Source organism: Falco cherrug, chromosome 6 (assembly GCF_023634085.1).
Source record: "Falco cherrug isolate bFalChe1 chromosome 6, bFalChe1.pri, whole genome shotgun sequence".
NCBI classification, from domain to species: domain Eukaryota; kingdom Metazoa; phylum Chordata; class Aves; order Falconiformes; family Falconidae; genus Falco; species Falco cherrug.
In genome coordinates this window covers 13,909,446-13,981,534 of record NC_073702.1, presented here as the reverse complement: position 1 = coordinate 13,981,534, position 72,089 = coordinate 13,909,446, and positions in this window count along the sequence as shown.

The window sequence follows — 72,089 nt, the reverse complement described above, 5'->3', positions numbered from 1 at the left end:
ACTTAGATGTACACATAAGAACTCCTGAGAATAAATGCCATGTGTTCCTGTTTGGTTTTTTGTTGGTTGGTTTGGTTTTTTATCTGGATTACTTTAAACTGCATTTAGTAGCTTTTCACATCTACCAAAGACAAATTTAAGTCCTGATGAAACACAGACATACAGAAAATACTGTGATGATAGATTGCCTATGTCATGATCATTTCAGAAGTAAAGGCTGCAGGAACTGCAAGTGAGAGGGCTATATCAATTTTCAGTGTACCTTCAACGTGAAGACTGATAGCTTGTCCAAGACAAAAACAGTAAACAAGGATCAATGCTACAGCCAAAATTCAGAAACTCTTGTTATTTTTATGCTTGAGCAGGAAACTATAGAGGCATGGGGATAGAACTAAAAATTGCAAGTTTAACTAGGGTCTTTTATTTATAATGCCCTGAATCTGTAACAAGTGGAATTAGACTCTACATTGCAGATTGTAAAGCTTCATATAGCAATACCAAAATCTTATTTCTAATTATGTGAACAGATTTACAGCTTTTTATGATACAAAAATAAATTCAGAAAGTCCATCTCATTTATGTTTGACCACTCTGGAATGCAGTATCTGTTGGACTGATTTGAACTGCAAGTCTGACACTTTAAAATTGTTTACAGCTGACACAGAAATTACAGATGCCTCTCAGATGCTTTGTTGTTCCTCTTTAGGTGGCCTGACTCCACAGATATTTTTTGCTACCTCAGAAAAAAATGGGAATGATAGGGATTTTGAAGCAAGTGCTCAGAAGTTAATAGAATATTTTAGACCAGAGAAAAAATATTTCCTGTTAGAAACATGTGTTCAGGTCAGATAGCTGAACAACAGGACAAGACTACTACTTTCTTCAGTTATGCATTTCATCCCTGCACTACTTAAGAGCATCATGGTGCATCACAGATTTGCACCAACTTAAGAGTTTGCTCTAATAAAACTTTATGGAACAACATTTCTGAATTCTAACCCTATTTTGTGAAACTTAGGCCACATCTTCTATGAAAGAAAAAAGTTATATTTAAGTAGAATTATTGTGTCAGTATATTATCAAACTACTTTCACCCAAAGTTTCCTTCAAGACTATCATGAATGAACAATAAGGGAAGCATTAAGAAAATTAAAGGTGCAAGGCTGAATTTTGAAAAGCAAAAGTTTCAGTTTGGCATATCAGAAATGTGACTAGTTATTGCATATATTTTTTAAAATGCTCTGTCAGAACATTTTTATTTGTGGTAGATGTATTTATAAATGTTGAATAGCTGATGTGCTAAAAATCTGTATGATACAAGAGAGCAATATATCATAATTCATTGAGAAATACAGAAATTAAATTTGTGAATCTTAAAGAATATTACTGCATGCATTTCAATTTGCCAGTTAACCTCTGTGTCTTTTTCAGCCCTGTAACTGACACTAACTCTTAGGAAATTCTAAAAAACAAGGTGTAACAGAATAAAGGAATGTGCTTTTATGCCATTTCTTGTTCCCTCTTTCCCTTAGCTCCTTCTCTGCTTCCTCCCTGCCCCTTGTATCAAGCCTAATTTTCTTTTTCCTTCATTCAGATCACCCCACGAGGCTATGCCAGACTGTATATCTCATGTGTTAAATTGTTTCTCCTTGTCCCATGAAGCCAGGCTTGACTTCTCCATTTCTTTTACATTAGTAAGTTCACTGTGGTTTTTAGGTTGTGGTTCTAGTTCTGTGGCCCACAGTTCCTGAATTCTAGTTCCCCTAGCCAGCATCTTCTCTTGATACACATACATCCTAGAAATGGCTTCCTAAATACTTCTTCAGTTAAATGACCATAAAATAATACAATTAACTTTAATGGGATGATCAAGATGTGTATGTATTATAAATGTGCAACTGTGCTATCTTATGGACACTTGTAATTTCCCCCTGGTTCCAAAAATCCTGAACAGCACTGACTCCTCCTCTGGACAGATCGGCCGCTTCGTACATGTGGCACTGACACTATTAGCTATTTCTTTTTTTGAACCTGTTTAAATTTCAGCAGTGCAGATATTCATACATTTTCTAAGGAAACAAAATTTGGTCATAAAGTAATAATTAATTTATTTCCTGAGAATACCTCAGCCCTGGAAACTTTGCCCACATTCAGTTCAAGGTTCAAGGTTTAGTATATCAGAGAATAACTAAAAATGGGGAACTCCCTCATCTCCTCAGCTAAATGTGTATTTTCAGCTGATTAAATTTCACTTTCCTCAGTCTCATGAGGATATGCTACATCAAGGTATGTGCTGCAAGAGGAATTAAAATGATGTAGCACAACTAGAGAGTCACATGTGGCTACATGTTAAGAGAGGTTTCAAGACACACAGCAGCCAAACAGCATGTCTTCTAAGAGGTCTTTACAGCATAAAACCTTCCGTGAAAGCACTGTGCCAGCTGTTTTGTAGAGCCCTGGTTTCTTCTCATCCATCCCTTGACCCATGTCCAAGGAGCAGCTGTTTACCAGGTTAACAAGCACCAACTAACTCTGTCTGGCATGTGAAGTCACGGAAAAGGAGAAAGGCCAAGGTACCATGCTAGAAATACATGAGGCAATTACGAGAAGGGAGTCAACACTGTGCATCTTACAATCAGTGCATGCAGTTTGACAGGTTTTGCATTCTTGCCAGTATCACAGCTTAGAGCTCATTTCACTGAGCAGCTGCAAAGTCTGGGAAGCTTCCAGCTCACAGGAAATTCTAAATTTTTTTATTTGTTCATTTTGAGCTGATTCAGAACAAAACTTTTTTTTTTTTTTTTTTTTCCCTAAGAAATTTTCTGGAAACTGCAATGCCATTTTCTAGCCAGCTCTGCTTCACAAACTACTACATGGCAGCATGGTACACCAATTACTGACACTGTTTGGCTTGAAAGTAGAATCTAAGTGCTGATGGCTATAAATGTCACTCTGAGGAAACTCTGCCCAAACAAAATTATCCAGACATGAAATATCTAGGCTGTCCACTCAGTGTTCATAAATTTTAATAGGTATTTTCCCTTGCTGATTTAAAAAAAAAAAGAATATTTGTCAAATGCCAAAATGGGGGGGAAATTGTCTTGGAAATAGTGCTCTTAACTTCTTCTATCCAAGACAGACAGTAGTCTACACCTAAAAATTTAGCTTTGGTGTAAATGCATCAGATACTTATAAGTAAAATAAAAAATTGTATTTGGCAAAGGTTCTTTAGCAATTTTGTACAGGCCACACAGAAATACAAAGCAGAAGCAGAAAACTTTCTAGCATATCACCCTAAAATTTTACAGGATTTGCACTGGAACTTTTTGCTGCAACCTGATGCTTGAATGGCTTTGTTAGAGTAGAAATGCTCATCAACACTTCTCATGCACAGGATAAATTCAGTTTGTTTCATCATAATTTTAAATCAGTTTAGTTTATCTTTTTTCTAAAAAGTCAGTGGTGCTTCTAACACCTATGTCATATATTACCATGACAAATGTTTCAACAAACACATATTATAGCCCCAAACAACCACCACTACCATAGACCTTCTCTGAGATACTGAAACTCTCAAGACATTTTCACGTGTTCACAAGAATTGAATGACCTAATCATTTTCAGCACAGCCCAGATGAACACAACTGAAGGAACATTTCTGAGAGTATGTCCTCCAAGTGAGAAGGAGAATCACATAGGTGAGGTTAGACCACATTCTGGAGATTATCTAGACCAACCGTTTTGCTCAAGTAGGGTCAGCTACAGTAGGTTCCCTGGGATCATGTCCAGCTGTGTTTTGAGAATCTCCATGGATGGAGACTCTTTAACCTCTTGGGACAAGCCATTCTATTTTTTGGCCAGAGTCACAAAAAATTCCACTTGAACATAAGAAAAAAATTGTCTCTATGTTTCAGGTTGTGCCCACTGCCTCTTCTCCTATCACTGGCCACCTGCAAGGAGAGTTTATGTTCTTTACTCCTCCCATCAGTTATTTATACACATTCATAAGATTCCTAAAACCTCTTTTCTCCAGGATGAATAGTCCCATCACTATCCTTGTATGTCAGGTGCTTCAGTCCTTCGGTATTTTAATAGCCCTTTGCTGGACTCATTCCACGCTTGTACTGGCGAGCTCAGAACTGGACACAGCACTCCAGATGTGTCTCACCAGTGCTGAGCAGAGGGAAAGGATTACCTCCCGCAGCCTATAGCAAGACTCTTCTAGTACGTGTCACAGTAGCATAGGTACCTCAGTTTGGAAACCTCTACTACTTCTTTTGTTGTAACGCTGTTCCTACAGTGTAAGTTTTCACCATCAACTGATATACAGTATTTTCATTAAATGTAATAAGAATTCAATGCCTATGAAAAACTAAACATGTAACTGTTGGAAGTCTGAGCAGAGACCTAGAAAACTTGTATTTGTAGACTCTCCAGTCCTCCAAACTCTGCCTGCTAAAATTGGCTTTAAGCTTAAAAAAATAGGAGTTAATTTCAAACTCATGTAAGTCTAGAACATTTAAATCAAATCATGAAGTTAATATTTCACCCTTTCCCTCTCATCAAGTAAAGCTATTCCTTCCACAGTCCTTCAGGCATATGAGACCTACTTAGCAGTTTCTCTCTTTCAACTGGAGAATGACCTCAGACTATTCACATCACTGGAAAAATAAGCATCAAGCCACCATTGGTCACACTTACAGCCATAAAACCATGGCCACTGCCCAGTCCTGGCGTTGTCCTGGTCCCAGCCCCAAGTATGCTCATGATCTCAGTGACCTCTTGACTTGCTGTTACTAAACCCAAACTGCTACATCACCAAGTGTCCCAGGCACAAAGCAGAATGAAGAGGTAAGCATAAGCAAGGTGTGAGTTGTTTTTTAAACTGTGTCATGGTTTAACCCCTGGCGGTAATTAACAGCCGTGAGTCTGCTCGCTCACCCCCTCACCCAGGAGGTCAACAGGAGAATCAGAAAGGAGTGTAGAACTCGAGGGCTGAGATAAGAACAGTTTAACAACTGAGATAAAACAAAAACAAGAGAACAATAATAACAGTTATAATGAAAAGGAGGGAGAAGGGGAGAGGAATGAAATCCAAAGGGAAGAGAGAAAACTAGTGATGCACAGTACAACTGCTTGCTGAGCAATGCCCAGCCAGTCCCCAAGCAACCACCCGCAACCCTGGCCAACACCCCCACCCCCCACCCCCACCCCCAATTTTATATACCAATCACGCCATCCTATGGTATGGAACATTCCTTTGACTAGTTCAGGTCAGCTGTCCTGGCTGTGTCCCCTCCCAATTTCTTGTGCCTCTCCAGCCCTCCGTCCCTCACCAGGACCACACAGTTGCCACACCAGATCCAAAGCACAGCACTGCACTAGCCACCAAGAGGAAAATTAAACCTATCCCAGCTGAAAATAGGACAAACTGCTATGCAGTTATCCTGTCTTAAACTTGCCTGTGGGTTCTAGAAATGTTTACATTATTAGACACAGATTTGTATAGCTCGGGATTAAATAGCAGATAAGGGGTGGGATGCTCAACCTGCCTCAGTTGTACTGAATATGGAGACCATTTCAGTTTGTTGAAAAATCAAGTAGCTTTGCTTAAGCTAATGAAGACTTTCCTTCATCTGTCTTCAAAATACTAGATATTTCCTCTTCTATCTATTAGCTCTCAGAGAGCTGGAAAACCATACATAGTCTTTCCTAGGAAAGACCTGGTTTCAGTGTAGTTTGAGAGGTGAATTTTTCCTGTAGATTGGAATAGCAAATGTGAGGTTTGGACTGGTTTTGTTTTCAAATTGTCACTATGAATTATCACATATAATAGTCAACACCATTAATAACTTTTTTAAAGACACACAGACTTACAGACACATAATTAAAAAACTTACATTTGCTTATCACAACAACAAAAAGGAAGACCTGGATAGTTATATGAAATCATAAGCTTTGTGTTCAATATCAGGCAAGGCAGCAAATACAATACTAAGAATTTTAGGAAGAAAAAAAAGAGAAGAAAACATTAAGACCACTACTTTTTAGCTCTTTCTAAAGCAGTATCTTGCATGTAGTTCTTTTTTTCTGTCCCAGAAGGGACAGAAAGATTACACAGATGATCCATGTTCTGACTTATTTTGATTAAATAAATTAGGATGCATTTCTCTGTAAAGAATGATGATTTGAATGTATTTTATGAAAGGTACACATAACATCATGGACAAGACTGAAAAAAAAAATTGAATAGGGAGTAACTATTTATTCTTTAAGGAACCCCAGGGATCAGGGACATAACAAAATATTTTGAAGTCACAAAGGGAGTGCTTTTATACATAGGGTACTCCTGAACAACAAAACTCATTGCCACATAATATAAAGGAAAAAAATAAGTGTATATATATATTATCTTAAGGGGATGTTGTGGTTTAACCCTGCCTGGTAATTAAGCACCACACAGCTGCTCACTCACTCCCCCCTCACCCAGAGGGATGGTGAGCAGAGTTGGAAAGGAATGTAAAACTCAAGGGTTGAAATTAGAACAACTTAAGAATTGAAATAAAATAAAAATCAAAGAAAAATAATAATAATTATGACAATAAGAGTTATAATGGAAGGGGGGGGGGGGGGGGGGAAGAATAAAATCCAGAAGGTAAGGAAGAAAGAAACATGATGCACAACACAACTGCTTACCACCTGCCAACCGATGCCCAGCCACTCCCTGAGCAACAATCTGCCCAGCAACCCCCCAGGTATAAATACCAGGCATGAAGTCCCATGGTATGGAATATGCCTTTGGCTAGTTCAGGTCAGCTGACGTGGCTGTGTCCCCTCTCAGTTCCCTGTGCCTCTCCACCCTTTTTGCTGGTAAGGCCCAAGAAACTGAAAAGACCTTGAGTTCGTATAAATATTACCTAGCAGAAATTAAAACCATCAGTGCATTATCAACATTGCTCTCACATCAAATCAAAACACAGCACCATACTAGCTCCCAAGAAGATAATGAACTCCATCCCAGCTGAAACCAGGGCAGGGGATTAGGCGTAGCAACAAAAAAGTCAGTTAAGGGTTATCATTTAATGTTGCATCCAAACACCAGCTCAGAAAATCCTTCACCTATAGGTTGATGGATAATGTGAGAATAATCATTTTTCATGTACCCATTTCACAAGTTTCAACAGCGCAACAAGCCTCTGTCAAACACAAGATATGTGAAAACCATATGTCTATTCTTAACATTTCTGTGATTACAATCATGCATCCAGATGAACCCACAAATGGCTATTGTAAAATCAAAACAGTCAAGTGAACCTTTTATGGGATACAGATTGACTATGATTTGTGCAGCACAAAAAAAAACCAACCACCTTAAAATAGCTTATTATACTTCTGTTCAGATTTCAGACATGGCCTAATGCTGGTTTTCCCCTTCCTCCAAACAAAATTTTCAAATTTTCTTAAGTGTAAACAATGTTTGACAGACTTTACAGAACCCTTTGTTTCCTCCCCCCCCCCCCCCCCCCCCCCTTAATAGACAAGGGTTTAGTAAGGAACATTCCAAATATAGCTTGGCAACTACATGTGATCAAGGGTATTTGGTAGCTTTTATAAGTGCCATCTTTACAAAAATGAGGGGATACATTCTGCGGCCAGAACAAAAGTGACGAAATGAAAATCTATGGGTTGTGTCACCATTGGTTGCCCTTTGCAAACAGGTACTGGAGAATGACTGTAAGAAAGGAGTCCTTTCATTTTTCTGGCATGTGTTACTATCAACCTCTAACTTTAATTGCAGCTTTGTGGAACACTTGACTGACATATTCTCAAATCTGTTGTTACTAAAGGATTTGTCTCAAACCCTACTCTATTTGGTTTCATTATTGTAGTGAACTAAATCATGATTTCTCAGGCATGGGCTATTATATTTGTAATGTTAGAAAAACTTAAAATGCAACCAACACATTTTACTTTACCAAAGCACAGAATTTGGGTTTTGGTTATATAATTGGAAACACAACTCACACTCAAAAAGTAGGAGTTGAGAAAGTACAAACTGAAAATATATCTGAGATCAAGCTTTTTTTTCTAGCTGACATGCAAAGATATCTGAGGCTTTTCTCAGCTACAGAAGCCAAAAAACTAGCTGAATAGCATTTCACTGCCAATGTACTTCCTTTCAGAGTGGGATATGTTTGGGATTTAAAAAGTAAGAGATAATTGAATAATACTTCAGACTTAGCATATAAAACTTATTGTGAGCCTAGCTAAGCTCACTACTCCAAAAACTATTAGAATAGATTGCCTGAAGAGGCCATGACTCTCTATGAATTCAACTTTTTAAGAACATATGATAATATTTGTCTATAATTAATCTCATGTTGTGATGAGGGGAGGGGCTATATAGGAACTTGGTATCCTTTCCAAACCTGTTTTTCTATGAACTGTTCTTTTATCTGTGCTTTGCTGATGTCCATGAGTAGCCTTTTCTGAGACCCAGATAAAGAAAAGAGGAATTGTTCCCCATGTTTACAGCTTTTATCACCAGAAATACGTAAGAGATTACTACTTCCTCTGGAACATCTAAGAAATTGCTACGACATAATAAGTACAGTGGGAAATAATTACTTGACTGAAATTTGAAAAAATCATACTGTGATTGTAATACATTTTTTCTGTGTGTCAGCATGACTTGCCCACAATGAAAAAGTTAGCCAAATCACGCAAATTATGTCCAATAAGCTTGGCATATGAATCACATAGTTGAACATTCTTCTTTGGATTCTCTCTAGTTAATTACAGTGTTTTTCTTTCAGAATAATTACAAATTCTACAAAGTCAAACAAAATACACCATTATAGATCTAGATGATCTAGTCTGGATTTATATTTTTACAGCAAAAAACAAGAATAAATCCTTTTTTGTTTGTTTTGTTTCTCTGATGAATATGGTGATTTTTCTTTTCCCAATTTATATTCTCTAGTAAAATAATTTGGATTTGGAAAGGTCAGTTTTATTGAATGGATTTTCATTTTATCACTGATAAAGGAAATAAACAATTTTGATCTAGTTTAATTGCATTCCCATTGATTCTAGACTACACTCAAATAATTTCAATGAGCTTTTGTATTGTTTTCTGGAGATCAAATGTTAGAGATAAAAAGAAAACAAGACATTTTTATAAGACAATGAGAAATAATATACTAAAGAAGAACCACGGTCAACTAATCTAGTTGTGTGTTTATTCACGGTAGGAAAAAATAGTACTTTAAACCTTAAAAAAAAAACTAATTAAAAATATTAGCGGTTTCTCAATATGGTGCAAAACTACTACTTGTCCAATACTTTAATGCAAGAAAAGTTAGGTCAGGAATTTATCTTATCTCATGTGACAATTTTCAATACTTTCATAAATATTCACTTTAAAAGAATGACTGATATTGATAGTATTTTAATTGATCCAATGATTCCAAAGTCTGATTAGATATTTTGTGAAAGACAGGAAAAAAGCAAAAATCCTGATTTTATAAATTTTATATTTATTGATTTTATTTTTTGAATGTACTCCTTTGTTCGTGCTTTATAAGAACAAAGATCCAATTTACGTCTCTGTATTTTTATTATATTTTGTATCAGCACTGTCATCTCCCATTTTATAAATAAAATAAACAATCTCAGATTTTTATGAGTCGGAGAGTAATTACATTAAAATACTATTTGTCTTTATTTTAAAATGCCATATAAATACTTCTATATACCGGTTGAGTACAACTTAGTTACACTTTAACACAAGGTCACAATTTATTTCATTTTCTTATCTTAAAGCATCTTTCCATTACCATATGGTGTTACAACTCAGAATGCAGTAAATTGGGTACAGAGCCAGAGAGAGAAAAAAAAAACCAAAACCAACAAAACAAAACAACAAACAAACACCTCTGAAACTAAGTATATAACATAATTAACCTAATTGGTAGAAGTTAATTGAAACAGTATTCCTATCTAAGGTTGTTAGCAGGACATTCTTGTTTAGAATTTTTCTAGTATTTCATCTGTTAGTATTTCAAATTCTGTATGAACAAACATTTGCACTGGGTATGATTATACCTAGTGGGGAAACCATCCCTACTTCTTTGCCTTTAAACAGACAGATTTGTGTTATTATGTTTCTCTGGAAAACAAAAAGTATCCCAGAGACACCGATAAAACCCCTCAAGCATTCACATTTTAAGTGCACTATAATAAAGTATCTAAGTTCTCTTTTTTTCATTTATCAAATAAAATTATATTTTAGTTTTTTACTGTGCTTGCAGTAAAACAATAATTGATGAACACCAGAAGGGCTTTCTGGGGCATATTATACATTTGACAAAGTCTAAGTAAGCAGAAGAAACCACAAAGGATATTGATTTTCTATGAGAAGGTAGGACTGATATGTCTTCATTTGAAGGTTTTGCTCTTCCACTGAATACTACAAAGAAAATCCAGAGTATAAGGAAAGAACATAAGAAACAATATATCACAGAAAAAAATGAAGTATTTCAGAACTAAACCACTTCACATGCCATTCTACTGCCTGTAAGAAGAAGAAACCCTTTATGTATTTCATAAAAGATACTTAATGAAGACAAATAAAGCCATTTCATATGTGTGTAAAAATACTAATGCATTCTTCTCTGCTGCATATCCCTTTTCTGCTTCTGTTTGGGTTGACAACCAAGAAGGCATTCCCAAAGTGTCTAAAAGAGTTTGTTTTCCTTTAATGAAGCAAATATCAGAATTTGCCAAAACATCTGTGTTGAATGGCAACTTTGACCCTCTAGTGTGTTTCCCAGAGATGTATTTTTTCCTGGTAAAGGTTTTCCAGGTAACGTAGAATGTCTGTGGAACGAGAAAAATAACAAGACTCTCATGTCTGATGGCTAGCGTAACAAATGGATGGAGGGCTGAGGATCAAGTTCTTATCCTGCTCAATTCAAAACATTTCAAACCCCCTCAGACACAAAGGGACAAGAGCACTCAGCCCACATTGGTAGCCCTGGATTTGTCCTGAACATCAGTCTAATATTGTGCTCCACAAAGACTTCTGTTTTCCTTCCAGTGGAGAACAAAAGCAAATTTCAAAATCTTTCTTAGATTTTGTCACCTTGCCATCAGCTGCATAGGGAACAGATTTTCAAAGTCAAGAAGTGGTACAATGTCGCATGCCGGTCTGAGACCAGAGCACGGTTCTGTTTGTATTCTCGGGAACAGAATTAAGACTCAAAATGGAGTCAAGAACCAAGGAACTTCATTTGCCCAACAATAAATCTGCAAATGCAAAGGGAGAGAGAGCAAGAGATAAAGAGAGAGAAAGGAAGGAAAGAAAGAAGGGAAAAAAGGAAAAAGTTCAAAGCTGCGGTGTCCCAAAAATCCGATTTGTTTCCATGTCTGGTGGGGGAATGTTCCATCTGATGTTAGTTGGTTCCATTTTTTATAGAGTTGTAACAAGCTGTTCTGCTTAAGCACACCTTCCACGCGACAATGGTGTACGTGCCCAACATTCCTCAGGGGCTTCCAGGCACCTTGACCCCCCTGACCCCAAGTCTGGGCACATGCACAGGGGTTTGGTTAAGTTTTGCAGGATCAGCCTCCCCCATTGCGCCATGGTGTCAGTCGGTTTCCTCCTTTAATAATGTATAGATAAATCTTTGCGGTGGCGGTGGTGTTATCTTCCTGCCTTAACAATGTATAGATAGATCATTCACTGTGGCGATGGCATGAGTTTCCTGCCATAGCAATGTTGAGACAACACATCTGCTGTGACGATGGTGGGTCTCACAGACACAGTCCCTTACAGACAACTTATGCCATTTCCCTTTACAGTTATGAAATACTTATTTGCTTGGTCTTTTAGCTCTGTTCTTTTAGTTGGTTAAGGAAATCTTCAGAACAGCAAAAGCACCAAAGAAAGTCTTAGCTCTACCATTTTTCCAACATTTTTTTTCCTGTGTCCCTGTTGTGTATGGACTTCTCAGCTACAAAGAAGAAAACAGAGGTGATGGAGACCACTGTGTCTCTCTTTAGTCTACTTCTTCCTTCTCCTTTCTGAATGGCCAGATCAGGAATTATGCAGTGATTAGACTGAGCTGCATTACCATACTCAAATGGTAATGTTCCTGCCAAGTATGAAAAGTGTTGAATATAAGCTCGTGCAAAACTTAGATTTGCTACATGAGGAGTCGCAGTAGCAATACAATAACATTGTGGACAATCACCACAGATAATTTTTAGGAAAAGTAAAATCAGATAGGAAAAAATAGAAAACTGGGACAATTTAGACGGCCTTTAGTTATCATGTTCTCATATAAAAAATGGAACTGACTATAATAAAAGTAGGGCATGGAGTTTCTATGCATATAAATAAAGTTTCATATTTTCATTACTATTTATCATCAGAATGGCCTTTAAACTATAGATTATGATTTCTTGAAATATACAGCTCTGGCCTGTAAGTATATAAAAAACTTTCTTTAGTATGAGATCAGGCAAGCAAAATAAATTGATTGGGCTATGGTGAAGAGCCATTTCTAGGTAGTTAAAGAGAATCGTACTAACTCTTTTGTATTTAAATCACTATTTAAGACAGAAATCTGAATGGTATACATCGCACAATGGGTTGGTGTTATTAGATATATTAGGACAGTGCTTTTGAAGTGTATCTTCAAATCTTCCCCCTTATTGGGGTGGAAGACTGTATAAGCCTATAGCCTTAAAACACGAGGACTGGATTCTTTTCAGATTAAACTAAACTACATACTCTAGCAGTGCACCTCCAGCCACTGAGGAGAGTTCAGTAGGACTGCTGAAACATATGTATACTGTGGGTGTCAGGTACCCTGTCCCAAATATTTCACTCAGCAAATCAACTTCCACTGCACAGCTCAATTTACTACTGCAGATATAGCTAGAGACTTTATTCCCTTATTTTCATGTCCATATTACTACATCATCCTTTCTGCAGCTTAAACTTCCACTTATTACAAATGTTTTATCAGAGTATTCCTTTATAAAAACATCCAAAGTATTTCTATACTATAGCAGAAACAGCATTACGAAACCCAAGAGTTTGGGAAACCAGTTTGCAAGCTAAACCTTGTCCTTTGTTACTCTGTCAAGACTCCTGTAGAATAGTATTTGGTGTATCACCTTCATAGAATCATAGAATCATTTAAGTTGGGAAAGACCTTTAGGATCAAGTCCAACAGTTAACACTGCCAACTCCACCACTAAACCATGTTCCTAAGCACCACATCTACATGACCTTTAAATACCTCCAAGGATGGTGACCCAAAGCACCTTATCTCACTTGTGTGCATATGGCATGACCAGTGATATGTAGTGATATTGAGTATTCAAATGCCAAGACCCAATTTGAAGACAAAGAAAATTCTTCATGCCCAGCACTCACAATTTGAAGTACTGCAAACCTGAGATGAAACAATCAGATATAAAGTCGATAAAATGAATGAATAGTAAGATTCACAACTCTAGCAGCTAAACTTGTGCAAAGCAGGGGCATTCACTTAAACTCACTGGGTTTATGACAACTTACATCAGATGTTCTCTTTGCTATATTTGGTTGTTATTGTTTAGATTGAGAATGGATTTTTTTTTCAATTCAGAGTAATAATAAATTTAGGGCAGAGAATGACTACCTACTATTTTTGCTTAGTTTAATGCAGCATTCCCATCATCACTTCTGATGGGTTCATACTTGATAAATAAATTTCTTCCTAGATAGAGAGATGGATGGGTGGGTGGATGGATGGATAGATGGACGGATGGCTGTTTCTGTGTGCATGTGTACACGTCTTCATAAAGTAGAACCTAATACAGATATTCCAATTGGTAGATCTGTTTAACATATGAAAGTTACATATAAAAGTAGGTATTGTCTAAGAATAATATTCAGCTCCCGAAATGGGGCTCTGAAAAAAGTCCTTCAAAAACTTATGACTAATGCCATATTATTTTTAGTTAAGCTTTGAAAATGTGTGATTATGTTTGAAAACAAACATTTTGCTGAGATTTTAAGTAGCATATACGATTTAGGTGGATTTTTTACATACTTAGGAAAAAATAGTAAAAATTATTAAGCATAAATAATTCAAAATTATGAACAGTTCTTTAATCCAAATGAACAGGGAACCTTACTTAGGGAGAATTCCATTATTTGGTATTATGTATTTTTAATAAATACTCTCAATTTTTTTACCAACTCATATCTGAATTCAGAAAAGACTTAGGTCTGAAGAAGCTACAGTGCATTGATCTTGTCTTTCCCCTTTTTATGTATTATAGATATAAAATCCAGCATCATAGCTGATGGAAGTTCATTTTAAGTCAAGTACTTCATTGAAACTGTCAACCTGTTCAGGAATGTGTAATAGTTTATTTTGACTTCAGATTCTAGTAAACAGACATCAGGTTACTTATGAATTGGAATAATTTTTATGCTTCTCCTAGTTCTTCCTGTGTAATATCTCCAGGTAAAATTTCTGGAGCTTTAATTTGCTGTAAATAAGTATATAAAAGTATATAAAAGAAAGTAAATATATTTCTGAAGAATTACGGACTGTTACTATTACTAAAATATGAATATATAAACATCAATGTTAACATTTTTTCATACTTTAAATTGTTGTTTTTGAGCTTTTTACATCTGAAACATGAATTAGCAGAAGTATTAGGATCCTCACATTCTCTCATCTGTACTGGTTAGTACACTAATGAATATTAGTGTATTCGTTTTACAGTATATATTATATGTATTATTTATATATTAATATTTATGAATTATATTATATGTAATATAAACAGATATTTATATATAATTGTTATACCTATCATTGTATAGTGTATATATTATAATGAATACACAATATTCATTAGTGTACTGTGTCTTAAGCATTTATTAATTTACAGGAAATAAATGTTAATCATCCTCCAAGCACCTATGAATTTAAAAATCATAGACTGATGAAACAATTTTGGTTTGAAGGGACCTTCAGAAATCATCTAGTTCAACCCTAGGACTAAAAGCTCATCCTGAGCTTCAAGATCTCATTTTGAAATTATTTCTGTTTCTTGGTATTAGCATTTCAATATGTGTATGTTCATATTGTGCATTAAGATGTTTCATTGCATAATAATATATATTATAAAGTACCTATAGAAAGAAGATATGCTTTATCCTGATTATTATGTAATGTTTTATTAATGCTCATAAGAATAAATACAGCAAGATCCCCAACTGGCCTTTGTCCTGACTAAAATAATGGTTTTTTGGCAGACAGTGTGCAAATATCAGAAAAGTCATTTTGCTTAGTTATTTTCTAAAATCACTAGTAAATACATTAATTTACAAATGCCCCACCTTCTTCCCAGGAGTTGAAAATACCATTGACAATAACATCAAAACAGACTAAAACATTTTCTCATTTTAATCCTTCAAGTACTTCAGAAGCCAGAGTAGAGAGAACTACAAGGGCGAGGCAGAAGATAGGTGCACTACCTGAGAGTAAAGGAGGAAATTTCTGTGTGGGTCAGCAGAACACTGGAGAGTCTGTTTCTGTGGTTTTTAACATGTTAGAAGGTACAGGTTTCAAAGGAAATCATTGACTGGGTAAATTGTAACAGCTCCTTTGGAGCCATTATGGTATGTCATTTCAATCCAGCCATTGAAAGTATATATTCAGCCACTGTGTTACAACTCCACACAAAACGTCATTGAAATCATTGCTCTGTGCACTCAGCATATTGTTTTTAAACCTTCACCTAATAGGCATTTATGTTTTTAAATATCATAAACAGAACACACTGTAAATGAACTGTTAAAAATTAATGCTTTAAAAGCAAAAAAGTAATGGTATAAGTGCAAAACCCCACCCTCTAGAAGTCAAACAAAAATCATCCAGAAATCTTTTTAAATTATTTCAATTTAAAAATTTAAAATTTAAAAATATTATTACTAAGGTAGAAACACCTTCTTAGACTAGAGCATTTTGCCAGGCTACATGGGCATGGAGCTGATTGTCATTAGCATGCTAAGCATGCCATAACTCTGACCTGTTTGCTAAACCTGCAAATAAAGTCATGATCAGATTCAGCAGAGGAAGCTTAAAGTACGTGAGAGGCCTCAGACTTGATGAGCATTTGGAAGATCTTAAAAAGGGAACTGAACTGTGCAAAGCAATTCCATCTTTGCCTTTTAGATGTAGGAGATGCTTTTCAAGTATCAGTCTTCAAGGTGAACCACAGTGGACAAAAATAATAATTAATGCTGAAAGCCAGACACTAGTGTCAAGCAGATCAGTGGAGCTATAGCTGTTTACATCCTCTGAAAATAGAGTTCCTTAGCTGCTTCTTTCATCTGAAGGTGTTCATTGACCAATACGTATATGCTATATATTTATATGGTATAAAAAAGCATAAAACAATATTAAATAGGATTAAGATGACAACAAAGGCTATGGAAGACAACAACATTCATTACCTTTTCAAATAACAGATTACAGCACAGGTCAATAACTAACACTAATGATACTTCTGCAATGCAGAAGACTTAAAAAAAAATGTCTGTAATTCTTCCAGTATTTCAGGTATGCCCCACTTAAAAACAGTGAAGACTGTCCTCCAAAGACAATACAGTTTAAACTAGGGAAAAAATACTTACAAAGTATATAACATGTAATGATAATTTCCAGTTTCAAATTTCTTTTCTAAAACACCTATCTCAGGAAATCTTTCTACAGTCCAAGTTATATGACAGTATAGCAAATTTCCTGTTATGACAGTAAAACCAATTACAGTCCAGAATTTAAATTAATATTTCCAATTTTTAGCATATGCTATTTTAGTATTCTTTCATGGCAATTGAGTTTAAATACTTTTAGCTCCCTTAATAAAAAGGAAAAGAAAGATCTTTAAAGACTAGACAATGTATGGTAATTACGTTCTGCCCAGAATGTGTTCATTTTTCCAGCTGGAGATAGATTCTGTTTTCTAACAAAATTTCCAATCATATCCCGGGCTGCATTAAAAGCAGCTGACCAGCAGTTTGAAGGAGGTGATTCTCCCCCTCCACTCTCATGAGACCCCACCTGGAGTACCAAATTCAGCTCTGGACCCTCCACTATAATAAGAACACAGACCTGTTGGAGCAAGTCTAGAGGAGGGCCATAACAGTCTTCAAAGGAGAGCTGGAGCACTTCTCCTGTGAAGACAGGCTGAGTGTTGGAGCTGTTCAGCCTGCAGAAGAGGAGGCTCTGGGGACACCTTATTGTGGCCTTCCAGTACCTCAGGGAGGCCTGCAAGAAAGCTGGAGAGGGACTTTTTACAAGGCCATGTAGTGATAGGACAAGACAGAATGGCTTTACACTGAAAGAGGGTAGATTTAGATTAGACATAAGGAAGACATTCTTCATTATGAGAGTGGTGAGGCACTGAAACATGTTACGCAGAGAAGTTGTGGATAACTTATCTGTGGAAGCATTGAAAGCCAGGTTGGATGGAGCTTTGAGCAACCTGGTTTAGTGGAAGGTATCCTTGCCCCTGGTAGGGGGCTTGGAACTAGATGATCTTTAAGGGCCCTTCCAACCCAATCCATTCTATGATTCTATGATGCTTTTAATTTTTTCTATTGATTACAGAAAAAACTCCAAATAGAACACAGACTGAGGCATAAAAGAGCAACTGGCTTAAGTGCTATATCACCTGTCTCTTTCCTCTCTTCCTCCTGAACTTCCAGGCCCTGCGGCCTTTCACTGAACAAAGACAATACCACTAGATTAATATTCAGAAGGGTTAACAGTGTACAAAATATTACACTCTCTGAAGGAAGCAGGGATTTTACTTGTCTAGAATTTAGAACAACATTATAAATGTGGCTGCTTTTCTGAACCTGTTACAGATACAACTTCCAATATTCCTTTGAGACTACTGCATTATTTCTACTAGGTCTCAGAGCAGAAGCCCAGAGTCATTCATCATCTCTCAATACGACATCTCTCTGACCAACAAGTCACTTATCAGAATTTCCCAGCTGGTTTGCAGTATATGCAAAGAGAGCAGCAAATCCTGGGGGGAAACAGATCCTATCCTCCCCTTTCTCTTGTCTAAGGAGCATAGATTGCCTGGAAAACAGTTTTTAGGCATATGTAATTGAATGTGAGATGAACTTCCACAAGCTTTAATGAGGACTAATATTACTGCCCAGGCAGCAGAAGTTAGTGCACTGCTCCATGTCCCAAATTATTTCATTAACATTAACCAAGGTTTCCAACTGTCCCCAGGCAACAATGCTGTAGCAGGGAAGAAAGATGCAAATAACTCTCACAGCCACCCAACTAATCACTAGAACGTGCAAGAATAGCAAGTATATGGAAGTGATATTTGTCAGGTAGGGGAAATAGGTCTTTTCCACAGGGAAAAGAGCTTTTGTTACTGTAGTTACATATAAAACCCTTTTGTATAGTATTTTAGCATTAAATGTGTACTTTTCCTTTGTTGCCTTTGGCACTTTTAGGAAGAAAAATAATTCCAAATAACAAGAAGGCATTAATATTATAAACTTTGCAGTAGAGAGTATAAGCAACAAGAAAATCCTTTCTCACAGCCTGCCAAAGTACTCTGCAATGATTATTATAACTTAATTTCAAAAGTAAATTATAATGTAAATATAAACATACATAAAGAAGACAGGAAGTGCCCTGAAGATCATTCTGAAGGCCAGGTAAGTGAGCTCTCAAGGGCAGTGGAAGACCATAATTTTTAAAGTAGCTGTGCAAGTGGTTCAACATGAGACTGAGACATCCTTAAGCTTGAGGGACCGAATATACACTGGTACCATATCTGATTCATGCCATTCTTTGAATAATTCCATACTAATCTTTGTGTGGAACGAAGTGGATCTAGAGACCCCCTGTAATTTATTAGTATCATTTTATATGCATACTTCTTTAAAGTTCTCTCTTTCTTTTACCATCTTACCTAAAACAGGTGCTTTTTTTGAGATGACTGCAAATACCTTTTTAATGAAAACACTTACCGTTTTACAATTTTGAATCAACATATTTGACACTACTAGTCACCAACCATCATATCTTTATAATGAAATGGCTCAGCATCACAGCTGAAGCATATCTATCCATAGCATATGACTATATGCAAAGTATATATTGTTTGTATTGTGAATGTGTACATACATTGCCAAAATCTAATAGATTGATATTTGTTCCATTCTAGTAATAGAAGGCTACTTTTCTTTGGTATTGTTATCTAATTACTTCCACTATTTCATAAGGATTCAAAAAGCTGCTTGGAGTCCCATATATATTATTTTATTTTACCCAGTTTGCCTACCTTGGAGGAAGGAAGTGGTGACCTGGCATAGTAGCTGGTCTGATCCATAGGACATTTCCAAGCACAGAGTCTATTTTTTCAAACCATAAATTAAAATAAAGACCTTCCTCCACCAGCTCCTGGTGACTGTCCAAGTATTAAAAAAACCCCACCATAATTCAACAAAATATCATGATCTGTCACATCAGGGGGGGGGTTTCTAGCTGAATAAAATTGATGCCATTGTCAGAAGTCAAAAGGTTTGCATTTTTTCCTGCAGTCATTTACCTTCTTTATTTATTATAAAATTCGGTTATACTTTATAGCAATGGGTAGCAAACTATTCTAGACTTCTAACCACTATTCCCATCTTCCAGGAGAATAGACTGGGTTTGGGAATAAGGAGGAAGGAGAAGGATTTATTACCAAAAAGCTCCACAAGGTGGATTATCATATATGTTAGACATATTGCCAGTTACTGTGGGGCCAGAGTATAAAACCAAAAGACTCTTGGCTAGAGCAAGAGCAGCAGGAGGCTGTGCTAATTTTGCATCTCATCCAGGGACCATTGTGTGTCACTACTATGACTGTCTCTTCATTTCCCTTTGTCCCTCTGATTCCTACTCTTCTGAACATGCCTTCACTTCCTTCTCTTCATCCTGTCCTAGCCACATTTGCATCATTGCATCGCCCAGTCAATTTCTAGGAGCTCCCTGGCAGCATGTCACCTTGCACAATTCATTAATTTCTTACCTCTTCCAATCTTGAGAGTTGAGGAATATGTCTGAAAACTTCCTTCTTAGATTGTATGTAATAAAATAATCTGTTAAAACACAGGCACATACACATTAGAAAGGGAAAATATATGAGCAATAAAGAACATAATTTTCATCTTAAAGCTATGAACATTAGTGATGTGGTCACTGCAATGCTATTGTAATGCCTAACCTATAGGATCTTCCCTTGGCATCTGAATCACCAGCTTTGTCAGGTGCATCAGGAAACATAAAGCATGAAAAGCATCTAGAAAAAAACACTGCTGAGCTGGAAGCCAAGAGTAAGGTAAAGTGTAAAGGAAAATCCTTTCTTATCTCTGTCATAGGGGACTATTCTTTCATGGATAGGCTGCCCTCACTAGTACTGATTTCTCCTCCCACTATATTTTTAATAAAGAAGCAAACAAACAATTGCCATGGCCATTCTTTTAAAGGATGTCTCACCTGAGGAGGAGACTGGACGGTTGGACACTAGCTCTCTTCTCCACATAAAGCTCTGCACAAGGCTCAGTGTGATAAAACTTGCCTATGTTATGCTTTTTCCATTCTGCAAGGCAAAACATCTCTAATCAGAAGGCCTGAAAATGTTCCTATTTCCTGAGCAGTTTGTAACCTGGTAGTTGGACTAACCTCCAGAGAATTAAGAAATTTAGGGGTTTTTGCATGTAAGACTTCAGCCAGAAAAATTCTGGGTTTTTTTCCCCCTTGTCCTTTCATTCAGATTTTGGGTTACGTATTTCCTCCTTGATGATTAATCTAGCATCCTTCCCCTGTTTCATCCCACAAAATCTTCATTCCTTTCTAAACCTAAGAGGAAACTGTTTCTCCAACACTCTTAACAGCTTTTAATCTATTATTTATTATTAAACCACATAATTGTATTATTTATAGCTTTTCTTGCAAAGTGTCTTGGGATGCATTTGTATGAAATGCTATTCAAAATAAAATTGTATTGCACTAAAGAACAGTTCTCATTTATTTTTTAATAATTATTTGATCTTGTCTTGATTTACTGAGTCATCAAGGCATCTTATTCCTGGTGATTTAAGGGATGCTGGAAAGTTAAAACGCATATAAACTCAGATCCTCAGCTAATTTAATCGGCAAAGTTCCAATGCAATCAATGGAGGTCTGCCAATTCACACTAGTTCTGTCCTACAGTAGTTTTAAAAAATCTCTCCTCATTTATGTTTTAAATGACACTTTAGATGCCAAACAATTTCTTTTAATCTACAATGCTTGTCACTATATAGAGTTTATTTTTTCCATTTCATCTTAGACAGGTAAATCAGACTGGTTTATTTCTAAAAGCCTTGCAGTTCTACCTCTGATATAATACTACAATTTTAAAATGTTTTCACTGCTAACTCTGCAGGGAAATGTAATAAAATTGAAGCTATATGCTTTGTAAGTTTTATGGAAATGCTTTTGTCAAATCATAGTCACTGAGAACTTTCTTATTAATACAACATTATAGTGATCATTCTCAAACACTATAAGAAGAATATCATATAATATGTACCTACGACAACCTAAATTTTTGAATGAATGAATGATTTTAGGTGCCTCCATTTTCAGACATGCAGAATGAAAAATCTTGGGGACCTTTATTCAACAAGATTCTGAAAAATGACATAAATTATGCATGCAAAGAAACTCTCAGGGTGAGAAAAATACAATAAGAAAGCCCTTCTTCTGTGTATGAAAAATAAGGTAAGTACCATTTGAAATCTTTCCACCCAAACTCTTTTTACGTATTTTTATTAATATTGACAGTAAGTTGTTACTAGTAGAATTGGAAGAACAGAAATCCTAACTAAGAACATCTAGTGATGTGATGTAGAGTTTTGCATCTTCATAAGCTAGCTACTTCATCTGAGTTCCATGTATGTCTCACTCCAGTTATTAATCTTTCATCTTTAGTAGGATCCTTAATTTTATCTGCTTTCCTTAACACACGTGTCTATAATTTCAAGTGATAGTGTTTTAATAGTACCAATGAATCAGAAATACACAATTTACTTCAGGTACGGAATACATGCTTCATGTGAAGATAGCAGAAATTCCTAATTAATAAAATTGCTTCCTAGCTAGCATTGTTTTCAGACTTTCTACTATACTGAAGTACCACAGTCAAGCATAATGGGAGCTGGTTTTTCAATTTAATGTAAGGCAGGAAAGAAACTAAATTGCACCATATATCTTCAAACTAACATCAATACAAAGATCTGAGGCTTTTTGCTTCATAGAGGGCATGTTCTTGACTTTAATTGTTACAATTTTTGCTATAGAACTGGAAATTAAATTTTAAAAACACTTTTACTAATTTATTACATTTATTTTGGGGATTGCTTATTTTAAAAATAAGAATAATTTTCAGTTGAAAATGTTATCAATAGTGTATTTTTGGTTTTGTTGCTTTTGTGGGGAAAGTTGGTTGCTGGTTCTATTTTGACAAGCTCTTTTAATTGGTTAACAACAAATGTAAAACTAGTAAAAATCTCAGTAGGTCTTTTTTCAAATAAGAAAAAAAGTAGACAGCAGAAACATGCATACAGTCAGTAGCTCCTTTTGGTCTTGAAATTCTGTGGCAAGAAAAAAATACTTTAACTTTTCGTATTTTACTTTCTAGCATACTGGTGCATTTGAGTATGTTATTAAATTTAAGATTGTGAACAATCCTAATGATAAAGAAACTGGATGAACAACTAACATAATAGTAAATTTCAGAAACTGGTAGATATTAACAGCTGAGCTAGTCACCCTAGGGTCCCTTTACAGTAAAAGGAGAGAAATAGGTACTGCTGGCACGTAATCAAAAGCAGAACTCTATAATAGACCAAAAATTTCCATTCTCTATAAAAGACCTTGGGGTAACTAGCTCAGCTATTAACATCTAAGAGTAAATATCTAGGGCAGGATACAGTTCAAGATTAAAACATACATATTGAGGTGTCTACATTAAAGTGTCTGCAGACATATGAGGTGCAAGGCTTACACTGTGGACAATGAAGATTTAGTAAATGTAGATGATGGATTCAAGAGCTCAAGATTAGCAGTAATATGGTGTTTACTTTAGGATCCCTTCTACAGTGAGATGAAATACTCTCCACACTCCACCTGCTAAGCCTTTAACTGTCTGATATGGAAGCTTAGTTAACTAACTTATATAACTACCCACTATCACACAGGGATTTACATATACATTATTTTATCTCAGACTGAATCTTGTATCTTGGAATAAAGTTCAGTTACCTAAAGATGGATACTTCATGCCATTAGCACACCCGCAAATATACATGTTGCTGCTGCTGGGCTGCAAAATGTAACACAGAATCTGTGGGGGCCTGTTCTCTTTGGGAGCAGCAGCTGGAAGCCATGAAGGTACCCAGTGACATCTCAAATGACACTAGACATCCTTATTAAGGGGAACTCTTTGGGTCTTTCACTTAACCATATGCTGAATCACTGTATGTTATTGATCCCTATATATTGTTGGGTGAGAACTGTAGTAAAGGATGACAGTCCCACTTCTAAAATTGAATTGTATGGCTTCCTTGCTGAAAAAGCTGAGTATCAGTAGGTCTAGCCTAGGCTATAAAAAAGACTGAACTGTATGTCTCACAACCGACCTTCAGTATTATAATTTTTTTATATATATCTCTCTACATATCTTCATAAATTTACAGTGACTTTTTTTCAATAAACTATGGCTAGGTTTCTGCTGTCTGTGTGCAGAAGACTAAAGGAATGAATGAATGAATGACTGTAAATTAGAGCTGTGCAAGGCAGTCACACACAAACCCTAGCATATTAGGGTGGATTTTTTTTCCTGAATAAATTTATTATTAATATTAATATTATTTCCATATTTGAAGTGGTTTTATATCTCATCAACCAAGTCAAACGTATTTTAGCTTTTCTGCCTCTTGAGAAGCAGCTAATTATCATTTCTAGAAGGAGACAATAATGGAAAATCAAATAAAAGGTTGCACTGCTAGTATATTTCAGAATTTCATAGTAAACTGCCACAAAGTCAGTTATTGTGCTGCAGAAGCGAAATATCCAGTTGTATTGGGTACTAGACTCTGTTTCTGCCCTTTCTGAAGCGCTGAACAAACAAAAATTAACAGATTTATGAAGATCTTATCTTTTTTGGTACACTAGCATAACTTCTAGAGTAATCCTGAAGAGTGTGTGTGTCTGTGTCTGTGTGTATGTATGTATGTATCTATCTATCTATCTATCTATCTATAACTTTCAATCAGCTGATCCAGGTATCAATTAGTATAAATATAGCATAGTAAAATGAAATTCAGCAGACTTCTAGCAGATTTAGTTGGTTTTTAAATAACTATCTCATGATGAGTTCTTTGCTACAAGGTAAGACTATATCTGGTACAGAAAGCAATAAAAACTAACTCAATATATATTCACAAGATTCAGGCACACATTTGACTGGATCATTAATATACTTTTAATTTTGCCCACTGAATGTGCTCCACTTTGCATGAACTAATTAAATAATTTTTCAGCCACAGAAACAGAGCTACTGTGGATTATTCCTCATTTCTTTAGAACAGACAGCTGGCAGATAGAGGCATGGACCCCAGCTCCTGCCTCACAGGCAGGCTAGGCAGTGGGAAACCTGCTTTGTGGACAAATTAGAGGTAAAAATCCTGGTCCTAAAAATTTAGCATCTAGCTGTTCTTTTTGGCATAACCTTAGAAGCCTATAAGTTAAGTGCCGTAAAAACTCTCCCTTCCAGGGAAAAGGGAATAGCACATAACCTGTTTAGAACTAGAAAGCACCTGAGTGATGATTTTAAAGCTCTAAATTTTGTATTCAGAAGCCCTGTCTGTACCACATAGGTACCTCCATCTCACTTCCTCCTTTCATCTTCTGCCTGTCTAAAGCATTTAAAAAGTAAAATTTCTTGTTTAGGCAATCTTCATCACATTGATAGATATTACCACAGTATCTAATAACAGTAAGAGTTCCATTTATTTCTGGTAAAGCTATAAGTGCAAAGCCATAAATTTGGCCCAAAATGACCCTAAAGATGACTGCAGTCTGAAATCCCAAAACAATGTTATCAAAAAAATAAGTATCTACTAACTCCTAATTAATCTTTGATTAAAGCAGAACATCTAAAGAGATACATGTGGGAGCAGCATTAATACAAAACTAGTTCAGTCAGAGCAGTTCTTTTGCTATGCATATAAAATGAATTCATCGTGACAGGACACTTAACTTGTTACCAAAGTATTTTTGAATCTGACTAAATACATCAAGTAAACAAGTAAGCAAACAAAGTCACCTATAGTCAAAGGAGTAATTTAAAGTTTACCACTTAAAGGAAAAAATGTAAAGAGCAAAGGACCATGGTCTGCTTTCAGTGATATCAGAATAAAACTGCAGTACTTAACACTAACTTTATGGGTACTGTAACTGTATTACGCTAATGACCACACTTAATTTTCTATCCCAGCAATGCAAGCTGGAGCACTCACGTACTGGCATTCTGGGGGACTTCCAGCCTGAAGACTGGCCTACTTCAAGAGCCCTGAGTCTGCCTATCTGTGGCCCAGAGGTGGCTTGAGCTGCACAAACTTCCATTAAGCCCTATCTCACACATGGTGTCTACCTTCAGAAAAGGTTGTGATGGAGACGGGATGAATGACATTAAATTATATCTCCCATTGTTTCAGGCAGGACATGATGTTTTTTCTCCCCAATAACTAGCAGAATATACTCCAACAAGAATTTGTCCGGCCAAGTTGCCAGAGTCTTAATGTGAACAGGACACCATCTTTCCTTCTTCCTCTCTTCAAGAAAGTATGTTTCCAGGGCAAAAAGTCTCAAATTCCTTTTTCCAAGCCATTTGTTCATTGAACAACTGAGTGCATAATTTTATTTGTTTACTTGAGAAAAAATTGTTTATGAAACAGAAGACAGATTGTTCTGAAATTTCTGAGTTTTCACCGTGGAGTTATAATCCTCTGATAACAAGGAATAACAAAGCTATCACAGACAAAATTTTAATTATAACACCACTGCAACCCCACCCACCCACCACCACCACCACCACCATATTTCACTACTGATTGTAATTGAAGCAGTGTTTACTTTGCTGTCACTATAATTGTATTTCTAAATCCCAAGGAGCCACAACAATGTGGTTTTAATACCTAGAGAACATCATATCAGAAAAGGGAATAGTAAATTTTGTTGTAGATGGATAAGCTATGCTCAAAGAGCTGTCCAAGCCCTGGTTTAGCCTTGGTATTTACAAACAAATATACGTTAGCACTAAAAGAAGTAGTTTTCTCAGTGCTTTGGTTGTAATGCACCAACAGTTTAAGGGTATGTTGGTAAAGATATCTGGGTATGACAGTAGAGCATATCCCCTGCAATTTTGCCATAAAGTTATATGTTAGTAATATGTTTCACACAATTTTGTGCTCCTGAAAATCTCAGATTCCAACATTGCTATCATGTTCAAGACATTTGTAGCTAAAGACAATGCCATTTGCTGATGTGAATTAAATTTTTCTATTTTTGTAGATGACAATTATGATTACAAAAATGCATGTCCCATTTGCAGAGGCTTAAAGAAGGTAGTATATAAATACACAAATAGCAAAATGCAGAATTCTGTGGGTTTTGCTTCCCAATGTATTCTATATTTCATGTTCTGGGATCCAAATGCTGCTTCAATCTGTAATTCAGAAAGACTGAGTGGAAACAGCTTTATACCCAAAAGTTCATTGGAGCAATCTACATGCTGAAGCATATCTTAAAAGCTGGCTTTTAAGAAACAAAACAGCTAATTATGAAATGGTGAGTCCAAAACACTGATGACCACAATAATCAATGGAAAGGTGGGGTTTAAGACCTCTAAATCATGATTCCCACAGGATTGCAGATCTAGGTCTGCTCTCATCTGAAAAAGTGTTGAAATTCTGCTGACACGTAATGGGAATTTAATCAGGTCCTAAATCTGTTGCTTAGGAGATTGGCTGCATCCAGTAAACACTTTTATAGAAGAGATAACAGAGCAAAGGGATTTCCAGAGGCTTCAAGGAGTTACATTCTAAATCACTTAGAAAATGCTGCTTTTTGGCATGGCACATTTTTTTATACAGGTTTGTGAAGGGGACTGAATCTTCAGTAAATAAAATTAATGTTTCTGAAAACCAAACAAGAGCGACAAATTCATGTATGGAAGAAATTTAAAAAGGAGGGGAGCTAGAGTTCTTTTTTCAGTAGTTCTAGTGACTTACTGGCTCCTGTATGGTTCTCCTCATATTCTTTCTCTCTCATTTTCTTTCTTTTCAATTCTGCTAGGAGATAAACTCTCAAACAAAAATCCTTCTGTTCAGATTTTCTAGGTAGTAATTTGCATCCCTCACTTTTTTCTTTTTTTTTTTTTAATATAAAATATTATATTACAGGCATTCTGGCTTTTGAAGAAGCCAAAATATAAGTGAACATATGTTATGCAGTGCATGTAACTCAGTATTTCTTAAAATAAAGTGAAGTTTCTGCTTTTTCCTCTGTAGAGAAGCTTTCAAATGTTCAGTGTTTCCAACATTAACTTTATAAAAAACAATTAATGCATTTTACTATATTATTCTTGCAGAAGAGGTTTGATCTTTACACTTGTAAGGAACTTTTGGGCAAAAAAGGAAGTAAAGGTTAAAAGAAGAGGGAGCTGGAGCGCCTTGTAGGTGCAATGTTTGTTTTTCCTCATGACAAATTAAAAAAAAGAGAGTAGTCTAAACTGAAATAATGCATATTCATGTTTGTTGATGTGCTACTGAAATAAGCAATGTATCCTATATATATTTACTTTAATTCTTGTACAATTTATTCATTCACAACACCATACATTTCTTGCAATTAATGGTTAAGAAATGTTAGGCAGACTAGGTTTTAAGTTTAAGGAGGAAGAAAGACAAGCCCAACCTGGAATTCAACTAATATTTTTAGACACTATTTGCCAGTAAGGAAATACAATTTCTTTATGAGGTACTATTTTTATTGCTTTCCCTCCACGTCCATTCTGTCTGTTACACAGATAACATGCACATAAATGCTCACAAAGTTAGTTCATTGGGTCATAGGTTCTACCTTTCCTTGATATAATAATGGGAGTTAGGGTTAAAATCTAAGTTTTATGTTAAGAGGTGAGGGAAGTTATATTAAAAAAATATAGATTAGAAGACAAGGCTTTGTGGAGACCTGATTGTAGCCTTTCAGTACATATACGGGGCCTACAAGAAAGATAGGGAAAAGCTTTTTAGCAGGGCTTGTTGCCATAGGACAAGGGGTAATGGTTTTAAACTAATAAAGAGTAGATTTAGACTAGATATAACAAAGAAATTTTTTTATGATGAGGGTGATGAAACACTCAAACAAGTTGCCCAGAAAGGTGGTAGATGCCCCATCCCTGGGAACATTCAAGATCAGGTTGGACTGGACTCTGAGCAACCTGATCTAGTTGAAGATGTCCCTGCTTATTGCAGGAGTATTGGACTAGATGACCTTTAAAGGTCCCTTCCAACCCAAACTACTCTATGATTCTATGATTCTATATTCTATATTATCACTGAAAATGGCCTTCACTTACTTTATTCCATTTAAGTAAAAATTCATATATCTAACTGAAAAATGCCCTGCAGAGGTTATATCACTAATATCACTTGCCTCCAGTTAGCCATGACTTCACATTTCTTCACCCCTCCCACAGTGTGACGCCCCCACCTTGCCGCCTCAGGCTTTTTTCCTAGTCTTAAGGATGTTATTCACTTTGCTTTGTTTGTATACTAAAATATGCAACTACTACCAAATGTATTGCCATTATTGTTTCACATTCCTCCTTCAAAGTCAGTTCTCTTTTTCTTTCTTTGCCATGCCTATCAGAACCCAGCATGACTGGTAGGTGCAATAAAAAGTAGTAAGGGAAGTCACATTGTATATTTGTTCATAAAGATTTTTAAAAATACATGTATGCGCTGAAACTTACATTCTGGTCCTCCAAGTCAGGACCAGTTTAAAGCAAAACCAGGCTTTATTCTTTTTATTAATTCTTATGTTTCCTTTGTTAATCACAACAATGTTTCTGCTGCTTATGAAATTGGTACTTTATTAAAACAAAAATACTCAGTTTCCCTCCAGGGATGTTTTAAAGTAAAGCTCTCATGTATAGCTACAATTAGGAATGAATTGATCAATCTCTTAAATATCGTAACAATATCCAATTTTTTATTTAATCTATTTCTAAATACTTTAACTTTTGGCATTGCTCACTTGTGAAACCCTCAGAGCTGAAACTTCACAAAACTCTTCAGGCACAGGCTGTATTGCGTTTGTGTGGCAAAGTTTTTGGTAGCAGGATAGCTGCTGGGGTGGTTTCTCTGACAAGCTACTAAAAGCTCTTCCCCCATGTCCAAAAAACCCAATGCCATCCAGCTCCAAGAAGGACCAATCACTGACCAAGGCCAAGCCAATCAGCCACATATTTAACAAAGGGTGGGGGGAAACAACCTAGTCAACTGTAGCTGAAAAGAGGAGTGAGAATATGAGAGAGAAACAACTCTGCAGACACCAATGTCAGTGAAGAAGGATGGAGAGGAGAAGCTCCAGGTGCCGAGGCAGATTCCCTGAAGCCTGTAGAGAAGACCGTGGTGAGGCAGGCTGTCCCCTGCAAGCCCATGGAGGCTAATGGTGGAGCAGATATCCACCTGCAGCCTGGGGAGGACCCTATGCTGGAGCAGGGGGATGCCCCAAGGAAGCTGTGAGTGGAAAGCCCATGCTGAAGCAGGCTCCTGGCAGGACCTGTGGACCCATGGAGAGAGGACCCGACGCTGGAGCAGGTTTGATGGCAGAGCTTGTGACCCCATGGGGGTCCCATGCTGGAGTATTTTGTGAAGGATTGCAACCTGTGGGAAGGATTCACATTGGAGAAGTTTGTAGAGCACTGTCTCCCAATGGGAGTGACCCCACGCTGGAGCAGGGGAAGAATGTGAGGAGGAGGGAGTGGCAAAGACAGTGTGTGATAGACTGACCACAGCTCCCATTTCCCATTCTGTAGCACCACTGACAGGGAGGAGGTAGAGAAAACAGGGAGTAAAGTCAAGCCAGGGAAGAAGGGAGGGGTGGGGGCAACACATTTTGAAGATTTGGTTTTATTTCTCACTATCCTACTCTGATTTGATTGGTAATAAATTAAATTAACTTTTTTCCCAAGTTGAGTCTGTTTTGCCTGTGACAGTAATTGTTGAGTGATCTCCTTGTCCTGATCTTGACCCATGAGCCTTTCATTAAGTATTCTCTCCGCTGTGAAGCTGAGGAGGGGGAGTGATAGAGTGACTTTGGAGGGCACCTCATGTCCAGCCAGGGTCAACCCACCACACAGGCACTTGATCAACTAATATTAAGCCCTTCATCAGTAAGGGTTCAGAATGTGCATAAATTTGATTCCTTATGCTCAATGTCAATAAAATATTTCCTGAATACAAATTTCAGATGACAACATTTTTCACTCATAATGAATTGCCATTAAATTAAATTCATAATAGGATGGAATATAAAGTGAAAAGGGTCCAGAGCACAAAAAGAAAGGGTACAAATATGAGAGACTGATGTGTCTGATAACCTGAGTGACTAATTTTCAATTTGCAAGACACTGCTTGCAATATCCCCTGGCAATACTGGAAAATTGTACTCAAAATACTAAGTGCAAATATAGCACAAATCAGTGCAAGTTTTATGGTTTCATTACATTGTCCCATACTTCAGGAATTGTGCTAGTGAAATGGATGGAACTATTTGCTTAATCAAAGAAGTGGAACTTAGCTTATAATACACACATTTCTGGCAGTGTGAGCTGTCAAGCAGCTTTAAAAAGAAAAAAAAAGCTAGGAAAAAAAAGAACAAATATAACTTGCTAATATACTCTATATATCAAATACACTATTATCCAAGAAGCCATCACAGGCTGACATGTACGACAAAGTACTTTGAAAAGGTTCTTCCTCTACAACAAATGGTTCAAGGATTTATAAAAAATACTAAGTATTATTTCAGCAGTATTAATTTCACTCAGTTTCCCCTGACCTTGAGAGAGGTGTTCAAATTCTTGTCTAATAGGGTCATAATTCTGCATCCTTCTGCAATATTAAAAAATAAGAGTACAAAAGAAGAGTTGCATTATAGACAAGGAGATAGTAACAAATCTCAGAAAGTTCTGGGCTTTAGTTAAAAATGTTGTGCTCACAAATATTTTCAGTTTTCACACTCCCCTTCTGATACACAACAGATAACAGACCATTCACTCTGCAACTCCATGAGGGAAGAATATCAAACTACAGCAGGAATATCAATAACTGCTTTTTAACCTGATAACTCATCTTTCAAAATAATTTTCAGTGCTGAAGATGCCCCTATAGGTGCAATGATTGAAGGGTGAAAATTAGGAAGGTTTACAAAGTAAGCAGCTACTCAGTCAGACAGACTGCTCCAAGCCTGTTATCTCTGCCATATCAATGAGAAATACTGTGTTTTCCAAGCAAATCATTGCTGAGAATCTGGATCAGTTGTGTAAGATGGGCTCACCACCACTGCCATGCTCCTGACTGCAGCATGCATAACAGGCATATCTAGGAAGGGAGCTCACAGAGAGTATAGGACAAACATGGATGAAAAAAGCCTGTTATGATGGCCACAAAAATCTGCTGTTGTTTAGAATAGTGCCGAGAGACGGTGAGACTAAATATAGAGGCTGTTCTCATTCCTTCCCTAGCAACTTCGCCTGTTCATGCCTCTTCAGAAAAGGACTTGCGAAATCAAGCAACAGTACAAGGAGAGGTCTGCAGGAACATAACTGACTAATGAAATGAAATGTTTTATCAATTAAGCATTTAGAATGAGAAATTGAAACACTGATATAGAGGCAAAGGAGGAAAAGCTTTTGTTCTGTTAGAAGCTGAGAAGCTGTTTACTATAGAGGTTTGTTTGCTTAACCTACTAAGTGACTCATTGCAGCAGAGAATTGAGCCCTTCACCTTAAGCCATCTGCAGTGTAATAGAGTGTAAGAATTAATAGCTGAGTGCTGTGATCCAAAGTGATGCTTTTCTCTATAGTGCCAATATATAGGAGTTTTTTTAAAGAACGGGGATTAAAATGGCTACAATTCTCACATTACAAAGTCTCCACATAAAAGAAATTTACTGAGTACCCTAAACACAGAATGGCTAAAGGATATTCAGGCATTGCTTGCCAAAAAAAAGAAGGAAAGTTCTTGCCAAAAAAAAAGAAGGTAAAATATAAAGGCAGGTAAGGCAAAACCAAAACTTAATCCTAATCTGTATGTTCTAAAGAACTGATCAAGACATTTCCTTCTTTTTAAAGACTGCATTTATTTACAAAAACAACAAATAAACTAAAAGGAAAGCTTCATTTTAAGCTTAATTTCTAATTGCTCTTTTGTTTCCAGGAATTATACACTTCAAACAGAAAATATTACTCAGTATACAAACATACACATTGCAGGGAAACACTTAAAAATCTTGCTTTGATTGTCAAAAATATACAGCATATGATTCTTCTTGTTTAAAGCTGTTGTTTAACCTAGTTATTCCGCCATTCTCTCTCATTAAACTAACTTTTTTCTCAGAGTAGAAACATTACCCTGATGTTTTTATCTCTGTATTTGTTTGTATTTAACAAAAGTATCATGTAGTAAGATTGTATCATAAAAAAACCCAACCATTTCTTATTCAAAAAGTATTTCTGTCTTCAGATGTTGATTGCTTTCTCCAAATTTGCTATTTTCTTACATATACTTACCTGTCTATACCATTTTGTTCTAATATGCTTTTCCAATATTATCATTAATTTCATAATTCACTCTTAGCATTAAGCCCTGCCTAGAGGAAATTTCACATGCAGAGAACCTTGAAATTTTCCTTAACATGAAGTCCAGTCATAAAATATAATTTAGAAAGTTTTCTGTCTTTTTCAGATGATCACAAAATAAGAAATTTTACTCCATGTTTTACATGACTCAGAGGACACTGTAGCACTGCACTGGTTTTACACAAGAAAACTTGATCCAAAATCTTAAAATGTAAAAAGAATCAATTCAGAATGTGTTATCATTTTAACATAGGGTTTGTGACAAGCCTGCTTCCCTTTCTTTTCCAGTGGTGGTCTAAACTTTTTCTCAATTTTAAATTTCATATAATTGTATGATAAGTCAGCTAAAAGAAGTATTATTCATTATTTATGCACATATCTATAAGGATAATATACTTCCTCATATGGACACAAATACATGTGGACAGTATAAAACAATATAGATGATAATAAATCAATTGAAATTGCTGTATTATCTACAACACCTAGGTTTTCAGAAAATAATGTGCTTTTCTACACAGATCTTGCAGGTATATCACAATCAGGAACTGAACTGTCCCAGTGAAAAACTGAAAGTTTGTTTCCCTAGACATCTGAGACATCTTCCTAAATTTCCATACCTGTTCAACAGAAAATAGCCCCTGGTTTCATTGTGTGTGATTGTGTAAAATAAATCAATAATTTAAGTTAAAAGATTTATCTGATGTCTAGATTATCTGATTTTATCTGGCTGAGATAGGCTTTTCTGATTGAGGGCATAGATTTGCTGAACAGCCCTTAGAGAACTGGAGAGCTACACAACAGGAACAAATGTAGTTAATCACTAACAAAAGGAAAGGCTTTACTGGAATTGGTTAACTCTTTAGACACAGCAGCAAAACTTAAGAGAGATATACCTGTACACTTGTAACTTAGAGTCCCTATGCCCCCACCCCAAATCAACCCAAAACTACTGTTCCTCTCCAGGAGGGATTGGCACTATAATTTGGCCTTTATTGCAGGTTGACACATTACTGATGACCTGTAGCTATGCTGGTGTTAAGATTCTACAAAACTGGAAGTTATTACAGTCCAGGATGGTCTTGACTACTGTACTGGGTAGAGGCGCAAAGGTGCTGGCCACGAAGTGGAGACCCCATGGTGGAGCAAGGGAAAAGCATCACAGGCGATCACAGGAACCTCCTAAAATTACACCATGATGACAGACACATCACAGTCACACAAGATGCTTAATGAACAGTCATGCTCCAGTGAAAATTCTGTCATTTGCTATGATGCATGACTTCTGAGCTTGAAGATCCGTTATCACACCTCTGACTTCTCTCCTGAAAAATCTCTTAGCATTGAAACCCTACAACCTTCCTAAGTAGTCATCAAGATACTTGGTAAATTCCTGCTAATATCTAACCAAAACAATAATTTTGTTGCAAAATAAGCATAATATTTCTTGTTCTACCATTAGTAGACATCACCTGCTCCTTTCCTTTACATTTTATTTAATATTTCAAGCCAAATATCACTGTGCTGCCTCAGTATCTTCTTTCCCTTCATGTTTTTATTCCACAACCATAATTTGTATTGCTGTCCTCTGAACTCTCTCCTATTAGTCTTTTTTCTTTATTAAGTCCACTGCCCAATCCTAGAGGCATTATGCCAGATGCCTCCCATGCCAAACAAAGCATTGTAATTATCTTCTATTTCTTACATGCATTATTTTGCTTAATGAAGCAGAGGTTGCAGAGAAAGGTAAGATGTTTTATTAGCCCCATGAATATAATTTAGATTATCACAGCTGCAATAGTCCCATTCTGCATGTATGTAATGCACTGCAGAGTTTTTACCTATAAAGGAATTATTCCTGATTTATTTGGGCAGAAGCCTAAATAATGCTGCTAATTTACAGTAAGTTTGCAGTCCATTGAAACACCCAGTTCTTTTTTGTCATAATATTGCCCATCTATTTAGTCCCCAGTTCTATTTCACCATCGTATTGTGCATTTTTCCTTTTCATTGTTTTTTTATGTCTTTGACTTTTTGAAGTCTTTTTAATTTTCCTCCCTCACCCCCAGCTGTGTTACACTGTCTTACTAACCCTTGCTTTCTCTTTATTTACAGATCATTAAAAGGTCCTAATGCACCATTTAGTTTCTCATTATCCTTCTTCCATGTCAGCATACTTCTGTAAGTTTTCAAGTTTCTGAAACTTTTTATTTCATTATGCTGTAGCATTTGCTGATATTTTTTTTTTCTAGATCACTTACAGGCAAATTATCTTCAGATTAGATTTTAACTGTTCTGCTTTTCATTTCAGATAATTCTGCATTCTGAAGCAAAGTTATTTCATACATTGCAAGAATTCATTAGGCAATCTTTTATTTATTCATATTGTCAAATTTTAGGAAACCAGCACAGGTCCTTTAGTTGCCTTCTACAGCCAATGTAGAGAGTTTAGCTGCCATTACACCTTCTGATTCATCTTTCTGGGGGATATCCATAGTGGACTAAAATGTGTTAAATTCCATTCCTGTTTGGCTATATGACTTTCCTAACAAATAGCTGTAAGTAACAGATCCTATGCTTTGAAGCTGCCCTTAAAACAAAACAACAAAAAGAAAACAACAACAACAAAAAACACACAAAAAAAGAAGAAAAAAAACAAAAACAAAACCAACCCCAAAACGAACAAAGAAAAAACAATAAAACGACCTTTGTAAACATTTTATAATATCACCTTCTACATAGTTTTTTACCTAGAGGCATTTTGGTACCAGCTGGTTTGAGGATTTGGGAGGGAATATGAAAGAAAAAAAGAAAAGCAAGCTTTAAATAAAAACTTAGATGAACCCTTCACTATGTGCCCATCATGTCCTCTCCCATAGAAAAACAATATTGGGCCCTTATTGTTTATATTGTATACTTATTATGTTAGCCTATTACATCCCTTTTATTTTCCAGTTCTATTGCACATTTATTCCAAATGATGGGGGAAACGACAAACCTGTTAAGCAATTTGAACATAAGTGGATTCCACTGTAACTTTACTGTGGCCCAAAGACTGCAACAATAGTTTTCAGTAGTTTTCAAACGATCAGTGAAATCTCAGAGAACTGTTTTCAAAAAGTCCTACTCTACACAGTTACTTGTTAAGTGTCAAAGGCAGATGTTTCCCTTTCTTATTAAATCTAGCATTTACAAAATTGTTCTTCTACGATCTCTTGCATGCGCTTTCACTTGTCTAGTCTCTAGTGAAATGGATCTTTTAGTATTTCTATATCAGTACAGAGTTAAAAATTCAGTAGGTATGACAAGCTTTCCAGCAACAGACAAGACATTGCAAGCTTCATCAAAATGGCAATAGCTATTTCTCATTTTTCACCTTTGAAACGGACTCCTTTGTGTCCTACTAGAGATACAAGTAGTCACAATCAATTTATTGACTCTTATTTGGAAGTTACTTTCCTTCAGTAAAACATGAGTTCTCCCAAGCATAATTTTATTTCTCTTTTCAATCCCAGTAGGAAAAAAAAAAAACCACAGCCCCACATAGCTATATTTCTGCAACCTGAATTGTGGTACTTTTCAGGTAAAAAACACCAATAATTCTGACAGTCATCTGTGGACGTCTACCAAACCTTAAGCCTATTTAAAGCCGTTTGTGTTTCTTGGGTGCAGATACCATTTTGCATTACCCATATTCTCTAGCACTACAGATACATGAAGCATCTTGATCTGCAGCTTTGCGTTAATGATTTTGCTCCAGAAGCACACTGCACACTTTCTGGCCTCAGCTATAAATTTACCTGCAGAAAATAATTAAATATATATCCAAATTCTTTTGAAAGACGCATAGCCTGGATCTATACATTTGTTATTCCTATTGGAATAATTTAGCTTTAATTTTATAGCAACCAATCTATTTCAATCTTTCCTCTTTTTTAATATATATCTTAGAGTTTCTCATATCTGTAAGATAATTAGTGGTGTGCATTTGCAATTCTTTTTTTAGAATGTTCAATCTGTTATGGATTATTCCTAGTCTAAGAACAGTTTGTCCTACTTGAAGCTTATGTTAGAGTCTCTCATTTTTAAATTGGGACGTTTCTTTAATAAAATAATCTCTTCAGAGATGCTTTCATATAACAACCACTTACTACATTTGCTTTATTGGCATTAACTTTATATTAGATAACACATTTTTCAAGTAATGTATTTATAATTTCTAATTAAAATTAATACTAAGTAATATATTTATATGTTACTTAATATAAATATAGCACATTACTTTTCAGAGGAGTTCAGTCTGCCATCTTGTTTAGCTTTGGCTCTTCTGCTATTTCATTCAAAATAACAGCTACACAGGTATGAATATATTATGCTTATGGGGATTTGTATGAGCTTATTTCATCTAAACATGTTGGAGCATCTAAACGTCTATTTTGGAGCATATTTTGGAGAAATACATGCTTTGTGAAGATTTTTTTAAATTGTGTTTTAGTCTCAGTCTCAGCAAATGAAACATTGTTGGATGCTTCACTGTCATTATTTTAAAGGCAAATATTTAATCTGGTGGTAAAATTCCTTTGGTTTTATTGACTTAAAAATATTTTTGTTTGTTTTCTATTTAATACATGAATTATCATGTGCATCAAGTTTTCCTTTTTAATTGATAACTAAACTAAATACTTCGAAATTTACAGTCCACATCTTGCTACACAAAAACAAGGCTTAAACTCCAATTACACATAACATGTCAGTTTTTTACAATCTCAACACATTTACAGTAGAAAACTATATTTCCCTCTCCCTTTCTTTATATATATATTTTTTTTAATTTCAGTACACAATGCTCGATCAAGTCATCCACTATCTAGGCCCTTTTAAATTTATTTTTTAGGAAACCTCTTATATTACAAAATTATCTTAACCATTATGCTAACTCAGCATACCTCAGGGTCCTGTCTCCTTTCAGTAATGGGTGGTCACATTTATGTTCAATTACTGTCCACCTGTATTGATTACCTGTTTTTATATCAGCAGATATTGTTTTACTGAAGCCAGCAGAAACATCACTATTCATTAGATTTAGATCAAACACTTGATTCTTGTCTGAAAAAATATTTCTATAAAATAGTTCTTTATGCAAGTAGGGCATCAAACTTTTTTCCTTATTGGGACTAACTTGCCCTCCTGCTCTAACTGAATAATGTCCTGTACTTCTCTTATTTTATGATTTGCTTGTTTATTTGGTTCCAGTTTCTGAAGACAGCTCTTGGCCCTGTGGAATATTGAGCTCTGTCCACCACTTTGCTACTGTTGGCTTCTTTCTCAAAGATATTGTAAACAGCAGGATAGGAGCTCTTAGTGAATCAAACAGACCAATTATCTGCTGAAAATTCTGATTTATTGCACTCTCTGAAAGACTGCAAATTAATTAATCACCTTAATAAAGGCCTAGGTACAGCTATTGTATTCTGAATTTTATCTAACCAGAAACTGAACTTCAATTCAAGGAATAACAAGGTAATCCTTAATTTCACATTGCTCCAGGTTGGGGAATAATGGAGCTAGGCATTTACCAAGCAGAGGTGATTTCCCTACTCGGTCTGGTATCCAAGCTGTCTGGGGCACCTACCACAGAGTGAAAACAAATCCTAACTGCCCTGGTTCCTTCACCTGCAAAAGAAGAGGAGCCCCACTGTCACAGGAGCTGTAAGTCATTGCCGAGCCTACAGCAGAGGCTGTGCTGAGAGCACCAAGACACCTCAGCATCTCTTGCGTGCATCATCCATTTGATGAATGCTTCTTACAGAATCTTTCTGGTAACATACAATCCTTCTCCAATGAGATGTAAACACTGCTCAGTAATACAGTTGTAAATTCAGAATGATGCCAGTAAAATGACAATAATAATTCCATTTTCACAGGATTTGTAATATTAGCATGATCTGTCTGTATTTAATACAAAATTGTACTAACTTCAGTAAAAGCAGGATCATGCTCATTAGCAGTTGTAAAGTTCCATTGGCCGATACAAGAAAAACTTCCTCTAGAAAGCTTAATACAAAGCCAAATTAATTTTATATAGACAAAACATTTTATGATTTTAGTTTTGACTCAGAATTTCTGTTTTTAATAAATACTGGAGAGAAAATTTTCATAAATAGCACTGTAATATATTTAGACTCCATAAATTTTGGGACATCTGAGAAATATGACATAGTTACACACAGATGCCAAGGCACAGAGTTCTATATACATAATCTCAATGAGAAGTAACACAATGAGAGTTAAACTTGTAACTCTGACACACTAAACTTACAATGATCCATGTAACAACAATTTTTTTATTCAGCCTAATTTAAAAAAAATAAAAATAGAAATATGATCTTGATAAAATCTGCCACAAATATTCAGTCTCAGTTTTCTCTCTACTTGCTTTACAGATCTTTTATTGCCCAAACCCAGAGATCTAATCCTTTTTCCAGGTAATGGATTTTGTAAGCATTCCTCTCTCTTGCCTTACCTAGTTATAGAAAACAAATTTCAGTCTCCTATACAATTGTCACAAAATAATTTTTCCATATTTCAAAAAGAAGCCCAAATAAAAACAACATCCACCAAACCCAAACTGGACACATAACACAAATCAGCTATAAAACACAGCAACTGGGTTTTCTTCCATTGAAAAACTCAGACAGTAATGCCTATATTTAATATAAACAATGTTATCTGCAAAGAGAACGGACCACCTAGCATGCTCAGTTGAGCTTCAATAGACTCAAATACATACGTTTGCCTTTGCAAGAGCATTTTTCAGCCACAGGATATAGAATAAATGTATTCCATTTCTCCACTGGGACATCAATTCTCCACCTTTTGCCTAGATGTTAGACCAGGCAAGATGACAACAGAAATCTCTAGTTTGAGAGTTCTTCTCATTACATAAAAACTTTACCTTTAAGTAATAATTGGGTACAAGACATAGGAATACCTACTGGAGTAGTGTCAGGTTCACCATTGCTAGTACTTTCTCAGTCCTAAAGTACTTTTTGTAGTAGATGATCTTCAAAGACAGGAGTGACTTTGTCCTTCCTGTCCAAAACTAGTATGACCTAACTGGTAGTCTACAGACTTTTCTCTTGTCCTGTCTTTCTGTTTGTTCTCTGACCAAATGTATTTGCATTTCCTGCTGCATATTGACATTACATCTTCAGTTGGTGAGACATAGAGTTTATTCCACATAGTATGTGTAAGAAAGTAGTTGGGAGAGTATTTTGGATATGAAATGTGTGAGTTTTGTTGTTTTTCAATAACAGAAGTGTATGTCTACCTACTTTTGAGCGAAGGTTTTAACAAGCAGATCATCTTATAAAAATACATTTTTACACAGCAATTTTTTTATTGATTAAAAAATTGTCATACCACTGTAGTAGTAGATCAAATTTTATCTATGTATAAGAGACAGATGGTTTAATGGATTTGCCGTTCTGGAATTTTAGGCTAAGAATAAATGATTTGCCCATTGGTAACAGCGCTACACGATGAGGATGTGCAGCATCCACAGTGGGGGTGAGTTAAAAATTCCTCAATTTACACATAAAAGGATCTTGCAGGACAAACAAAAATGTATCTCAGGTATAAAGTAAGCATCAGGGATAGTCTTACTGGACTGAGTGAGCATGTGTAAGAGTCGGTCCAAAGAGAATGATATTGTCTCAACATTGCCAACAGAGACCTGGAGGTGGAATGTGATCCTCATGGACACCAAGACACAAAGACCCTGGGAAAGAGAACTGCATGGTACAAGGAGTACTGTGCCGCTCCCTGCTACCTGGGTTTAAAAGGAACAACTACAATAAGGCTGCATAACCACTGTTCAGAAGATGGATCACGGCCACTGTCGTAGCAACGAACCAGAAAACTTGAACTTCAGGTGATCTTTTCCTCATTATAATATCATTATAATATAAAACCACACCTTCTGGTCTGAAGCTACCCGCCTCTAAGGGAAACCATGCCTCAGGCACTCCTCTTTGGACATGCGTGGTAACCTTGCTCAAGAAGGCAGAGACTGGCAACAATCCATGGGCCAGAGGAGGAGCAAGGTGTGTTGCTTGGCATAAAAGATGGGACCTTAGTAACTGAACTTTGGAGATCTTCCCCACCAAGGATCACGTCGATTGGAAGGACCTGCGGGCTGCTGCCTGGACCTGGGAACATAGGGACGCCTTGGACCTGTGGTGGTAGCATCCTCTTTCCTTTTCTTTTTACTTTACCTTTTCTTCCCTTGCTGTCACTATCTATCGCATGCCACTTTACAGGCAAACAATAAAGTTGCGCTGTTTGATCAAAGCATAACCCCTTGGCGTGGTCGCCTTGATTTTTTGTGCTTCGAGATCATAGTAAACAAACCATCACGAGTCCACAGACTGGACCGTGACAGCACGTAAGCACTTGAACCGTGCTTCAAGTAGCACAGTATGGGCTCTGGATCTCTTCAATAGTTGTAGTACAGAGAGCAAAGTGATGGTAATATAGTTACAAAACTCTAGAATATGAATTTACACCATGACTCCTTTCCCATGCAGAGCTGACCTGAGAGTACTGTGATTTCTCTGCCATGAAATAGATAACTACAGAGATGCTGGTCCTAAGTAGACTGAAGATGCATCTAGATTAACTGTTGGAGCGCCTAGAGATCTAGGGCACCTCTTCCACCATCCACTCCACCGTATCCCCTCTTTCTGCAGCCACTGAAATGAAACTCACAATCATTCCTATATAGACTCAAACTCAAACTGTCTTTAGATGGGAACAGGAATGCAGAGAAGGAACAGGAAAAAGGAAGAGGAACAAAAAAATCAAATAGTCAAGACCTAGATAAACACAAACATTCTTGTTTCTTTCTAGTGCCTGGACACTGCCTCTGTGCTGCACCCAACAAAACTTGTGAGCAAAGCAAAATTTAAAACATTTCCCTTAAATTTAACTCCTCATCTCCTATCTTATTGAATAGTCACTGACAGCTGCATGTGATACCCTGGTTTAAGCACTGAATTTACTTGCTTATACATAGATAGATGTCTTATGCTGTTGGAGATACTTTAGTGTATCCCATCCTGTCCCCAGGTGTTACTCCAGTAGATCACAGATTCCACACAGATCTCCTATCTGCCAATAATACCTGAATGCTGGAGACACACTAGTGTACCTCAAACAGGTCTGACTCATTTTCCCTCAAAAATGAAAATGTGAGCAACTGGCCTTTAAGTGACTTTCTTTAGGAGGCGATAAATATTTTGGATCCCATTCTGATGATTCCAATGGTAACCAGTCAGCTGAAAATTAGGCCTTGCAACATACGATACTTAGTCTCCCATATCCATAGCAATAAATACAAGAATTATAATTTATAAACTTATATAAGATTATTAACTTTACCATGTTACTTGTAAACTAAAACCACAACTTAGACTGTAACTTAAATTAGGCAAGAATATTTCCACTTGAAGCATTTTCTGACTCCAAATCCCCTGACAATGTTTACTTCCAGGTTTTGCATGGTTTATCTGGAATATTCCCTGTGGGAAACTTAATTCTTTAGAAAACTGCAAAGAAGGACATTATATTCAAAGAATCTGAAAAAACAGGACTTTGGACAACCCTAGAAATGAACAGAAGTAAAAAAATTATGTTAACAACGTACAGAAGATATTTAATAACATGTTTTTGGTCTTGACAAGGATGAACAGCAGCTGAGCCTAACTGCCCCTCTATGATGAACAGAAACCAAGAAGCACATGCAAAATTTGAATATTGAGAAGCAAATACAACATGTTGAATTCATTATGGGTTTATGCTTATATGTGTGTGTGCACTGTACCTTCAAAAATCAGTGTAAAATATCTCATCAAGTAACATTGTTGTTTATATGCATGTTCTCAGTCTTACACAGAGGTGGGTTTTTTTTCAGAATATTATCAATTAATTGTTGTTGCACAGGTACCTCTGTACATTTTAAAAAATGCTGAAGTATGCTAGCAAAATTGGTATAATACTATTTATATCCTGATGATGTGGAAAAATATCAGTATTTTTCTGTAGAACTCTTGGTTTATCAAGAGTATTTTAATTGCTTTTTTTCAGAAAATTGGAGCATTTGCATATCTATGGCAAGGTGTCAGTTTAAGACATATCAAGTCAAGCTGTGTGATTCACACTGTGTCAGAATACAAAGCACAAAGTAACTTTAAGTAAATGTTGCAACCTGACATTATATGTCAGAATCAGATAACATCATTACCAAGGTAATCCAAACTATGACAACTTCATTATCTAAAATTTTCAATGCAGAAAAATCATGTTAGCTATGGATTGCAAAGGTCTCTTCTAGTCTTAAACCTCTATTTCTTTGTTGCAATATTGTAAGTGATTTATATGTCATGCTCATAGTGAAGCAGATTTTTCTTTACACAAATAAACTAGTTCCAACAAAACAGTAAGATATAACATTGAGATAAGATAACATTTGTCATACATTAAAAATCGTCAGGCTCAGCAATGTGACACTAGGAAAGACATACTTAAAAAAAAAAAAAAAAAAAAGCAAGCTTAACAATCATGCATAGCCAAATACAGTCTTGTTTTAATAATACAAGAGAATATTCACACAGCCTTGTCTGGGCATTTAACTTGGGCTGGTATTTTAAGTGCCTGCAATCTGTTTATAGAGTGTCTTAAGGCATTCAAAATTCATTTAGGAAACTAAAATCATAGTACCTTATTGCCGTTGTTAAGCCACGTTGCCTTCGTAGTAAACAAAAGCCCCTCATTCAGCCACCCAGATATGTGTTTAAGCATCTTCTAGTGTTTCTTGTGGTGATCTTTTGGTCCTAATGGAATATATTTCTTGGTTTTATATTAGCAAAATTGTTAGACTTTAGTAAGATAAAAAAACCTATAGTATATAGGAGTAGTCTAGTTCAAACACATCTCATTTGGCATGCTTTCAACAAAAATGCCTTTCCATATGACTTTAAAGAGCTTATTTTGAGACAATGGATGCCCACCACATTGCAAAAAAAAATTTCATTTTACATGTCTGCAACTAAACAACCAAAGTAAAAATCTGTTTTAAAATAAATAAATAAATTAATTAATTAATTAATTAATAAAATCTGACTTGATGACCATGTCTGATTATGGTTTTTAACTGTTTGCTTGGGACAAGTCTTATAATTTTCATTTGAGAAGGAAAACTCCTGGGAAGTCTTCCCAAAGGCTTTTTTGTGAAGTGAAATTTGAAGACAATTCTCCTCATGGAGTAACCTTGACTTGAGATAGAGAGAGAGAGAATGTTCTTGCCAAACTTTGATTGATTGCTTCTTTATGATTAAGTTGGTTCAGCTGATCATATGGATTATTTATTTTTTTATTTGCTATTTTGCCAATTTTAGTATAAGTTGCCATAAATTTGGTTTTATGAGAGTACTGGTGTTCTGAAGATATGTATGAATCCAACAATAAAAATCAATAAAAAGGATAGTCCACATAGCTAGGTATATATCTTAGGAAATTACTATGAGCTTGACAAGTTTAGAAATTGCAGCGCGGCCAAACTCCTTGAAAGCTGAACTGTTTAAGTGTAGTGCTTCCCAAGCCTGTGGAAGCTAGCATTAGGCAGCGAAATACAGCAAAGTGCTGCTCCAAGGTACTGCAGTAACAGGTATTACAATGCAGGAGTTCCTGGGAAAAGGCAGAAGAATCATAAAGGGCTAAGGCTAGCTGCTTTTTTTTTGTAGGACAGATACTTAAAAGTGACAATTACAGTGGGTCTTCCTTTTGTTCATTATTTAGGCTGTCATTAGGTTCTTGATCCCCTCAGTATGACTACCAATGCACATGCCTCAAATCCCATCACAGACTGCATTGTATTCATGTTCCTTTTTAAGACTTTAAAAATTAACTGACTCTTTTATCTGGGTACATTTGGCACATGTGCCTATATCTTGTACAAACTGGTTGTCCTGTTGAGTGATACTTACTCCCACTGACGTCTGCTGTGATAAAATGGAATGAGTCACGCTAGGTGTTTGTAAAGGTTAACAAGTAATATATTCAGAGCTGCCGATAAATCACGATGCCCTTCTATGTGGCAGATGCTACAAAGCAAATTGCTAAGAAATGCCTAAAAGTAGGTAAATAAACAGGTAGAATTAGCAGCTCAGAAATAACTTTAAAGGTGCACTTTTAGAAAACTGAGCATTATCTCTGCACAAAATAATGACACTGTAAGACCACTGAATATGACCTCATTGTTAAGAATCTGGATACACCATAGAAAAACCACCTTTTTAATGTCTTCTCACTGTGCACTGCCAGTGTTCAATGCTGTTCACATCCTGATTTTTCAGCTTTCACACCATGCCAGATCTGCACTATCCGTAGATTTGCTAGCTGAGACAAAACAGCATAATGGTTCTGCTCTATCTCCCTGCCCCTCTGCTACAAGAGTCATAGACACTCAAAATACACCATTTTTTTTCTCTTTCCTTCTTTCTCTCTTTCTTTCTATATTGAAGAAGCCAAGGAAACAATTGATCATTCCAGAAAGGATTTAGTAAGTCAGTATGTGGTAATGTGGTATCTGTCCTCTGAAACACCACTGAAGAAAGGATTTAGCACAATCTGGAGGTATTATCATGTTTAGTTAGGCCAATTTTCAGAAGTCATGTGAAACTGATGCTCTTGCAGACAACTGCACAGAATCAAACTGAAGACATTATCAAACCAAATTCTGGTTCTTACCGTTTTATTCTGTCAACAAAATGTTTTCCTCAGGTTTCTACAAGTATGTTACCAATTCTTCTTCCTACAAGAAGTCATAGAGTTCTGCCACTAGAGTACAGGTTGTTACATTCTGTCCTTGTGTTGGCTTTATTCATAAATGAAGTACTAGCTCTAACTCTCCTCCATCCTTTCCTGACATAGGAGTAAAAGATATATAGTCAAGGCTCTGGATTTTCTGTGCTGATGTAATTGTCCATGGAAAATTATTGCAAACTGCTAGGCATCTGTTCTCCAAAGCAAGGTCATCAGTAAATTCTGAGTGGAGGGAGGAATATTGACTCCACATTCCTATATGCTAATTCTAATATAGTTAATACCTTTTGTTTCCTTATGACTGAGTCTAGACAGGTCCCTGTGCAGTCTGTGAAAGTATTATATCACTCTATGGATGATTCTATCGCTGAGACCGTCTAAAATTATTCTTAGGAGGCACCCACTTTCTCTACAGATTGGACAGGGAGTCCATCTGTTTAGCTAAGGTGCTATGAATCAGGCTGCCAAGCCAGCTGTCTATTCATCATTGTAGTATTTACTTTAGGTGAAAATTTTACATTTCAAAATGCTGACTACTTATATTGAATAAAAAAACTTTTACCTGTGCAGTTATAGTATTTTTTATTGTAATAAAATATACTAGCTCAAGCAATCACTATAAATCTGTACATGAACTAAACTGAATCATCTAAAAAATATATTTGTGGGAATTGTTGAAGCCACAAACAGGTACCAGTGTTTAACTTAAAATAAGTTTCAGTAAATCAGAATAAAAGGTTGTAATTTTGATAGCCACATTTAGGACAGTTTTGTTGCTAGTTACTGTTGGTGCTTGGTGTTTCAAGTTGTTTCTGTTAAGTCTGTCTTTATAATTTTAGCCAACTTATGTTGGACAGCTTATATTGTGGTTTAGTTTCTCATCAGTAGCCTATAAATAATGTAATATTGGTTTAATACAACACATGTAAATTTATATAAAATACATATAAAACCGAAGGATAATACTTCTAGATAAAAATACTGTATTTTTCTAAATATTTATTGCATAATATTACAGAATACAACTGGGATAAAATTGTAATAATACAGTTTAATGTAACAATTGTGCTGCTTTATATACAGCATATTTCTTACAAAACACAATTTTATTTTTTTTCAGAAATGTATTCATGTTTAGTTCTTCTAGCATTCAGAATAGATATTTGAGAAATTTTATCCTGAAAATGCAACTGAGTTATCTATGGCAGATATAAATGAAATAAATAAATTTTTGATCATTCTAAGACAAATGTAACTGGGTCACTGCCCTATTGTAAAATGATGGGGTGATACAGCATTTATAGATCACTGACATAGCCACTTCTTCCATGGAATTGTCCCATCTTTTCAACTTTCAAGCACTTTCTCACTATTAAATACCACACTGTGCTGTTCCCCCAAAGCTCTGATTCTGAGAAGGATGAATTGTTCAACTGAACCAGCCAAAAAAAGGAACTTTGCTTCAGTACAGTTAAAAGTATCATCTTTTGGTATATTATTTCTTGAGATACAGATTGCTGGAACCTTGCAGAATATGGTAGAAAAGCATCTTCAAAGACCTGTCCCGATCATACTCTTCTGAATCATGATAGACAAGATTCTTGAATATATGGATCTTTGTCTTTTTTAAATTAAACCTTTCAAACTTGCCTCATTTCAAGAAAACCTGGTCTTGCACATTTCTTTGACATTTTCGTAAGTACCTAAGTCCTATGTTCAAAAGTAGCTTAGATATATTAGTCCTTTAGAGACATGCAGGCATCTAGGTGTTTCAACACAAGATTAACACTTAGATTTTTGAGAAAACAAGAGTGCTAAAAAATTTTTATAAGTGCTGTCCATAGGCAGAAAGGTATCAAGTGGAGAAAAATGAGAAAAGGGAAGGAAATCTTCTAGAGCTGACTAACCTACTGCTTCACACTAGAAAAGCAATACACTGTAAAAGGGGTTCCTTTTCTTGCTTTTCATATATGAGGGGGGAAAAAGCAAACTTAAATATGTAGTACTTAAATGACTCTGAAGGTGAGCTGTGTCACTTTAAATCACCTCATTATTATATCCCATTTGTTACGGCAATACACAAATGCCATCCAGGTAAATTTGCTAACTGCTAACTTAAGGCAAAGCAAAAATTAAAGCTCTTTACCATGAGCTTTATTCTAGAGCCAGGTGTGGGCTTGCTTCCACATTATGTCTAGCAGTGCTTCACAGTATACCAGAAGAGGCACTGTCTTGGTCACTGTCATACCCTGTTTAAAGTGAAGGTGGTGATGCTCAGGTTTGCATTTTTTATTCAGTAGATGCAATCAGTGTTGCCACATAGGGGTCACAGTGTCTGTTAGAGATAAGCACCTGAGGAAAACAGCAATCTCAGCCAGGAACAGCCTAAGTGCTACTTACAGTAAGTGATCTACTTTTCAGAGAAGCTTCACAGATCCTGAGAATATTTTCTTTTCATCTCAGTTCTCCTTCCTTCCCACCATTCTCTGTCACATCACATTTAATCCCTTGCCTCTACTTTAAACTCATTTATAAAAACAACATTAGGTTACAGAATGCAGTTAAAACTGGCTTGGCCCCTAAAATTAAGATTACATTAGAGAGTCTTCCACAGTTAGAGAGGATAAGGAATTTTTCTAAGAACAGAAGTTAGCAAACAAAATGCTTGCATCAGCTCATGAAATTGTATCCAAAGCTATCATCAAGGGCAGTCATAAAATCAAGTTTCTCTGCATTGCAGATGTCTGCCCATTCAGACCAGAACTGGACACACCATCACAGAGTGATCTAGACCTTCTGAATCTAACAAAAAGGTTCAACATAAAAAGTCATCAAGGAGAACAAAAATTATTTCAGAAAGCTTATTTCACTTGCCATCAGGGTGAAGAGGGAGAACCTCACATTTTCCTGTCTGGGAGCTGGATGAGTCTCTATACAAAAACTACATTTCCAGCTTCATTCCTAAAGACACAGCAATAATAAAGGCATTGAAAGGCCATCAGCAGTAGTCAGAGAGGCTGTGATCAAGGCAAAAACAGACCAAGGTATTGTGACAGGGTGATATTCTGGACTTTTGCAGAAACAGACTTGGGCTTACCGATTTGAGGAGACATTTAATCCATGAAGGGCTGGGGCGGGGCATTGGGGTGGGGGTGGTAAGACATTTTGAACACCAAGTTTGGTGGTCTGGAGGAAAATGACTGAAAAAAAAGATGTCTTTTAAAAACCACTGTCTCTTATTCTTGTTCCCATCATAGTTGCTTTGAGCAGGTCATCTTAGGCTATCCCTTTACTCCTTTTGACCTAGGATATTTTTGGTGTCATGTAGTCTTCTGTCATGCTTCAGCTTATGCCCTGGAACTACTAGCCACAGAGCCTGCTCCATTATTTTGATCCTGAAGACAGATGAATAACACAAAACCAGTAATAGATCGTTCTGTAAATTAAGTATTCACCTGTAAATTAAATGTTCACCTAACTGACTGTAATCTCTGAAAAATTTAATAGTGATTTCTTTTTTGTTTTTCTTTCTGGACCATCTAGGGGTTTGGTTCAAGGACCAAGTCCCAGGGTAAAGAGACATAACAATATCTTGAATCAATATAACCTAAAAGACTTCTAAATCTATAATTTTCACAAAATGGTAAAGAAAAAAAAAAAAAGGAAATATATGCAGATGAAAAACAGTTTCAGTGGTCTAACTACATCATCACCAGCTCATCACCTTTTCTCCTACTACAGTTTTTGGTCATGGATCTCTCTGTACCTGTTGTTTAAGACGTTTCAATAAATATCATTACCACTATTGCTAATTTTGACACTATCATCTGCTCCTCTCTGTTTTCTTTTTCATCAGCCCCTAAATATATGTTTACAGGAGATGGGGCCACAGAATTCCTCACTGCTTTGCCTTCATGGGACAGTTCTGAGCAGACCTAAATCCTAAATTTAATATGTTTTTTAATTTACAACAGTTACCTATAAATAATAGTATCTATTCATGTAATTGTATTTTTATTTGTGTCAAATCTTTTACTTAAGAATGTGCTTTAAAAAATTTCAGGTTTTATATGAGATTTTAGTGACACAACCTTTCTTTTAACTTACACCTAACAAATACATGTTTAATTCATAACACTATTACTTCAATGTACCTATGATAGAGCTTCTCATAATAATAATAAACAAAATCCTACAATAAATTATCATCTTTCCATTACCCTGTGTACCATGTGGCAAAGAAAATATTCACATTACAATGACTTGTATGAATATTCATATACAAAATACAGTAACTTTCAAAAATTATTATCAGGCTTTGGTTTTCCTTTTATGTAAAGCAGTGACCACACTTTCATAAAATTTACCTACTTTCCATTTAAAACCCTTTCTAAAAAGCATATTCTCTGCTTTGAATAATGGTGTACAAAACCAATCCACCTCAGCAGTTTAATGTTTTAACTGAAACAGTCAATCTGAATTACAATCTCTTATTCATCCACAAAACATATTAACTAATGAAGCATAGATGTTTCCCCACAATATTACAGTCACATTTCAGTAAGAGACTTAAAACAACTGGGATCTCACAACCTTTGGATACAATTAAATATTTGTATGGTTAAATCAGCAGTAAGTGAAGTGTTTGAAGTCTATCAGGGCTGAATGAAATAGCTACATAACTAGAAGCTATGAATAAAATTAAAAAAGACAAAGACTTAATCACTAGTCAATTCCTTTGTGGACAGAGAGAAAATAATCTAGTTATTTGACGGCTTTTATTTATCCAAAGGCTAGAATTAAGAAATATACATTTTACAGAAGCATTCTCTCAATAGATCAGGGAACCTATTCCTTCATATAGATATATATGTTACAAAGCAGTATTCATAAAACATGGCCCATTATCATGAAAACAGAAAAGCAAATATTGTGTGTAAAAGCAAAGTCAGAGTAAATTTACTGTTCCAGGAAACAACTTTACTATATTTGATTCAGAGCTGTATAACAATTTCCATCCCCATTGCACTAAGGAGTCTTCATGGTTATTTTGCAAGTTACAAAATCCCTATATTAAGACGTTAAGAAAGTTGTGGTAAAAAAGAAAAATATCCAGATATGATCTATATAATAAAAAGCTTTCAGCCTTATGATGTTTTAAAACCACTGTTGCAACACACTTTAATTAGAGTTTTCTTTGATATCCTGAGAGACAAGACAAGCACCGAATGAAGAAAGAAATGGCATGAAGCTGTGTGAAGTAGCATGCCACACTCATAAAAGAAGTAGCACAGTAAGACAGCATACCTGTAAAAGCATTTGTGTACCCAACAGCCCAGATAAATAGTATTGCCATTGCTAATTACAAGCCAGAGGGCTTATGCTAACTTGCTTCCTGTTAACACTTCAGGGACCCAGTCCAGCCTGTCAGGTTATCAACTTGCTGGGTGGACTGAGCATGGCACCATGTGTCTGCTGTTACCACACACAGTTTAAGGGTGGGATAACAGCAAAGGCCTTGAAAATACGGGCACCAGTTGAGGAAAGAAGTCATAGAATAACTAGAAATGCACTGATGGGCCATTACTCATCATAGAAAAAGTGCACCTGCAAAAAGGCTGCTTCTGCTTTAGGAAAGGGAGCAGCAACCAAGCAACAGGGTGAGGCATCTGCTGCAGCCTAGAAAATAATTTTTCCCCACATTCAGGCTGTATGTAGCTCAGGGTGGAGGCCAAGGGCTGTGAATTGCCTTGAAACTCAACTGCCTTATAGAAGGACCAGATCTTGAACTTGGGGATGGGTAAGAGTAAGAAGGTTACTTCAGCTCTGCATCGTCTTGTTGAAAAGCTCTTGGGCACGGTGGTGACTGAGGACATGAAGGGCTGTTGCCACCACTGCTAATTATACTGGTCAGCTCTGTGGTGTTGGGTACTCGCAGCTCGTGTTGGGTATGCTTGCCAAGTAGTGATGGCTATGAGTATGTAATGGTAATGGTTGATAGTGAGAATTAATCATTTGCATAAAATTTGTTAATGAGTACCAGTCTAGGAAACCTTTATTTAACTGTTATAGGCATGATTTACCCATTTTTAAAACATGCCCATTAGGGTGATATCTGATTCCCTAACTCTAATGTTAAGTGTATAGTACATACCTGTACATGTGTACATACATGCACACATGTTCAGGTGCAACAAATGTTTCATCTCTAAAAAATGTATTGATAGGGAGATGAAAGACACGTGGTCCATGTTGTGTTCCTGTATAGTAAATGGTAAGGAAGCTCTAAGAAAAACTCTCATTTGCTGTATGTGAAAGAACAATTCTTGTAATTCTCATGGATGTCTAAGAAAAACTTTTTTTTCAATAATACTAGGATCATTTATGAAATCAGTTGTGCAACTCTTGTATAGAAAAAGATGTCATAATTTTAAAGTATTTCTGACTTTTCTCTGAAAAGCCAGGAGCTTGTTAATATTTGAATGGTACTGTGCATATAAACTGTATCTATCATGAGGAAACTGAATCATCATAGGACAGACTTCAGCTACCACAAATCACTGTGCATCCTCACTGATTTCAGAAAAGCCATGTCAGTTTACCATGGTTATGAATAGGGCCTAATGATATAGAACTGAGCCTAGACCAAGAAGTCGGCAAGGAGTTTGAGAAAAAAAGGTAGGCCTGTAAGCATGATCTGACAGAATGAAAAGGCTTCTTTTGGACTTCACTTTCTACTGCATTTTGTCTGAGGTTTTATGATAGTCTTTTATAATTAACCATAAACCTTTAAAAAGTCAATACATAAGAAATAGTCCTGCACTGTAGTCCCTCCTGATTCTTCTAATATTATTCTGAAACAGTTTATACCGAAGACCTGCTTTGTTTGTAAGCAAAGAATTTAGCACAGTGACAAAATATAAAAATAATACATAACATATAAATGATAGCAGACTTAAGACCTCTTCCCCTTAGTCAGCTTTTTACCCACATCAAAATTATCTGACTAATTCTATCTTTTGCAGTTTAATATTCTCCTATTGTTAACTACTCCAAGTACTTTACTGAAAGATAAGTTAGATCTTCTGCTTCTCTCTTATCTAGGGAATCAGTTATTCTATCAAAGATGCCAAGTTATATTGGGATTACCTATCTTTTTTAAAAAGTCATGCTGGTGATTTTCCATGCATTTCTATTTCCATAACTAATTTCTTCATAATTTATTCCAAAGGTTTCTATTCCATTGAAAATGATAAATAGGCTCCTATTTCTCTGTGTTATGTTTTCTTTCTTTTAAAAAAAAAAAAATTATTATTTTTTACAGACATAGTTATATTCCTAATTTGATAAATCAGTTGCTCTTATCCAAATTTAAAAGTTTTCCAGTTTTCTTCATAATTCTGCAATGACAACCATTAACTGTCTTTATCTGAGTACATTAAGTTCAGAGTTCTGTTTCCTCTTTAGATGTTGTAATTTTCATTTCTATTCTGTCATTACCATCAGCCATTCTATCTCTGCTCCTGAATATACTTTGCTCTCACTGAAAGTGATGCAAAGTATTAATAACTTTGATCATTATTAGCTTGCATAATTCTAGTCTTCTTCCAAACTTCTTTGGGTCACAAGCCCAAGTCCAATGACATCTCTGAAGAGTAACTCGGCCCAGCTAAGATCATCAGGACAACCTGAAGGCTGCTTAATTTAAGTGTTAGCTGACATAAAATTATCTGAAAGGGTCGACAGTTGAAATTAGTTTGCAATTAAGAACATGAAGAAATGTTTACTTATAAATTTCCAGTTGTTATTACTAGTGTTTCAGTCCTAGATGTCATGGGCTTAGTCCAGTTAGTACTGGATTCAGTGACAAATTTTTATGAGCTTCACTAGCCAGCAAATTGGGATGGAAAACAGGAGTAAATTTCCCAGTGTTTCAAGCAGATTGCTATGCATTCAAGGAGCTAAATGGCAGAAAAAAATTCATTTAGAGTGTGATCTAATTCATCACTTGAAGCAATACCCTGCTGAATTTCACATGGGTCTGTGTAGGTACTTAAAAGATTGAATCATACATTTTGAACAAAGAATAATAATTTATCTATTGTCATTCATGTATTATATAATAGTTTGGTTGCTGACAGAAAAGAAAAGGTGTTTTGGGAGTAGTATAGGAACAGTAAATGGATTTGCAGTTATTAGACATATGAATTGTATTTCTGGTGTTGACACCACTAAACGTTGGCAGTGAAAGTGGTACTAATGTGACTCCTGTAAGCATTGTTTCTAAATATTCAAAGATTTTTTCTTTTCACAGAGAATATTGATCACAATATACAACGACGGAAGTATGTGAGTAGAAGTTGAGATTACTTATACTATGGTTTGATTTGGTATTTGAAACTGATTCAGGGTTCAGACTGAGGGAAACAATCAATAGTATGGAAATTATTAGAGCTTTTCTTCTAACATTTTGACCCAAAACTGCACAAAGCAAATAAGATATGTTGTTCTGGTCAGCACATTGTAATTCTGACAAATGGAGGTCTCATAAGATTAGCTTTCTTGAAAAAAAATACCACTGCCGTAGGCCAAAATTTTGTTATTAGCTATTCAGAGCTTGTCTGGATTAATTTCATTCTATCCTGAAAGAGACAGTTTCATCTTCTGAACCTCATATTATAGCCACCACTGGCGTGTGTTCTCCAGTGTAGACACTGAATCCTTATGATCTGGTCATTGTGATCTACTGGATAGATACATTATGGGTTCACTAATCCATATTTATATACATTCCACTCAGAGCAGTGCCCAGAGAAACAGTGATCAGAATTAAAGGAACTTAACCCAGCAGCTTCTTACCACTTAGTGTTTCTTAAGTAACACTTGCACAACCCTTTTTCAGCCCTACTAATTACAATAGCTAGATAGGAAACCAGATCAATGGAAGAAGACACAAAATAGTTCACCTGCACTAAACCAACCAATTCTTATGTTTATTCTTATCTTCCTTGCTGGAAATTGTTGAGTTTAAACAATTTCCCAGCTGGTGGGAAAGAAGCTTCCCTTTAAGTGTGGCATCTGTTAGATCCATGTCATAGTAGTTAGAGGTGCAATGCATTCATCCTACCCACTTTTAAGGAAGAATGGAATGACACTGGAATAAAAAAAATACAATTAGGACATGTTTAATATATACCTGTTGTTATTTTGAGCACATTTACACATATGGATAAATCTATCCCATTATTTAATGGTCTTTTTTTTTTTTTTCTTAGTGTTTTTGACTCATTCTTGCAAACTGTATGTTCACTGATAGATTTCCTTACAGGTTTATGCAAAATGGTTGACTGGAACATCCCGATATAAGGTAACTACTGTTTGAAAACAACAGTTAAGTATGTTGAATTATAATAACACATTAACTGGAAAGTAATTTGTACTTGCCACCTTATGTACCATAAATTTTCTTCTGTGTATGCTTTAATTGAAAAACTTACGAGAATTTAAGCAATGAAAATTGAAAAACACAGTTAGGTAGAAATTTGCAGTTGAGTAAATAACTCAGTAGGAGATCATTCTAGAGTTAATGCTGAAAAGTGAATATGTGGCATCAAAATGTTGACTATAGCAATTAGATCTGAAAATCCATTTGATTTTATTATCAGCACTTATTTAGCAGCTTCTCAAGAAGTCTTCTTGCTCGTGCTGATGTAAAAAACATTCTGTTGTAGTCATGATTATACAAAACATAAGCATAATCAAACTAGATTAAGAACAGCAAATCAAAGAGAAAACAGGAACAAAACCTTATAATACTATAGGACTGCATGCCCCCAAGAACATATGGTACATATACAAGCAGTCACTGCAGCAGCCTATGGCTAGATCTATATACCTGTAAGTGATTATAAATATTTAAATAGAAGTATAAATAAGAATATTAGAAAATTCCTAAGCAAACTTATCACCTTGACTAAAACCACAAGAAAAAAAATAATTTCCTTGGCTTCAGAGAATCCAGAGCTTCATCCAAAAGCAAATAGATTAGTTATATTTATATTAATAATAATTGTTCTTACATGTTTCACACTTACTTTTACTACAACAGAAAGACTCATTATTTTTCTTGACTTTCACATGCTTACTGAGAGACAAAGATTAGAGGAACTAAAGGAAAAAAGTAATCTCATACTCTGTGAAGTAAAACCCAGATTATGACTATGTTGAAGTTGGACTGAATTGTTCGCTTTACTGTCCAGTAAGTACTAGAAAGCATTCATAGCTTACTGATAGGTATGTGCTAAACAGAAAAGCATCTCTTGTTCCATGCAGTGTATTTCAAAAACCTATTTATTGTAAAGAATATTGGTCCTCATACGGTTTATTCAGATACCACAACTATGAGGGTTAAATAAATTTCAATTTCTGTTTAGAATATATAGTAACCCTACTGGAATCGGTCACTTTTCATGTTGTAACACCAGGATTGCAGACACAAGTCTTCAGGGATGAATTATTTTTTTTTTTTACATATATATATATATATATAAAAGTATACTGTTGTGCATAATTTAAAGCAGACATGCATATACACACACACATATATCCTGGCAGATTTTGCTAGCCACAAATGACTTGCAAGTAAATTCTGATGAATCCAAGTTATATAACTAATTGAGGTAATCAAGGTACTCAGGATCCTAAAATTGTATCTATTGCTTCCAGAAATGATCTTCTGATTTCATTAGCTTTTGGAATTAGTACTCATCTTTGACTTTAAATAGACTACAAGCTCTGAACCTTGCATATAAATGTTCAGTCTTTCTGTTTAATCATTCAGTTTCAGTATTTTGCATGATGCCATATGTTCCTGTGACTAAACAATCTGCAGTTGCTGTTCAGCTGGCTTTTATTTGAGATCTCTGGGATTTAAAATGTCTCTACCAGGACTGCCATTCCCTCCATATCCTGATCTGCCTCTTAGCTTTACAATCAACAATCCATTTTTATATTCCCTAAACAAGAACATGGATGGCGTCATTTCTACACATGATGGTGTTAATTACTGTCAACCCCATCACACTCACTTGTTCGTAACAGAACCTGCAGGGATACATCTAAATTACTTCTTCCTCTTCTGTATACCTATTCCAAAATCAAGCAGCTTTATTTCTTAATGTTCTAATCCTGGTGTAAATACATTGGCAGTATTTCAAAGACAGGTATTAAAATTTGGAGTGCCCTTTTTGTTCTCATAAAATTTAATTCTATTTAGTTTGGGGGTTTGGTCTTTTTTCTTTTTTTTTTTTTTTTTTTTAATCAAAATTATGTGATGTGGTGGGTTGACCCTGACTGTACACCAGGTGCCCACCAAAGCCACTCTATCACTTCTCTCCTTAGCTGATAGGGGAGAGAAAATACAACAAAAGGCTTACAGGTAAAAATAAAGATAGGGAGCAATCACTCATTAGTTACCATCACGAGCAAAACGGGCTTGACTTGAGGAAATGAATTTGTTAGCAATCAAATCAGAGTAGGATAGTGTCAAATAAAAGCTAAGGGGTTGTGGTCAGTTCATCACATGTCTCTGCCTCTCCTTCCTCCTCAGGGGGAGGATCCCTCACATTCCTCCCCTGCTCCAGGGTAGGTTCCCTCCCACAGTAGACAGTCCTCCATGAACTTCTCCAATGTGAGCCCTTCTCGTGGGCTGCAGTCCTTCATGAACTGTTCCAGCATGGGTCCCTTCCATAGGGTCACAGGTCCTTCAGGAACAGACTGCAGCAAATGAAGAGACGGGATGCAGCTTGATGCAAGCAAGATGTCAATTTATTGTACAGAAGCACGAGTTTATATACACTTTCAGAAGCTGCACGTTTTAAACAGATTGGTTCTTGAAGCTAAGCATTGCATACTAGGCAATCCCCGATTGGTGGTTAACTACCAGCAATTAACAGCAAGGTGTTACCTTTCCTTGGTGCCATCAGTGGCATGGAGTCATCCATCCCCCATCCCCCACTCCCCTATGCTCTGTATCATGTTAATTGTTCTCTAAACAAGCTGGAGCACATTCCCCTCAGCCAACTGATTGCCATGCATGGTCCTAGTTTCCAGCCCACTCCTGCAACAGACTGCTCCAATGTCTCTCCTGCCAGCAAACCTGTTCTAGTATGGACCCCTCTCTCCACTCTTCTCTCCAACTAAAGTTTCTATTGTACTGGAGTGGGTTTTTTCCCCTTCTTAGATATTTCATCCCAGAGGTATTACCACCATTGCTGATGGATGCAGCCTTGGCCCGTGGCAGGTCTGTCTTGGAGCTGGTTAGCATTGGCTCTATCAGATGTAGGAGAAGCTTCTAGCAGCTTTTCAGAAAAAAACACCCCAGCATCTCCCCCACTTCCAAAACACAGCCACGCAAACCCAATGTGTATGATCACTTTTATAAATTATGGTTTCACCCCACTGTAGATGAATTAAAATCAAGTATTAATTATGTCAGAAATGCAGTTTCCATCATTTTAAAAATAGTAAAAAGCAACCCACTAGCAATAATTACATACAACAACAATTGAGATGGCCCAGTTTTTCTTCGTGCTATGTTTGCAGTAAGAAATAATTGAACAAAATTGGACACTACTGTCTTACTGCTGTTAGAAGTATCATTACTAATTCAAGGCATCCATAGGTTAATGACAGATTATAGTGGCTTTCACTTTCAGTCTTGATTCAGGTCAGAAATCAACCTGGCCATCAGAATTAGAGGGAGAGAGGGGAGAAAGATGTGTAAAGAAGCAACCAGCCTTGCATTCTTTGTTCACATCCTGGGAGGAAAATGAATTATACCTGAACGATGTTTTGTGCTGCAGCCCATTTACAGCAGCAACTGTAGCCAGTTGTCCCTATCACAGCAACTAATAGGTATCCACACTTCTTAAAATAAAATGTGTGTTAGTGATGAAGTCACTCAATGAGGTAATCAGCTCTGGTGCAGGCAAGTTGCTCAGTGGAGCAGGGAATTGTGCGGAAACCCCAGGGAAGAGCAAAGACCTACCAGGAGCCAGCAGCTTGCATGAGAGTTGATGATGAGGCATGGTGGGGCCAGGAGCAATAGCAGCCACCCCTCACTCCCATGAAAGGCAGCCCTGGTGGCACTGTGGCCAGGACTGGCTAACAGGGCATGGTGTGTCAGCCAAGGCATGGCACAGCATCTTGCCTTGAAGTTCATGAGGGAGGGCACAGGGTGTGTAGTGCTTCAGAGGAGAGAGATTCTGCTGGCCAAGTAGAGAGACTTGGATGTCCCATAACCCAGCAACAGGGCACTGTTCTGTGACCATCTGCATACGTTAAGGGCACTCATCCTACCTGACCCTCAGGGCAGAATGATGGGCACTCATCCGAGAGCAAAGGCTGCAGCTCCTGCTGGGTAGTCTGCACCATCTACCCTAGAGGTGGCCAATGACTCCACCCAGATGGAGATGCTGAAGGGAGAGCCTGCAGTGCAGACTTCAGGCTGCAGGAAGTTCCCAGACTTTTCAAATGGGGCAGGGACAGGCAGCAGACCTGCCTGCAAAAGGTGTGCTCAGGTGGGAATACACAAGAGGAGTCAAGAGATGGGCACACCTGCAGGGCTATGATCTTACTGGCATCATGGAGATGTGGTGGGATTACCACTGTGACCAGTGTTGCAATGGAAGGATACAGATTTTTTAGAAAGGATAGGCAGGGGAGACGAGGAAGGGGGTCACCCTCTGTGTCAAGAACCAGCTGGAGTGCATGGGGCTCTGCCTGGGGATGGATGAGTTGCTGACTGAGAGTGTATGGGTCAGGATTAAAGGGAAGGCAGGGTCAGGGACAGGTGACATTATAGTGGAGGTCTGCTACAGGCCATCTGAACATGAAGACCCAGCAGATAAGGCCCACCATATGTGGATAGGAGTAGCCTCATGTTCACAAGCCCTTGTCCTCATGGCGCATTTCAACCACCTCAATATCTGTTGGAGGGACAACACGGTAGGGCATAAGAATTCCAGGAGGTTCCTGGTAGGCGTTGATGATAACTTCTTTTTTCCAAGTAGTAGAGAAGCCAACAAGGACAGGTGCTGTGCTCAACCTTGTTCTCACCAACAAGGATGAGCTAGTGGAACATGTGAAGCTCAAGGGCAGCCTTGGCTGCAGTGACCATGAAATGGTGGAGTTGAAGATCCTTAGGGCGGTGAGAAGGAAGCAGAGCAAGCTCACCACCTTGGACTTCAGACGAGCTGACTTAGGCCTTTTCGGGGATCTGCTGGGTAGGGTACCATGGGATAAAGCCCTGGATGGAAGAGGGGCACAAGAAAGCTAGTTAATATTCAAAGATCACCTCCTCCAAGCTCAGGAGTGATGCATCCTGACAAAGAAACTAGGCAAAAAGATGCACAAATCCATGGGACCTGATGAGAAGCATCCACAGGTCCTAAGGAAACTCACAGATGAAGTTGTTAAGCCACTGTTCATCATATTTGAGAAGTTGTGGCAGTCCAGTGAAGATCCCACTGACTGGACAAGGGGGAACATAACCCCCATTTTTAAAAGGGGGAAAAAGGAAGACACTGGGAACTATAGGCCAGTGAGTCCCTCTCCATGCCTAGCAAGACAGTGGAGCAGATCCCCCTGGAAACTACGCTAAGGCACATGGAAAATAAGGAGGTGATTGGTGATAACCAAAACAGCTTCAATAAGGGCAAGTTGTGCCTGACAGATTTGGTGGGCTTCTATGACAGGGTTACAGCATTGGTGGATGAGGGCAGAGCAATTGACGCTATCTACCTGGATTTGCCCAAAGAATTTGACACTGTCCTGCATGACAACCTTGTCTCCAAATTGGAGAAACATGGATTTGACAGATGGGTCACTCAGGGGATAAGGAATTGGTTTGATGGTCATGCTGAAAGCTGTGGTCAACAGCTCAATGTCCAAGTGAAGACCAATGATGAGTGGTGTTTCTTAGGGTTTGGTATTGGGACTGGTGCTGTGTAACATCTTTTTTGGTGACATGGACAGTGGGATTGGAGTGCACCCTCAGGAATTTTGCTGACAACACCAAGCTGAATGGTGCTGTCAATACACTGGAGGGAAGGGATGCCATCCAGCGGGACCTTGACAGGCTTGAGAGGTGGGACCATGTGAACCTCATGAAGCTCAACAAGGCCAAGTTGCAAGGTCCTGCACCTGGGTCAGGACACAGATACAGGCTGGGGGGAGAATGGACTGGGACCAGTCCAGAGGAGAAGGACTTAATGGTGTCAGTTGACAAGAAGCTCAACATGACCTAGCAATGTGTGTTTGTAGCCCAGAAAGCCAACAGTATCCTGGGCTGCATCAAAAGCAGCATGACCAGCAGGTTGAAAGAGGTGATTCACCCCTCTGCTCTCGTGAGACCCCACCTGGAGTACTACATTCAGTTGTTGGGGCCCCCAACATAAGCAGGACATGGACCTGTTGGAGCAAGACCAGAGGAGAGCCACAAAAATAGTTAGAGGGCTGGAGCACCTCTCCTGTGAAGACAGGCTGAGAGAGTTGGAGTTGTTCAGCCTGGAGAAGAGAAGGCTCTGGAGAGACCTCACAGAGGCCTGCCAGTACCTCAAGAGGGCCTACAAGAAAGCTGGAGAGGGACATTTTACAAGTCCATGTAGTGATAGGACAAGGCAGAATGGCTTTAAACTGAAAAAGGGTAGATTTAGATTAGATACAAGGAAGATATTCTTCACTATGAGAGTGAGGCACTGAAGTAGGTTTCCCAGAGGAGCTGTGGATGCCCCATCCCTGGCAGTGTTCAAGGCCATGTTGGATGGGGCTTTGAGCAACCTGGTGGAAGGTGTCCCTGCCCATGGCAGGGGGCTTGGAACTAGATGATCTTTAAGGTCCCTTCCAACCCAAACCATTCTGATTCTATGATTATTGAAAACATTTCCAAAAATATCCCCCCAAAAATCAGACTTTTTATGATTTACAGTTTTATGTAGGTAAAATCAAAGGGAGGTTTATGGACCCTAAAAGGCCTAAAAGTTATCTTGTGTTCAAAGGTAGTTTACTTACCAAAAGCAAAATTTACACATTGTCTTTTATGATGGAAATCAAGAACACATTATACTAGCAGTTTCTAAGGTTCATTAGACCAACTAATCTGATGTCTTTCTAAATTAAATTAGCACTGACTATTTCTTAATATCTTTCTTTGAACTTTTTAAAGAAACGTTTTTTGGCTTTCATTGTTCTCTGAAATCAGCTTCTGTTTTCTGGCAGTGTATCTTTAGTCCTTGTGTCAGATTTAACAGCTTCACTTAGTGTTTTAGTTAACTTCTGTGCTCAGCTACTTTGCTGTTTATAGTTTCATCTGCCTCCATCTGCTCTGAATAAAATTGAAGTAAATCTGGCCCCTTGCCTTTTCTGTCAAGTTTTAAGTAGAAAGAAAGTCTAGAGGGCAGCAGCCCCAGGCATGGAAGGCTTAGTGGAAATCCTTGCTCTCTGACAGCCCCGTGTTACATTGAATAAAACAAAACCAGTCCATTAAGGACTTAGAATTCCTAAGCTTTATTATATTTGGTAAGGAGCTGGGGAAGAGAGAAAAAGAACTTGTAAAAGAAATTCCATGAGAATAGGAAATTATCTTCTAAATATGATTACAAATTAATTCATTAATTTTAGATACCTTAACCTTTCTAATTCACTTATCATCTGTAACTCCAGTTGGCTTCAGTTATAATAACAGGTGTTCCTCTCCTTAATACATCAAATACTAAAAGTTTTGACCTGATCATAGAACTAGCTTCAAATTTAAAAAAAATAGGTAAATCTTAATTATTAATTAATCTAAGAATGTAAACAAAACATTCTTGTCTTGAACTGGCCTATGGAGGGAATTGTATATTGCTTATATCGTTTATTTACTGCAATGTGGTCTGATGAAAGCAGATAAGTGTTAATTTATTGAAAACATTTTTTTATTTAATAAAAAATGTGATTCACTAATATCTTGGGATGAAAGGGATAGAGAGGAAAACAGAAACGTCCGCCTTCAGCTGTGAAACTTTTTTATTGAATGCTTGTATTAATTACTTCTTATTCTTTCCCACATACTGCTGAGGGAGAGTGAGCAAATAGCTGTGTGGTGCTTCACTGTCTACCAGGGTTAACCCACAGCAATATTAGAAAAAAAGAGTCTATAGACTGAACAGGTCAATTCTAAACCTAAAACCAGACAATTTAAAAAAAAAACTCTTATGTCTTCTCGCTGTGGTACAGTTCTGTATCAGGACATATAGAATAATAGTATCTCTGTCTTACTAATCGTTAAGTGGCACAGGGTCAGGCAGCATTAACACTAACTTTGAGATACTGCTTGCGTTTAGTCGCAGGCTCCCGAAGTTCCACTTATCCAGTAGAGAGTTTTGTTGCAAGCCAGAATTAGTTTTATATTACAAAGCTGGATGAGTCATTACAGTGATAGCATGAAAAGCTGAATTATGCCTTGAAAGCATTACATAGCCTCATTAAGGAGTCTGTTTAAACAGTTAACAAACAAGAAAGCAATATACCAGCAGAAAACTCATCTAGCATTGCCTAATAGAGAAACAGCTTCCATTGGGGAAATCTGGCAAGAGGAACCAGATGTGAGATGCTGTGATTCAAGTGAGCACCAGAAAATTCTGCTCTCTTCCTGCTTCCAAAATTCCTTTGTCCATGTTCACATCAGGACCTTCTGTTTTGGTCTCAAAATCATATATATAACTTAGCTATACTGCATATCAGGCCATGTCAGATCTAGTGAGATCTCCATCACTACTGATGCACTAATCCTAATAATAATCCTAAGAAAGGAAAAGAGAGGCTTCTGTTCACTCTAGTAGGTCCCTGAGGATGGACAACTAAAGCCTCACAGCTGTAGAGCACACTATAGACTACATGCACCTTGCAGTGTATACATGCTTATTCACTGAGCAGCCTTATTTTTCCTCTTTTTAACGGACATCTTCCTTATATAGAAAATTGAGGTAATTATACTTAAGCTTTCCTGCAAGAAAATGTAACATGAAAGTCCTAAGTATTCCTATGCAAGATAAAAAAAGAGAATTAAAAAAAAAATAAAGGTATGGATGAAGAAAAAGCAAAAAAAAAAAAAATCACATAGAAATTAATTTATTAAAATATATATATGTGGGAAAATATGCTTAAAGACTCAAATACTAAACTCCTTAGTTGCAACTTTCAAAAAATAGGTGGTAACACTATAGACCACTGGAAAATAATTAATTAGATACCTGAATCATGCTGAAAAGACATTTGATATGATAGACTTGGACTAAGTGGAGAAGGGATATCCCTCCCTGTCCCTCATGGAACTAGGATATGCTTTTCTCTTCTATGCATCTAAAAGATCAGACTTAGGAGAAAAAACTGTCTGGAACTATTATTAAATAAATTTCTAAGTTGCTCCATTCTAATGTAATAAAGCAAAATATACAACTGAAATAGAACAAATAACTCATACCATATTTCTTACAAGAAGCCAAAAGCACTGCAGGTTATATAGAATGATTTTTTTTTTAATAGATAAGTGAGAGGATTTAAATGCTACAACCACATTATTGACTGGTAGTCACTATTCCAATTTTTGAGGAGTCTTCCACACTGCAAACTACAGAACAGAGCACAGCCACTTTTTTGTCACTTGCATGCCCCACCTGGATCCTAGAGAGATCATTCAAAGATGCAATAAGTAAAACACATCTGGCCAAGAACTTGAGTGCTCAGAGCAGGGGAAAAACGTTTCCCAAATCTTAGCATTATAAGACTTCTAATGGAATCATAATGCAAACTAATGCACAGAAAAAATTTTTGTAAAGTTTCAGCTTCCAGAGACATTTTCAGCCACACTGAATCTCTGCTACCACCATTGTGGTGAATCCTCACTAGTAAGGTTTTAGAGCTTTGTTTCACAGCTGAAGACTCTGGTGCGTTGTACACTTCATCTGTGTGAGGTTTGAATAGAGTTCACCACCCTGCAAGCAAAACGTTTGGATAAATCTTTGAGATTATTTTTTTGAACAATTTTCTTCTCAGACCTGTCATCTAGTTTCTTTCATGATCTTACTCACAGATTGCAAAAGATAAGTAGAAGATATCAGCTAAATGTTTATTCACAGAACTACTGTGGGATTATTTTTATCTCAGTAGACACATCATAAGCTCAGAAGCAAAGTATCTACTTTTAAATTGGATAACACTGAGGAAATGAGGGATCATGAAGATACTAAAGAACAAAGATTTCTTAAATGTACATTTTTTTTCTTTTAGAAAAAAGTAGCTAGTGAAAAAATATAATTCACAAAAGTGAATTCTATAGATAGTTGTTACATTGAGTCAGTTTGCTTAAGGCATAATGTTTTATTATTAAAAAATAAAATTGTGATGATGAGTGGTAGTAAGCAAGGTCACGTGTCTGCATATAAGCATAACCATAGGAAGGGGACAAACACATATAATCTTCAATTAGTGTAACTTTTTAAGTGTTTGTACATGTAGTGGTGGTTATTTGGAAAAGATGGTGACATTATACTACAACTGTTCTTTTTAGACATTTTTCTGCATCACTGGCTCCAAATTACTATTAACCTTTAAACGACTCAGGATTAAGAGGTGTTCTTGCTCAGTATTTATTCATTATTTTAAATCTGAGAAATTTATGTGTATAATCCGTCTCGCTGTTGAACATCCAATATGTGAAATTTAATTCATGATTCTTAGCTGTAACCATATTTAGAAATTAAATTCAAAGGGAAAATGAATAGGGCCAGAATTAATTATCACTTACAGTAAACTGAATATTAATGGATTTTTTTTTTACATTTTATTTGTTTGATTTTCTATTGGCATCACTCAGTAATTTTTTTGCCATAGCAGAAGACAAAGCTCATGATCCAAAAATAAATTCCACAAGCTCTGACATGCTTTTTTAAAGTGAAATGTACACACCTGATGAAAAATACTCATACTGACAACTGAATACTTGAAACTGAGGGAAATAGATCCAGGTATCTTGAAGGATCACCTTCAAGAAATGCACAAATTTATTGTGACAGAAAAGAATGTGTCACTGAATACTGAACAAACTGGGGGAGACCTAGTCTTCATTCACAATCTGTGTAGATAAAGCTATGTGAGAAAGTTGCAAAATATTTGCTGCCATGATAGATGGTACAGTTTTAGCCAGTTGTGTTAGGTGCTTACCTTCACAGTGAAGAAAAAATAAAATATTTTTTTAAAAAATGCAAGTTTTTATGTAACATTATTTCTAAAGGTACAAAATCTTGGAGGAGGCAAGGTTAAAGGTAAGATTTAAGAAGTAGAAAGTTATTCAATGCCTTGTCTTAGAAAAAGAAGAATTTCAGAGATATGGGGCAGTAGAACTGAAAAGGTGATACCAAACTGTGATTTTTCAATGATTAAGATGAGTGCATAAACAAGGTAAGTCGTTATGGGACAGAGTTTATTATGTGAGATCAGAAAAATGGATAGCAATTCTGGAAAGAAATGATGAACTCTCTTGAGTGGTTAGAAAGGATAAGAAGCCTAAAAAAATGGGAGTAAAACAGCACTGATACAGTTTCAGTCTTTAAGTGATTAATCAGTCTGGACTTGGCAACCTAGATTTGCTGAAATTTCTTTAAAAAGTGTTTTTCAGAAAAAGTTGTAGTGATATCTTCAGGAAGGAGGACTATAGTTGAAGATGCTATTGCATTGGAAGGAAAGCGCCAGAGAAATATGTACACAAATACCTTAAAAATGAAAGCCAAGGAACAGGGAATATGTACTAGATAATGATCTAAACTCTCAGGGTGCACTGAAACTACTCATCATTATCTGCAAGCTAAAGTAGTCTGTGTTTTTACAGACAGAGGCAAGGTTAGTGCTGCTGGAGGAAAAAAGAAAGTAATGACACTGAGCAGCAATAATGAGTGAAGGAGTATGAGAGACAGAGTTTGAGATCATAAATATTACTTTGTAACAGCATTGGCTCTTAGAAACACTATTAGAAGGGAAAAATAAATGAAACATTTTTTCCACAGAGATGTCTCTATAGATGTGACCTTCAAACTGTGGTGTTCACTATTTGGCACTATTTCTCTTTAAAAAGGAAACATCTCTTGTCTCCAAAGCAATATGATTTTATCATAATATGCACACAAGCATATATAACAAACACATATACAAATGGTATATGATTTTATGATATTATTCATATCAGAAAAACCACTGTCAAGACTCTTCTTAACACAGGTGCCTCACTTGATTATTCTGTTAAATTTTTAAAGATCTTTTTAATACTATTATATGAGTGTTTCAAAGCCATTGATTATTTTTTGTTTCAGCTCAAAAGAGTTCTAAGTCTACCTTCTCACTATTCATTCTTCTGTACTGCTTGCAATATCTGTTATTGCTTCTTCGTATGACTAAAAAAATGTATGAGAAGAAGAGAGAAGTATATTAGAATAAGTGTATTGAGATAAATATATAACCTGAGCTAATCATAAATTTTAAATCAAAAGTTTCTTCACTGAGGTATGACTACAGTTTTTGGACACAATGTATTAATTTCAATAACATCAGAATTAGTGAAAATTACATTCTATGATTCTAGGTAGAATTTCTAAACAAAACCAGATCAAGAATGTTAAAATAGCCAGTAGTCTGACAGTATTGAAGATTAAGCAGCAGTTCGATGGAGTAAATCAGAAGGGAACAGTTAAATTGTTTCTTTGCATGATTTAGACAACAAACATGAATTTGAATTTTCTATATCCAAAGTTAGTATTCTAAGTATTGTATTGGATATTTTGTTTTAATATCCATTTCCCACCCCACCCCCCACCCCCACCCCCCAGAAATAAAAGTATTAGAATTAATTCAAGAAGGAAAAAAAACATTTCTTGCCAGGCCATAGAGACCATTTTCCACCATCTCTGAAATCCCACAGCTTGTTTACTACAATACTTTTATTGTTGTTCACTAAAGTGTACATACCTGACCGGCATTCTTCCCATCCTGAAATGAAAGGTTTGTAGTCCACTTCCTACTTGTATTACCTTTCACTTGCTCTTTTTTGAACAAAGCAAGAAAGTCTATGAAACTTTTTTTATTTTAGATTTTAAGTTCAAATAAAATTAAACTCTGCCACTATATGCCAGCCAAGATGCTGGTAAGGCCTCTAGGGTGTCATTCTAGGTGTTCAAATTTCAAAAGCTGTGTTTTTCAGGAAACTCTCCTATTGATTTTGTTATGGTTTTGGCTTCCCAAATGCTTATATGTGTGAGTAAACATACAATCTGATGCTCAGCCTCTATCAAAGGATGAAAACCTATCCATGCCTCCTAAATAATGTAAATTTAATATAATTTAGGAATTTAATTTCTCTGAGTTCAGCTGAAGAATTATGAGTTAGAACTAGAGTTATCTCCAGTATTGCTAGAACAGACTTTTAAGTAGGCCTTCTATAGGAACTTTTCTCTAGAGATACTAATTTTGAGATCAAAAATGGAATCGGGGACTTCACTCCACAGTGGCTATACCCACACCAGCAGGGTGTGGAGCCTGGCAAAAGTGGATCGGCAAAGTGCAAATGGTGATACCAAGAGCTATACATGCTTTGAGCAGCTAACTTCTGATGAACCCTCTTCTGTTCCCATTGACTAATACCTATGTCCTCTAACTTGGAGTACATTAGGTATACTCACTCCTGCAATACACCTTCCACTTTAGTTTTGTCAAAAAGGAATTCAGCTTGTGTTTTCCAAAAGGTATACAGAGTGAACAAAAGCATGTCACTGGAGACAATTCAAGACAATAGTGTTTTCCTGATCCAAACTGAAGCAAGAATGTTGTTCGCCCATGACTTTGAATGCATTCAGGTTTTGCATAGCATAGGCTTTGAAACTATGAATGTCCAAAGATGTAACGCATATAATAATTTTAACAACACTAAAACAGTACTCTTTGAATGAAAGTACCTGTGAGACACTGTGACATCAGTTTACAAAAGGTTTGGCAGCAAAGCTGAAACTCTGATATTTTTGATTTACCACTAGACTTTCCAATCACAACAGTATGTTAATGTTTTTTAAAATCTTGAATTGCCTTTGTTTTTCTTCTTTGTTTAAGAATGTTATTTAAACATGTAGATATATATCCAGCAACATAAGTGTATCATAAAAATGCATATATAAATATATAAGTATGATAAGAGAATGCCTCATGCTTTTCTTATTTAATGTGTGGAATAAAAGCTTTAAAACATAAGTCTTAGTTTATGGAGGGGAAACAGCTGTCTGTGAAAGACTTCCCTGCAGATTGTACCACTCAGCTAAAGAAACTGGTAAAAGGTGGTGTTTCTTATGCTGCATGGAAATAAAGTTGTAATTAAAAACACCCCCACCCACCGCCACCCCCAAGCATATAATGTTTATGTTTGGGGAACCCTCCGCCTCTTCCTTTCTGTGAAATAATAGCATGGAAACAAAATATTTGGAGGAAACTGAAGTTATTTTCATCCCTTTTTGAGACATTTTTCAGATTCAGCATTCTCCAAAGAGACTGGAAAAACGAGTCGAAAATCTTGATGTAGTTGAGAATTGATGATTTTTGTTATTACTGTTGTTTATTTCAAGACCTAATGAATTGTGCTGATAGTGGCCTTAAATGAAAATACTTTCCAGAACAATTCAACAAACTAATTGTAATGTGTCAGTAACAAATCATAGATAAAGCATTAAATAAGATATTTTTTAATGAAAAAGACAACATTGTATCACATAACAAATTTAAAAGATTATAAATTACAAATGGTGATCTTTATTCTAAACATAAGTGGTTTAATCAGCTGCTGAACAGTCATATATTTTGAGCAGCTCTGAGCATATACAGTCACTTAGAATAGCTCTTTTTAATACTAACATATATTAACCTTCCAGGTGGAATCAGTCTGAGTAACTGTTTAAATGACAGCCCATTTAGAAAGTTAATAATAATTCAGTGTGACAATAATTTTGTTGCTTCTTTGTCTTTACAATGTTAGTTGGTATGTCAGTTTCAATATTATCCGTGTCAAGTTTGTAAAAAGCCCATGCAACAGACCACTTTAAGTCACTCAAATATAAGAAACCCCAGTATTCTCAACTTGCTGTTGTCCAGTTAGCAAAGTATTTGCATTTCAAAGGATTCCAATACAGAAATGGCCATATTTACCCTTTTCTACCTCTGAATTCCACTTTCAGGTATCCCCTTAAAAATGTTTCTGAAAATCAAGTATTGTCAAAAACACCTGTTGCATTGCAGAAATAATACAGAAATTCTACTTTAATATTTCTAGCTTAATACTTTTTGAATAATGAAAACATGGTCTAAACATATGGAAGAAAGTTTTTCACCATTAAATAAATTTTAAAAAGGGAAGCAATTTTCCACAGCTTTCTGTTATAGATATAACCCCTTTGTTTTAAGAATAACTATATATTGCATGAACTTAAATATGCCAGTATGCTGTATTAACATGCCGAGTACATTTTTCCAGTGACTGATCGTATATGTGAGGTTTCTTTTCAAAGTATTATGATCACTGCTAGGTATGATACATTTGTGACTAAAACTGGGAATTAACAAGGATTGGTTATATTCCTGTGCTACTACCTTCCTCCAAGACCTAGGAGAACTCAATTAACCTTTAATTAACTGTTATCCAAGCTGGCTAGGTGCAAGACTGTTCTGTGTCACAGAACTACTACAAATGCATACAGCTCCAGGAACACGCAATGTGAGATGTGTGACTGCTCTACTTACTTCAGCTAAGCATTTTTAAACTTTTACCAAATTTTAATTTTGCACTTGTATAAAATATGACTGGGTGGAACCTCACAGAGTTATTTAGTCAACAGTTCTGCCCCAAACCAAGATCAGCTGACATTTGAGCTTACGACTTTCTGTCTCTTTTTTTTTCCCTGTAGATACAGGGAATTTGTTACCTTTCAGGTTTTGGCAGAATGATCAAAAAAGGAGCCAGCACCAAGCAACTTTTCACTAATGATATTCTGTAATTATTAAAATGTTTATGTTGCTGGAAAAAGTGACAGATCATTTTTTCTGTGTATCTTCCATCAAGTGTTTCATATCCTGTGAACTTCTTTAGCAAAGTACTTAATTTACATGAACAACCAATTAGTCCTGATTTATGTAAAATGTTCTTGCCTGTTGTTTGGCATTACTTTCATCCTGAATCATTTTTTGTTAACAATAGGCAATAATGTCATGAACTCACAAAATAAATGTTAAATAAGTTGCAGCTATTCATTTCTTTATCTCCTTGTCTCTTTTTTTTTTCTTTTTTTTTTTTTTTTCCCAATTGTGCACATTACGGTTTATTATGAAAACCAAAACATTCTGCTTTGGCATATTTTTTCAAGTACCTCTGTGCATTACGGCCCTGCGTGGTGCCTTTACAGCAATTAGGTTTTAATTTGTGCAAAAAGACCCCAGTTATTCACAGTGATATTTTTACACATACAGTAGCAATATTATTTAGTTAAGTCTACTGAAATTTTTTTTAAACAAAATGGTTACTCGAGAATCATATCTTAAAAGGATGGCATTTGCCCTGAACTATCATAGACTGATTTACTATCTGATTACACTTCCTGTCCTTTCTATAAGTTGATGTTGAATGATTTTTCCTGGACAAAGGACCTACAATAATGGTGAACAGTCACTTTATTAGATACTCTGAATTCTTAAATTATTTGTAGTAACTTAGGTTACTGCAAAACATTAATTGATAACCTCTAAGAAGTTGAACTGAAGCTTTATTCATCAGCCCTGTGCAGTCTATGTTTCTAGAGAGGAGAATCAGTGATGGCCTCTGTTAAGAACACTAACACAGATAAGAGATTTGTTTCTGGTTATAGAAACCTTTAAAAAAGTCATAACCATTTTCAAAGATAGATAGATATATATAAAATCCACAAGTATCTATATCTGTTGTTTTAAGTGGATCGGTGAAATGTCAAATGGTTGGAATAGATTTCTTCACAAACACACTAAAAAGT